This window comes from Eschrichtius robustus, chromosome 4 (genome assembly GCF_028021215.1).
Source record: "Eschrichtius robustus isolate mEscRob2 chromosome 4, mEscRob2.pri, whole genome shotgun sequence".
Taxonomy (NCBI): Eukaryota; Metazoa; Chordata; class Mammalia; order Artiodactyla; family Eschrichtiidae; genus Eschrichtius; species Eschrichtius robustus.
The window spans coordinates 151,683,050-151,747,000 of NC_090827.1; the positions used below are offsets into that span (position 1 = coordinate 151,683,050).

Consider the following 63,951-nt stretch of genomic DNA (forward strand, 5'->3'; position numbering starts at 1 on the left):
GTTACTGTAATGACTTTTACTGGGGTAAGACGGGAGCCCCGGGGTTCTGCGGGGAGGAGAGGGCTCTGCGGCCAGTGAGGAGGTGATGGTCCCACCGGGAGGGGAAGGAGGCTTGCATCAGGAGGCGGCTCCGAGAGCGAGAGGTGTTAGATTCTGGAACGTCTGGAAGGCAGAGCCCTGTGCTGCCGGCTTAGCTGTGGGTGTCAGAGAGACGGGAGCACGTTTGGGAGAAGGCGAGGGGATGGGTTTAGGCTGGCTGACCCCTCGTTGCCGGCCTCCCCAGCTGCCCAGTGGAGTGGAGTCTCTCGGTCAGGACCCACCCCCTACCGTGCCTGCTCAGATTCAGGGCTGACGTCGGATGAGGGCCTTGGAGCCCGCCGGACAAAACTGGGACACTGAGGCCATCTTCTTCCCGGAGAGCTTCCTGGTGGAGGCGTCTGTGGCTGGATGGAGAAGCACGGCTGACAGGCTGGGGTGGGTGGCGTGTTGCCTCCCGGGCTGGGCCTGGGCCCACGGCCCAGTGCGGGTGGGGAAGGGGTGGGAGGGGCTCCCTGCCTGCCCCGGGGCAGCCAGCATCGCTGACCCAGCACTGGCCACCTCATCCCAGGCACTGCTCCCAGCGGTGCCTGCCCCAGACACAAACACGGCCCATGCACGGGCAGAAGAGGCCAGGAGTCAGGCGGCATCAGCGTTACCCGGCTGGCCTGGCGCAGGGTGAGGGCAGCGGTGTGGGCCTGGGACGTCTGTCCAGGGTCCACTTGCCCATCTTGCCCATGGGGGCTTGTCTGGGCCCGGCTGGCGCAGGGTGGCTGGACTCCAGCCTCGATCTCAGCCGCTGTGACCGTGTCCTCCGGATGGGCAGGCTGCATGGAGGCGGCAGGAGGAGGACAGGGAAAGAGGCCCTAGGTCCCTGGCTGGACTTGCTCCTGTAGAGGCGGCCATCTGGCAGGGGGTGCTGACCGCCCTCAGCACGGGCACAGCTCGGGACTCAGGCCCCACTGGGCTGCCCTGCTGGAGGCCAGAGCCCCCAGTTAAGTCCCAGAGGTCAGCTCCCTCTGGAGCCCCCCTGCACCCCGGCGGACGCTGAGGCTGATGGGCCCGCCCGAGGACCGCAGGGGGTGAGCCCCCCTCGCGCACCAGCATCCCCTGGACCTGCACGCTCGTGGCCGCGCTCTCTCCGAGGGTATCTGCCCTCGTGTGGTGCGCTGACACGCACAGCTCTTCCCTCCAGCAATGGTCAGCCCTGCGTCCACCCCAGGGCCTGGCTGCTGGCTATGGCGTAGCCAAGAAACCCGTCTCAGACCCCAGGGGCCGTGGGGGAAAAGTGGGCACTGTCCCTTGGGTGACCTCCATAGGGTCCCAGGTGGCCCTGTCCTGCCATGACCTCTACCCTCCGGAGCCCCTGGGGCCCCAGCCCACCCCCTTCAGCCGCAGCCTCAGCCCATCCCCTGACTTGGCCCGGGAGGCGCCTTCATAAAACCAAAGCCGGGTGGTTTTGATGTGCTCAGACTGGCATCCAGGCCCAGAGCCCAAGCGGGCCGGGGCTCTCGGGGATGCGGGAGCTGAACTGTGGGCCGCAGGCGGGTGTCCCCTGGGCCTAGAAATGGCTGACAGCCAGTGGGACCCACCGCGTGGGGCTGCCCTGGGTCCTGGGGGGCAGGTCTGGGAGAGCCAGCTGAGCCCAGGGGAGACCTTTGGTCAACCTGGGGGGCAGTGTCCCTAAAGCCCCCACTGGGTGCGTGGCCTAAGTTGGGGGAGACATTTGGGGACGAAGAGGAGGCGTGGGAGCGGCTCCCCGAGCAGAACACGCAGCTGGGGCTGCAGGGCCCCACGGAGGGCTGTCCCCTCATCGGCTGCGGGGTGCGGAGAAGCAGGGAAGACGCTGACGCGCCATCCAGATGGCCGGTGAGGTGGCCAGACCCAGGGGCCGGCGGCAGGGCTGTGGACGCAGGGCGAGTTGCGAGCATTTTAGCCCGGCCCAGGGAGGTTGCCCCCGGGGACGGAGACGCCCGGGCAGGTTGGGAGGCTCCAGGAAGACAAGCCCCATGGGCCGGGGCCCCTCGCCAGGCACACTTCACTCTATCCCCGGGCCCGCCACCCCATGGCCCTCACTCAGCCACGGGGGATCAGAACCCACTCCCCATGCATGGGACCCCGAGGCGGAGCTGCCTTCCCCGGGAGCCCCCATGACGGGCAGTGAGGGCCGGGAGGTTGGGCCGGAGCGGCAGGGCCTGGCGTCAGGGGTTCAGAGCAGGCCACAGCTGGGCCGGGGTCTCAGAAGCGAGGGTGCGTATGGTCAGCGAAGGGGCAGTGCCTGGGTGGGCAGCAGGGAGATACAAGACAGAGGCGGGCCCCAGGCGGAGGCCACAGCTGGCCACAGGCCCGGCAGGCAGAGTGCGAGCTGGCCCGTCGTGGTCACCCCTGGGGACGGTCTGGGCCTGGGGTGCCCGGGGGAGACAGGTGTGAGAGCAGTAAGCCCACACCTCTGTGCCCCACTGTTCCCGGCCCCCATCCTGACCCAGATCTTGCTGCCATCTGAGCAGGAAGGGAGCTGGGATCTGAGACTGCCCCCCCCCAACTTGGGTACTGAGAGTGGGGGCCCCTCCATGCAAACGGGGGACCGAGACCTGAGAGCCCCCTCCCCTCCTGCTGCCTCTCCCCAGCCCACACCCAACCCTGGAATTGACTCTAGGCCCCCTGGGCCCAGCCCCTGCCTGGATCTGGGACAGATCGACCCGGGAGGGGCCGGGACAAGGGTCCTGCTAGTCTAGTCTCCAGGGACCGCCAGCCAGGTTTGCAGCAGGTGGGGGGGTGGGCGGGGTTGGATTTCCAGTTGGCCCCCTCCCAGGCGCCGACACCTGCCCTGGGTGCGACGGGCCCATTCTGCCGCTGTCACAGATAGCACCTCCAGCGCTCACCGGCTGTCTGGGGAACAAGGGCTGGCACCGGGATCCAGCTGGGCAGGGAGGTGGACACAGTGGGCCAGGGCCCCAGGGAGGGGCAGTGGGAAATGGGAAGCCCGCCGCCTTCCCATCACCTCCACTCAGGGGCTCAACCCGCTTCTGGTTCACGAGTGGCCCCAGAGCCCCGAATCCCAGTGCCCCAAGGGGACTGCAGGGAGGGGCCCTCCTGGAGGGGCATGGGGCAGGGGGTCCAAAGGCATCCCCTCCTCTCCAGAACACGCACCACCCCTGTACCCGATTGGCCTCAAACCCAGATTAAATGAAGTGGCCCCAAACCCAGATTAAATGAAGTGGCCCCAAACCCAGATTAAATGAAGTGGCCCCAAACCCAGATTAAATGAAGTGAGAGAAGGCAGGGAAGCTCGGGGTGCCCAGCCCAGCTACAGCATGGCCCCCCGGTGGGCACCGCCCGGGCCCGGCCCGGCTCCCCGATTTGGCTCTCGTGACGCCAGCTCGGCCCTGCGAGCAGGGGACCACGGGACTCTTTTAGTGGCTGCGGCACCCCCATAGCCTCAGTTTCCCACCCTGTGAGACGGGCTGGCCTCTCCCTGCGGGTCCCACCATCGCTGCCTTTGGCACGTGCATCTGGGTGCCCACGCTTGGCATGGCCTAGAACTGGCTCTGGTAACGCCCCGGTGCCCGGGCCCATCCTGGGCTCTCTGCCTGGCTCTGGCTCCCCCAGCAAACGGGGGCATCGCACGGCCTCCAGAGCCCTCTGCACGGGCTCTCGGCCTCCTCCACGGCTGCACGCAGTCCCGACCCTGCCCCGGGCCTCTGCTTGCCCAGGGGCCGCACGCTCACACATGCGCCCCCCGTGCGCCTGCACGCCTGCGAGCACAGAGGGAGCAGGCTGAGGCCGGTGGTAGGACTTGCTGACCAGGCTCTGGGCCCCCGGGCCACTCTGAGCGGCTGGGTCAGCAGGGTCGTGTTGCTGGCCAGCCGGGAAGCCGAGGCCTGTGCTCCCAACCAACCCCGCGCACTGCCTGTCGCTCCTCTCTGGGCCTCTGCGGGCTGAGATGGGGCCTCTGCCTGCCAAGGCCCCGTTCACCCCCCTGCAAAGTCTGGGCCCTGCAGCCGTGGTCCGCAGCTGGCTGGGGCGGGAGTGGGAGTGCGGGCCGCGCGGCGAGCCAGACCGCGAGGCCCCAGCGAGACCGCGAGGCCCCAGCACTGAGAGCCCCCTATCTGGCAGGCTGGGGGCAGGGAGGAGAGCTCCCGGCCTGCAGCCCCAGACCTCAGGGTCCCTACACACCAGCCTGGCCTCCAAAGAGGGGCTGCCCCTCCGAGGTCACACAGCACGCCGGGGTGGGGGGCAAACAGGGTGGCGACTCCCCAGCCGTCTCTCATGGCCCATGGGCACTCAGTCTGGCCAGGGACCATCCCATCCCCCCAGCCGCGTGCTGTACCAGGACCCCCATCACCGTGGGGAGGGCCTCAGCTCTGAGCCAGCGCCGTGCTTGGGCCACCGCTCCCGAATGACCTGAAGCCCTGGGTGGGAGCAGGTTTGCAAAAGCCACAGAGCCCCCAGGGACCTCCCAGGGCCACCCGACCCAGTCTGAGCCCCAGATGGGCCTTGGAAGTTTCTGGCAAATTCCCTTGGTCCTGCCACGCTGCCCCTCTAGTTCCCCTGGGCTGCAGAGCGTGGAGTGCCAGGGCCTTGGACCCTTTGGCCCCTTGCCCCCAGGCCCCAGGCCGCTCCTCTGGGTGAAATGCTGGGAGGTGGCACCCCCCGTGTCTAAGCCGCACAAGGTGTCAGACGCCAGCCAGATGCCGGGGTGGACACCTCCGTCACCTCTGCCCCACGTTGCTGTCCAGGTGAAGGGTAGAGCAGTCAGGGCGGTATGACCTGGTCAGGCCACCAACCCCACCACTAATCCCTGTGGACCCCTGCCCATGGCTCTCTGGACCCCAGCCCCTGCCCGGCTCCTGCCCTGCACTTGGACATCCGGACTTCTGAGTGCGTTTCCCGCGGTTTGTGGGCTGGGGGGGCGGGGGGGGAGGGCTGGGGGCGGTGAGTGTGGGGCTTGGGGGCTTAGCACCAGGAGGGCGCCTTCCCGCAGTCAGGTGTTTCTCCTTCTGGGGGGGGGGGGTGGGTCATGGAGCTCCACTTGGCAGGTGGGCACAGATAGGGAGTCCCCGGCCTCTCCTCAGAAATGGTCCCAAGTCACCCCACCCAAGCCAGCTCCGCCCCCCCCACCCCGCCCCTGCGCCCCCCTGGCGCGAAGCCCAGCGGCTGCGGAGCTCATTAGCACAGCGGCAGCCCCGCCAAGCTCGCTTTAATTGGGGCCGGCAGGACGTGAGAACCCGGGGACCCCGTGCCCGGGCCGCGGGGGGAGGGGGCGCCCGCCCGAGCCGGCCCGCAGCGGCGGCCCGGATTAGCGCGGCTCAATGGGCGCAGCCAGCGGTAATTAAAGCTGCCCGCCCGCCCGGCCGCCCGCCGGCAGAGTGTAGTGTGCGCCCCGTGCCCAGGGCCCAGGGCTGGGGAATGGCCGCACGCTGGGGCCTGCCTCGGTGTCCCCTTCTGGAAGGTGGGCTGACATGGTCTCTCACAGGGCGGCGGGGAAAGCAAGGTTCATGAGTGGATCTGGCTTCTGAGGCGGGAGTGAGCTGCCAGCCGCTCCAGCACCCTCCGGGGACCCGCCCCCGGCCTCCCAGCAGCTGCCCGAAGGCCTGGCTAGGCGGCTGGACCCCAGACCCTGAGACTCAGCCTGGCCTGAGCCCACACGTGTCCACGTGGGTCCCTGTGCATGTGTGCACCAGGCTGGGCTGCTGGGGTGGCTCCCAGCGGGGCTGGTGGCTGCAGGACACCATGACCTTGGTTTCCCTGGACCTCGCCTGGGTTTCCTTCTGTCCCAGGCCCTCACCTCGGAGCCTTGGTGCCTGGAGGCAGCTCAGGCTGGGACAGAGGGGCCCCACCGGCCCAAGGAGGGGGGCAGGTGACAATGCAGGGGCACGGCTTCCCCTCTGCCGGACAACCCCCCTGGGGTGGACGCCGGAAGAGCTGTTCCAGAAGTTCCAGAAAGTTCCTGGGGGACCCTGCTATGGGCTGGCCCAGGCGGGCAGATGGTCAGGCTGGAGGGCACAAGGAGGGCAAAGGGGGGGGGCTGGTGCATGAGGCCTTGGGGCCTGGCTTCTGGCGCCCGCTGTCCGTGGGAAGAGGAGGGCCCGGGGGTCCTCTGCTGCCGACGGGCCCACGGTGGGGTGGCTCCCTCAGCCGGTCACCCCCGCGCCAACCCTGTCATTACTCGATCAGGTTTCTCACTGCAAACCCCAGGCTCCGTGTGGTTTCTCCAGAGTCATAGGATCTGGCCAGGCCCGTCCTTGTCCTGGCCTGGGGGGTGGGGGCCTGCCTCTCTCCTGCCTTTCCAGAGGCCAAGGGCTCAGGGTCGGTCAGAAAACCCCTGCAGCCAGCAAAGGCGGGACTCCTGGACTCAGCGTCATCCCAGTGGGGCCTGGGACCCAGGGAGCTTCTGTCTTGGGCCTCCGCAGCTCAGGGTGCCCCATAAAGCCTCACAGGCCCCATGCCTGCCCGAAGCTGGTTCTGAGCCATTTGGGGCCCGGGGTCCAGGGGGGGTGCCCAGGGAGACACAGCAGCAGAGCCGCGGGCCCACGATGCTGGTGGCTGGGTCTTCTCTCAGGCAGAATCCCAGGAGCAGACGGGGCGGCCCTGGGGGCCCTATAGGCCCCAAGAGTCAGCCCTCGAGGAGCGGGGTCAGGGAGGGACTCACAGCAGCCCACGTACAGGGCACGCTCGGACCCCAGCAGCTGCCATGCCCGCCTCCCCAGCGCCACGGTCTGCCCCACAGCCGCCCATGTGGGTGCCTGGCCCGTCGCGGGGCGGGGGCGGAGGGCGTCAGTGTTTTACCGCCAGACTGGAGAGGCCATCCCGACTCAGGGTTGGTGGCAAGAGTGGGGCCTACAGGCCGCCTGGGTCTGGTTTGGCCACATTTTTTCTCTCGGGAGACAGGCCTGTTGCTTCCTCTGCGAAAATGTTTACTCTTCCCAGGGCGGGGGTGCTCGCTGCGGCGCATGTGCCTGCGTGTGCCTGTGTGTGCATGTGTGTGCGTGCGTACCTCTGTGGGTCCCAGTGCTCAGGTCCCAGGAAGCAGGTAGGGTTTGAGCTGGCCCCCAGCAATGAGCAGGAATGGAGGCTCAGAGAGCGGAGGTCCAGTCCAGGCCCCACCCCGGGGCGGCAGGACCCCCACCCCAGGCCCCGGTCATGCTGGGCAGATGTTGAGGCCTCTGGGCCAAGAGCTGCCCCAGACAGGCAGGTGGCTAGGTAAGAACGAGGAGGAGACCCTGGGTGAGGGGGCTGAGGGGCAAGAGCCCGCTCCACAGTGTGGCCTGGGGCTGCTTCCCCACCCTGCACCTCAGTGTCCTCATCTGTAAAATGGGGATAACAGTAACACCTCCTTGTAATTTAACCTGAGTCAGGCGTCCGGCATAAGGTTTAGCAGGTAGACGGCACTCAGCCACTGTGTCCTCCCCGAGTTCCATCTGGGGACAGTGTCCTCTCTACTCTGAAGCCTCCTCTCTGGCCCCCTCAGGAGTCACTGACCCCAGGGCCCAAGAATTCTTTTCAGAGAAAAGGCTGAGATCCCAGCTGGGTGCCCGGGGAGGGACGCTAACCCAGTCATGTGATCGCGGAGGCAGGAACTCCAGTAGGAGAAAGTTTCAGGGACCCAGGGGCGGGGAGCTCTGCCCCGGAAAATCCAGGCAGGCGGCTGGGAGAGGCAATGCTTGGGGTGGTGGGAGTACGTTGGAAGCAAGAGCCTGAAGGTGGGCGTGGGAACGGCCCTGCGGTAGTTCTACCGAGCTCCGTGGGGACTGAGGGACCCTCCGCCAGGCCAGCCTGGCCCTTCTACCATCCAGAGGCTTTGCTTGGGACTGGAAGGTGGCTGGGGCTCTCCCCGCCCCCCCCCGTCGACTCCTGGAAGCCACGGAGGATAAGGGGGGACCCTCCCCGTCGGCGACACCTGCCCCAGCGCTGAGCAGGAGCGGCGGCTCCGCGGGGTGGGCACCCAGGTCCACCTCCTGCCCCGGCAGCCCCTCAGCTCCAAACCAGGCCGGAGCCCTGACCGCGGCCGGACGCCGGGAGGGGGAACACGGGCGAGCTGGCGGACCGCGGGCTCCGGCGGGGGCGGCTCCGGCTCCGCCCCCGCCCCGCCCCTCCCCCATTTCTCCCCCGCTTCCGCCCCTCCCCCATCTCGCCGCGTCCCTCCCCCAATTCTTCCCCGCCCCCCGCCCCTTCTCCCGCCCGCGGTCCGGCTTGCGCGGGGGCGGGGCCGGCGGAAGGGGCGCCCCGGGCGCCGCTCAAAGGGCCGCTAATGTTCGCTAATCCCGGCCTTTCAGGCGGCCGCGGCTCCGGCTGTTGGCCCAACAACAGGAGTCTGAACGGGGGGCGCGGGGGCCGCTGCCCCGGCCGCCCCGCCCCCGACCCCGGCGGCCCCGAGACCCCGAGCCCGCAAGACGGGGCGCAGGTGCGTCCGCGCCCCCGGAGCCCTCGCGCCCCGGGGGAGAAGGGCCGTCCCGGGCCGCCCCGTACCCGCTGGGGAGACCGAGGCGGGGGCGGGCGGGGGAGAGGGGGCTGGCCGGGCGCGGGCAGGGCTGGCCGGTCCGCCCCCTCCGGCGGCGCGGCGGTTCCCAGGCCCGGGAGGGGCGCGGGGGCCTCACGTCGCAGACGGGCCGGGCCTCTCCGGAGCGTGACCCCGGCTTTCAGCGCCGCCCCTGGCCCGGCCCCAGCGCCTCGTTAGGGATTTAATTAAGGAGCCGGCGGGGATTTGCATAATCTCCGAGCCGGGCTGGGAAGCCCCGGGCGGGGGGAGGAGACGGCTGAGCAACTCTCTGGGCTGGGGTCTCCCAGTCCACGGGACGGAAGGGGCCTGGAGGTGGCGAGGAGACAGGCCGAAGGCAGGAGGACCCTTTTGTATCGGAGCCGGCCTGGAATTCCCCATCTGAGCCAGAGGGTCCCTCCTCCTCCCCAGCTGACCCGAGCTGTAGATTCAGCTGGGCCTGGGCCCCCAGGCAAGGCGAGGGGAGGGGTGCCCCAGGAGGGGCCGCGGGCACCCCCCTCAGGCAAACAGTGAATGCAAACATTCCAGCCCCGGCCCAGCCCTGGGGAGCAACAGGCCCCGCCCCTTCCCACAGGTCCGTGGCGTCTGCCCCCATCCCTGGTGGCAGCGCGGGTCAGGCCATCAGGAGGTCAGAGCAGAGTGACGGTGGAGGCTGCCCACCTTCCCGGGGCAGGGCATCCCCTCCCGGGTCACAGTGCCTGTGGGTCGCAGTGCCTGTCTCGGAGAGGGCAGGGAGCCGGCTCGGCACCCCAGTTCTGGCTGGAGTTGCTGTGGTGACCACTAAGTGGTGTGGTGGTGGCGGCCCTGCGACACGTCCTTGGACCCTGGACCTGAGAGTGGAGGTTAGGGAGGGGCCTCCCGGGCCTGCCTTCTCCCGGGCCCCAGTGGTCAGTGAGGCCGACCCTGCAGGGCTGTGTGGCGAGCGGTCTTGTTCCCCCTCCCCCTGACCCTCGTGCTCCCGGAACCTCTGTCTCTCCTGGCATTCCAGATGGAGAGACTGAGGCACTGGTCATAGGGCTTGCTCTTGGCGGCTGGGTCAAGGAGGGTGGTACATCCTGACCCCCATTGCCTGCTGGCGTCTCAGGCAGGACAAGGGCATGATAGTGTGGCCTCGGGAGGGTGGCCAGGGCCCAGCCAGGAGGCCTTTTGGGTCACAGCCACAGCACCAGCAGCCCCCCTCCCAGTGCCTGGCACCTGACTGCCCTGCGGGCATTCCCACAGCCTTCAAAGGGCACTGTGGGGCCTGCACGGGCAAAGGGCTTTCATCTCCTGGGTGGCAGACTGGGGGCTGGATGGTCCCCGGGGGTGCGGCCACTTCCCAGGCCCTTCCCCTGGCACCCTGATAGGACTTGGCACCCCTGCCCAGCCTCGGTTCTGTCCTCTGCATCGGCAGTGGCTCCTGGGGCCTCTGAGTCAAAGCCAAGTCCCTGGATCCCTGTGCCCCAAAGCTCCCACGGCACCTCCGGCCACTCAGGCCTGGTTCCTCCTCATCATTCAGGGCTCAACCCGAAAGTGCCCTCCCCAGGGTGCCCTGCCTGACACCTCATTGCCCTCACATCACTACCTGAAGCTGTACTCACATGGGGTCTTTTCACACGCTGTGGTCTGTCTCCATTGGGGAGCCGGCCCCACCCCCAGCCAGTCTCATTCCTGGGACCCCCACCCAGAGGAGGAGGGCAGATGTCAGTTGTTGGTGCCCCATAGGGCTGGCATCTGCAAAGGGCTGTGTGACCCCTGGGGAGCCCATTTCTTCAGCTGGGGAGCCCACCCCCCATTTCCAAATCCCCACAGAGAATAAGTGAGGCCCGAGTGAGCCAGGCACACAAGTGCTCATTCGCATACCAGGCTGCCCCATGCCAGCCTAGGTCGGGACAGAGTGGGGCTGCAGCATGGGGACCACACCCAGGCACACCGTGGGGTTTGCCTGCAAGGTACCTCCCCTCTGCCATCTCCCAGAAGGCAGGGCAGGGGGACAAGGCCCAGAGGGGGGCTGTGGTCAGTATGAGCCTCGGTGCCCCGTTCTGGCCTGGTCAATTCAGGGGGGCTTCCTCTGGGCTGGGTGTGAGGGTGAGAGGAGGGGTCAGTGTGAACCAAGCCTGGCAGGTGGGCTCGGGGACCCTGGGTTGTCCCTGGGGCTTTGCCCGGCCCTCTCCGGGGCTCCTGGAGATGAGGAGCTGCCTGGGCACGTGTTTTGGTCCTGGCAGCCCCTCCTCCTGCAGGGCCCCATCTTCATCCCGTTCTTTGTGCCCCTGAGAACGTGCACTCACCTGAGAGCCGGGGCTGGGGGTCAGGAGGCCGCCGGCTGCAAGGACTAGAGGGGTCAGGGAAGCCAGAGGTGACAAGATTTGGGACGGTTCTAGGCCAGGCCTGCGGTGCAGAGTGCTGGCGTCTGGCTGAAGCAGGAGGACGTCCCTGCAGCCTGATGGGGACTCTGGAGAGAGGTGGGCTTCAGCTCATATGGAAGCCCACCAGGCCCTGTTTTCAGCCGAGGTATCTGGGAAGCGCAGAGGGCACGGACCAAAACCAGCGCCACCTTCACCAGAGACGCTGCCACCCCTCACCCCGGACAAGCCAGGCGCTGTACTGCATGGGGACTCAGGGACAGGAGAGGCAGCTCAGCCCTGTCATCCGGCAGCGGTGCAGAGAGGCGGGGGGAGGCTGGGCCTCAAGCTGCAGTCCCCACTGTGGCTCGTGGGGCTACAGGTGCTCTGGGGGGCTCTGGAGGAGCCCGGGAGCGCAGTAGGTGGTGGGCAGAGGACGCCACTCGGGGGAGCCCCTGCAGGGGCAAGCACCTGGGGTGGCAGGGCCATAGGCCATCAAGGGCCCCCTTCGAGGGGTGACCTGTGATAGCAGAAGCCCCCGCTCACAACCCCCGGGTCCCCGATTGCCCACCATGCCAGGGTCTGGGGGACCCCGTGCCTCCTGGCCGTGCAGGGAATGGAGATAAGCCCGGAGTTCCCATTCGTTTCCACTTAAATTGTCTAAATATTATTCCAGGCAGCTTCCACAGCCTCCTGGCTGCCCCTACCCCGGAGCTGGAGCAGCCAGGAACGGGCGGAGGCCTCGCGGGGGTCGGGGGACACCCGAGGGCCTGTGGTCGTGGCCCCCGCGGATGCTGCCGCGCCACTGAGTGGGGCCTGACCCCGCCGGGGGCCGAGCACAGGGCCGGTGTCTCCCGTCCCGCCCTCGCCCGGCCCGGACCCCCGCTCTGGGTGCAGACCCCTCTGGCTGGGTGCGGGCCGGCTCAGGGAACCGCAGGGGCCCCGGGCCGTGTCTCAGGGCTTGGGGGGCGAGGGCAGGCGAGGCTGCCCGGGGAGCCGCCGCGTGGCCCCCCGGCTGGAGGCGGTCCCTCCTGAAGGGGCCTTTCTCCGAGGCTCGGGGTGCGGCGGACCCCCCCGCCCGCCCGCCCAGTGCCCAGCCTGGCTGTCGGCGCCTCCTGGCCGGGCGGCCACAACGCTGATGTTGCTTTAATAAAACAAAGTTTTTCTTTCGTGCGCGGCCTCCAGTGGTGAAAGGGCCGATTTACGGAGCGCCGCACCCCCCTGCCCGCCCGCTGCGGTGGCGCTGGCCCGGCTGGGTAATTTATAGCTTCGACTTTGCGCACTCGCGCTGGGCCGCTGCTGCATGACTGGGGCCATTTATCCCGGCCCCCCAGCCGGCTGGCCGCCCAGCCGCCTTCCCCATTGAGATGTGTGGAAACCCCGCGGAACCCTGGGGTGAAAACAAGCCAGGCTGTTTGTGCCTCTGGGCGCCCGCAGCCACCGCCCGGACGGCGAGACCCCTCGGCCCGCCCCGTCCATGGGTGAGCAGACCCAGGCGGCCACTGTGAGGGCAGCGTCACTACTCTGTTCAGCCGGACTTCAGTTTCCTCCCGGGAATACGGACTGCCCGGAGGAGAGGGACTTGATCGTGTCCCGGTAACGTTGTCCTGTTTGGAGACTTCCGGGTCCAGGGCCTGCTTGCCCGCAGCCAGGACACGGCTTCGCTCATGGTGTGTTCATTGAATGGCTGGTTCGTGCAGGGCCCCCTGCCCATCCCAGGACCCCCAGCCCAAGGAGGAAGGGGTGAGGGTGCCCATATGGGGCCAGGCCCCCTCTGAGACGGATCGGGGGGCCCTAGAGACAGGCTGAAGCTCAGGACCCGGGCGACGGGGCGTGCTATAGTGGGCAGAATTCAGGGGCTCCCATGGAGGACCTGAGCTGTGACCGGTCCTCTTAAGGGGGGCTGCTGCCCCTGACCCACAGGCACATACTTCTGCCACACAGACCTACCGTGGTGGTGTCTGGGGGCCAGGCCCAGCTCTGGGTCGGCACACACAGGCCCACGGGCGTGCACACACGGCACGTGCACAGAAGGACACACAGGCGCGTGGACATAGACGGATGTGCCCCTGCTCATGTCTGCACTTGGGCCTGCAGTGGACAGCTTGATTGGGCATCCTGAACCTGACAGTATCACACCCATCTCCTGACCCCCAGGCCCTGCCCAGCTCAGGTCCTGGCTCCCATCCCAGCTCTCAGGCCCGACCCCGAGTCCTCTTTGAGTCTGGTCACCCTCTAACCACCAGGGCACCCGGCTGGCCCCCTCCACGCTCTCCCGGGCCATCGCAGGCGCCCCTCGCCGGTCTCCCTGTGTCCAGCTGGCCCCCATGGTCTGTTCAGTGGCGGAGCCCCGGGGAGACGTGGGTAGGCCACACTCCGCTGAGTGCCTTGCTCTGCTGGGCAGGACAACAGGCAGGGTTGTCAGGGTGTCCCCAGGACCCCTGCTGCCTAGGACCCCACCCCGTCACTCACCAAGGAGTGTCGGAGACAGCCACCCACACCCAGCCTCCTCCCCGTTCATGTGCCCATCTTAGAGGTGGGGAAACCGAGGCGGGGGTGGCGAAGAGGCCCCTGAATGGTGTGGAATGAGCGGGTAGCTGGCATCTCAACTGTGTCACGCCACGGCTCTGGTGCACGAAGGGCTCCACTTCCCTCCACCTGTGTGCACTGGGGGGCGTGTCACATGGGAGGAGGGCAGTCCCCACGCTGCAGGTGACGCCCGGCTGGGGTTCGGCCCCTCGTCCGAGGTCAGGCAGCAGGAAAGCTGAAAGCGCAGGACGGAGGGGTGCTGCCGGCTGCTGTCTGGTGCTGTCCGGGGCCTCCGTCTCACCCAGAGCCTCTGGCAGGGGGCTGGGCATGGGTTGCCCAGGCAGGCGGCATCTGTGACCCGGGTCTCTTTGGAGAAGAGATTTTTTTACTTCGCTCCCAGTCTCATGGGGTCAGTGATGGGGGCCTGGCCAGTGTGGGCAGCCCCGGGCAAGGGCCCGACAGGGTTAAGGAGCTGTCTCCACTCCCACCGTTATAGTTGGGTCATTAAAACCCCATCTCCTGCCTGGGTCCCAGCCCTCCCAGGGCCTCCCGGGCCTTTGTCTCACTTTCTAAGACTCTGACAGGATCGGCTGGGTGGGGGCCCAGGAAGGGGGGGTGCCACAGCGTACAAAGCCCCCGGCCCTGGAGCCTCCTCTGCCAGGGTGCCAGCCGGAGCCACTCCCAGGATGCCCTCCTAGGGGGCTGGCATGGGCCAGGCTGGGCAGGCGTCCCCCAAGCCCGGCCTGGGACAGATCCACCCGGCCGCACCCCTGGCCACCCCTGGGCTGTTCCCAGGCCCGTGGCGGAGAGCCCCTGGCCCCCTCACATTTGCCCACGCTCCGCTGAAGGTTGCTAGGAGCTGGGCGGGGGTGGGGGCGTGCGACTGGCGGAGGACCCGGGCAGGGGGGCGGACGCCCATGGACAAAGCCAGCCTGTGATTAAGTCATCTTCCCGTTGGCGCCACGCACGTCCCCTGGCCAGCTGAGGGCTGCTCCGGCCACACCCTGTGGCCACTGCAGCCCAACCAGCCCCCTGCCCCCCGGCCAGGCTCGGGGTCCCCCACCATGGTCAGGGGTGCTGGCTCCAGCCCATCCCGCCCTGCTGTGGGGCCTCTACTGCCCAGGTGCCCGTGGCATCCTCCCCGCTCTGCTGCTGACCCGCAGGTGACCACAGCCGAGGCCCCTTTGCCTCAGTGTCCCCATCTGTTCTACAGGCTGGCTGAAGGCCCCAGTGCCAGGGCTGCACTGTCCCCATATACCCCCCCGACCCTCTTCCAGCCCCACACCCTGAGCCTTGGTCTGAGCTGGGGGTGCTGCCCTAGGAACTGGCCGGGATGGGTGGGTGGGCCGCCTCTCTCAAAGGAAGGAAGTGGGGAGGTCCACGTGCCCCCCAGCTGCCATTCTTGCTGTCCCCAACGCTGGTCCCAATGTCTCCCCCCTCACCATCCCCCAGGGGCCTCCCCCTCCTCCTGGGGGCCTCGCTGGTGGGCTGGTCTCTGCCCGTCGTGCCTACCCGAGAGGAGGGGGCTCCCCAGTCTCTATCTACAGGGCCACGCGGGACCTCCCTGCACAGCCCCCCACCACCTCAAGGGAGGAGTCCAGCCTGGTGGGGACCTTGGGGTGTGGGGCCCCAGGCCGAGACGGGGAGTGTCTGAGGACACAAGAAAACCAGGAGTCGGCTTCCTCACCGACCCCTCACCACGGGAGCCCGGTAGCTCCCTGGGCATTCACGTGGCCACGGCAGGATCTGGGACCCCTCTTTGGTCTCCAAAGAACAGGTGGTCCCAGGGGAGCTTTCGCTTGTTTTAGAGCGAACTTGGGGTGGGGAAGGCCCGTGGAGGAAGGGTCGGCCCCTGGACCCTGCGGTCTCCTCATCCCTAAAGTGGGCATGACACCCTCTGGGTGGGGAAGGCTGGGGCCTCGGGGAAGGGCGGCTGGGCGTACCAGTGGAGGTGGCCTCTGGGGCCAGGCCTGCCCCGGCTGGGTGGGATCACCGCCCCACTGAGCCAGGCTGCAGATGGGGTTTCAGGATGGGGCGGGGACTTCCTGGGATTTGCCGTTAATCAGGGCTCTGGGCAGGGAAGTTTATCTGTGCCTCAGTCACACGTTATCTCTGCCTGGGGAGAGGGGCACAGCGGTGTCCTGGCTGGGGTGGGGCCCTGGGGCCAGGCACGGTGGGGTGGGGCGGGGCCTGGACAGGCCCTTCTTTCTCAGGCCTCAACCCTCCCCAGGGGTGAAAAGGCTGGTGGGCTCCCAGCAGCCCCCTGGATAGCCCCTGGAGGGCCAGCCAGCCAGGAGGGTCCCAGGGGCCCCTTCTCCCCAGGGAGCTGCTCTGTGGCCTGGGGGGACAACATGTGAGAGGGGGGGCTTCCCTCTCCCCTCCCCCGTGCTCACAAGGGGAGGACAATGGGCCTGGGTTTTGGCTGGATCCCGGGGTCTCGCCAGGACCCCACTTCCCATCTCAGGGACTTACGGGTTACTCTGCTCCCCTGGGGACTTTGGCCAAGTCCCGGCTCAGGCAGAGGTGTGTTCTTGAGTCGTCCTTGGTTTAAACCTCTCTTCCCCCCGCACCACGCTCCATCTCGTGCCGGGCTGGGAGCAGAGGAAGGCCGAGAAGGGCCTCCTTCCCCCACCTCTGCCTCGAACTCCACCGCGTGTCCACTTAGCAGGCACACACGTGCCCTGTGGTCTCGCGAGTTGGCAGCTCCAGCCCGGGTGCACCACGGGGAGGGCCCCCGGTGTCCACTGCCTACCGTCTGGGCCTCCTAGCTCTCCCAAGGGGAGGGAGCTTTCCTCGGCCAGCACCCTCGAAATCCATTTTTCAGGGGACCCCTTCAAACTGAATCTCTCCTTCTGTGCCCGGCCTGAAAGGAGGCTCTGGGAATGGGCTCCGGCTCGGGGCCGGGGGACCAGGTTCCAGGCAGGGAGCGATGGCAGAGCTGGAGGAGGGCCTGAGGCCTGCGGCTCAGGGCAGGGGGAGGGTGGGGGGTGGATAGAGATGTCAGTCCTCACGTTCGCGGGGTGCGGAGCGGGATGGGAGGGGGTGTGCAGGCTCTCGGGGGTGAGGCTGTGCCTGCCACCTGCCTTCCTGGCGCCTGCTCAGGCCCGTCCCGCCCGGGCCTTCCCAGAACCCGAGGCTGCGGTGCTGGGTCGGGGGTCTGTGCCGCCTGCCCTCGTTCCAGCTGGGGCCTTCCGTGTGGTCCCCCACCCCACGCTGGGGCCGGAGGCAGACGCAGGCAGTAGGGGTCCTCTCAGGCCTGCCCAGGGCCCCTCAGCAGAGAGGGACACTGTCCCCTTCCCTCACCCCAGGCCCAGCCGTTCCAAGGCGAGCCCTCACTCAGCACCTTCCTCAGGGTCCCAGACTCTCCCAGTATACAGCAGGCGCTCACCACGTCTGTCCTGGGACTGGCTCTCACCACTTCCTCCTCAGGCCTCCTGCCCTGCTCTCGGCCACAAGTCTCACCTGACTCCTGCCGTCCGTGCTGTCTGCCCACGGAAAGCCCCCTGCCCAACTCCCCAGCAGGGTGGAAACTCTGGTCCCCAACTGTGCCTGGGACCGCAGGCATGGTCAGCCAGTGTTTGTCAAGTGGACGGATGGAACCGGGAGACCCTCGATGGGTGATGGGACTGGTGGCGGGGTGGGAGGATGCAGAGTGATGGAGTGGAGGCCAGAGGAGCGGGACGTGGGCGCCTGGTGAGTCTACAGGTCTGTGCAGCCGCGTGGGGCGCAGGCTCCTGAGCGCACACTGCAGGTGAGGCGACGGGAGCGGCCGGTGGGCACCTGGGGGGTGGGTTGTGGACGGAGGGTGGAAGGGTGAGTCTCTGGAAGAAGAGCGTGTGCGGCGTTCTGAGCTGTCAGGAAGGTGCGAGAGTCCCAGGGGAAGACAGGCTTGGCCTGATCCACCCTGCGTGCGGAGAGCGTGGCCGCGGCCCCTGCTGGGAGGCGGCCGCCGGCGTGAGTCTGGCAGCAGGCGCACGGTCCGGGGGCACTGCCTGGCCCAGGGCTGGGCCAGGTCCCCGCCTCGACCCTGCCAGCCTCCGCTCACTCAGGTTGCCCCAAGGTCACCGAGCAGGCAGGGCACCGCTTCCTTGGGCAGCCTCACCTGGTTTTCCCGAGTCCCTGGCCCCGGGCCAAGCCTGTCTCCCACTCCGGGCCTCTGGGAAGGCTTGTGAGGAGTCGGGCCAGGCTGGGTCACCTCCGGGGGCATGGGCTGTGGCAGAAGGTGGGGGGTCAGGGTGGAGCCTCCCCCAGAGCAGGGCCAGGGGAGGCCAAGGCGGGTGCCCGGAATGCCAGGGTCCCACAGCAAGCCCTCTGTACCTTCCTGGACACTCTGGGAGGGACCCTCTGCCCGGTGCCCATTTTACAGGCCAGGCACTGGTAGCGCCAGGGACTGACTACCCATGGCTCCGGCTCCAGAGCCCCTGGTTTGATGGGCTGGTTGCCTCCCAGCGTGGGCCAGCCCGGCCATCACCAACACCCTGGAGGGTGAGGTCCATCCGCCTCGCACCCTCCTCACTGCCCTCACTACCCCAGAGCCACTGGTCTCCACCGGCCGAGTGCAGGTGAGGCTGGGGGTCCACAGGCGGAAATGAAATCTCAGCCCCTCGAGGCCCCTCACCACCTCGCCCGTCCCCTGATCACCGCACAAGGAGCCAGGGCCGTGGCTGCCCTGCCCACTGCGGCAGGGCTGAGCTGGGGTGGGAGATGCAGCCAGACAGGAGAAAGTGGGGCGTTCCAGGCAGACACTGGCCGCCATCTCCACAGGAAGAGCCAGGAAGGCTGAGCGGGCAAATCTTATCAGCTGGTAGACTTCCGAAGCCCCATCGCTGAGCGCCCAGCGACCGGCCTCATCCACGGCCCACCCTGTGCGTGCGCTCGGCCAGGTCCTGGCCAGCCTGCGCCTCGCCCGGGCCCCTGGTTCTCGCTCCCCACTGAGAAGGCTGCTGGGCGCTTCCCTGCCTGGCTGGAGCTGGAGATGTGTGGGAGGCCCGTGCCACTCTGGGGCCAGGAGATGGCCTTTCTTGGGCAGTGTGGTCCAGGCCCCTCCTGACCCCAGGCCTTGGTGAGTGGCCCACGGCCCTGACACACTGGGCTCCTGCTGGCGCCCCCGCTCCAGGCTCTGGGTCAGCCCACCCCTGCAGCTCCCAGCTCGGAAGGGCCCCCAGGTCAGGGTACCGACCCCTCAGTCTCAGGCTTTGCGCCCAGCAGGTCCAAGCCCTCATTTCCCCATCTATAGAATGGAAATCATGACCAAGGACGGCTACTCCCACCCATCCGGGCAGTGAACGGGCAGTGAGCCCTGTGCCACCGGGGCCACCGTCACCCCGGAGGGGCCTGGCCCGCCCTCCCTCCTCCCCCCACCCCAGGCCCAGCACAGAGCGGCTGTCAACGGGGTCCCCATCTGGAAACGATTGTGCTCGTGGCCCTCAAAGATGTAATTAAAATATATTGGGTTTTTATGCTCCTTCCTCGTCTGGGGAGGAATCCAGGCTGGTTATGAAACCGGATTGCTCTGACGTTGGGCCGGGAGCATCAGACGGTGTTGCGCCCGAGTCAGAGCCCACAGGGGGACTCTCCGAGGCCCGCCAGGCCAGGGCTTCACTGTGACCCTGCCCCTTGTCCCGAGGGGTCCCGTCCACGTGAGGGCGTCCTCTGTACCGGCTGCTCCCAGGCCCCAGGCGAGGAGCCTGCCCTCCCCGACAGGGTGTCCTGCTGAGTGGTGGACGGTGGGACCCCAGCTCCATCCGGTCCCCCCCGCCCCGAGCACCTTTCCCTCCTGCTTCTTCATCCTCCAGGCTTCACCCCCCGCCCCCGGAAGCGACCCATCTGGGAGATTCGAGGGTCATCTTGGCCCCGAGGCGGGTGTGGCCCAGGGCGGATTTGGGGTGAGAGGAGGTCTCAGAGCTGTGCCTGCCCGGCCTGGGCCAGCCACTCCCCCAGCCCAGGGGGCCACTAAATCCCTGGGCTCCAGGGATCCAGGGGCTGAGAAGTGCCCAACGAACCCTCGGGCAGGGGTGGCTCCTGCTGGTGGAGCCCGAGGGGCAGGTGTGGCGTGGGCCCTGGGGGGCTCCTCCTCCTCCGGGGAGCCCTCCCTGCCCCTCCCTCAGGCTGCCTCCCCTCAGGGGCGCAAGGTAGCCACAGGCCCTGTCTCTGCCTGCCTCCCCCTGGCCTGGGGATGGGGGTGGAGGTGACCCCGAGGATGCCGGAGAGCCCTGCCCAAAGCCTCTGCTGCTCCTGTCACTGCAGCCTCCGCCATCACAGCCCCTCAGGGCGGGGGAAGGGGCAGCAAGGGCCGGAGAGGCTGCCCAGCTCCCGGCCCCCCAGAAACCTGGCCCCGGGACCGCCAGTGCCGGCGCCCAGGCCGGGTAACTGCCTGCTCAGCCGCAGAATGGGAGACAGGCTGTGGCCCCTGCCCTCCTGCCCTGAGGCTCTCCCCGTCGGGAAGAAGCCCTGGGGGCAGGTAGCACGCTGGCTGGACATGGCCGGGACGGGTGGTCTCTCCAGGTTTGGGGCGGGGCAGCGCGCGCAGCCCGTGTGGCCGTGCCACCGGGCCCCTGACCCGGGGTTGTGCGGGCTCGGAGACCCTCAGTCACTGGCATCCGTCTTGCTCCCAGCACGCGTCCCCCAGCCCTGCGCTGGAGCCCGCGGCCTCGCGCCCGGTGTCCCCACTGCCCTCCCAGCATCTCCACGGGCCAGGCCCGGAGGGCACCGTCTTGGCCGCTCACCCGCTGAGAAGCCTCCTCAGCCCACACCGGGCCTCCCTGGCGAGTGGGGACGGAGTTTCTCGGGCTGCCGGGGGCTCCTGAGCAGGAAGTGCTTGAGCGTTTCTGGGGGGGGCGCTCCTCTGAGAGCCCCCGGCAGGTGAGGGCTCGGCGAGGGGGTGCGGGCACAGGGTCTGCGTGCAGGGGCTGGATGCAGGAGGAGGGGGCACAGCTGGCCTGCCCAGCGCTTGTCCCTGTCACCACCGCTGGCCTGGAGGGACCACACGAGCCCTCCCTCAGGTGGAGGTCAGGAGCCTGGGGACTTCAGTGTGAGGGTCCAGAGCCTGGCATGGAGGAGGGGACAGCTGGAGGGAGGAGCCCCGGCCTGGGCCCCAGAGCCATGTCGCCCGGTTCCTGGTGCCCTCCGCCCCCGCTTTGCCCAAGATCAGCCCCCACCGAGTCCTCGCCCCCAGCCTCCCCCTGGCCCGGCATCTGGCAAGCCCCAGGGCACCTCCTCCAGGAAGCTGGCCTCACTCAGCTGTCCCTGGCCGGGAGGGAGGCGTGTCAGCCGGGCCCGGTGGGGCACCTGGGGCCAGACAAGCCTGGGCTCAGGGCGAGGGCACATTCCTGCTTTCCTAGCCTGTGGAGAGGGGGTTCCCAGAAGCGCCGAGGAGGCCTGGCCAGCAGCCCGCGGGGAGAGCCCCTGGCGCTTCCTGTTTGGCAGGACACACGGCAACAGCAACGACCGTAAGTGCCCGCCCTCCTGGCCCTCCCTCCGCCCAGGGCTCGGGGTGGCCTCCCCTCCAGGGTCCAGACCAGACAAGGCAGCCCCCTGAATCCTCTGCCCCGGCACTGCTGGGCGCTGCGTCCTCGGGTGCCGCGGAGCCTGCGCCCCCGCCCACCGTGCCCGCCAGCCGCCCCACCGCCCTCGGCTCCTCGGTCAGGGCCCTGCCTGGGTTGTCACCATCCCCGCGTGAGGACACGTGGGCTCGGGACCCCTCAGGAAGCGGAGGAAGGCGGGTGATGAGGCAGGGTGGGGACATGGCCACGCGACCTCGGGCAAGTCTCGTCCCCTGTGGGGGGGATGAGATCACTCTCCCGGCAGGCGAGCCAGCACCTGGCGCGGTGGGCACGTCGGGGCGGGCGCACACCCGGCCGCACCCGCCTGGCCCGGCGGCCCTCGGGCTGGGCGCGGCCTCCCCAGGGGACACGGCCACCCTCTTGGCGGTGGGCAGGCGGGGCTTCAGATACCTCCTTTAGGAGACAGGTCCCTGCCTGGCACGCCTGCCCCTCCGGGAAGCCCCCGGACACTGGGCTGGCCCACAGCGGGGCGCCCACCGAGAGGAGGGCTGAGTGGCCGGGCTGGGCCTCTTGGGCAGCGCGGGGTGGCTGGGCCTGGACGCCGAGCCTGCCGCCCTGGAGGGAGGCTTCGCGCTCCTGGTCTTCTGCTCGTGGGCAGCGAAGGGAACCCCTAAGCCCGCCTTCCGGGCCTTGTGCTGCGAGCTCAGCGGTGGCTGCAAGGGGCGGGCTGGACCCTGGTGTGAGGCCGCCTTCCAGGCCCAAGGAGCCTGCAGGTCGCTGGCCCGTGACCTCCGTGCAGCGCGGAGAGAGTGAGGGGCAGTGCCGTGCCAGTCCAACCGCCCTCCAGGGCACAGGAGCTGCTGGGCCAGCTGGGGTGGGGGTGGCCTGCGCCCTGCGGTCGAGCCTGGCCAGCCCCCACCCGGGGGGAGGTAAGCCCACCGTGGTCCCTCTCCTGTGCTGCCTGCTCCTCTGGCCTTCGACACACCAGGGACCGTCTCCCGCTGGCCTGCGTGGAGAGCAAGCACCCCAGGCTGGGAAGCCTGACAGAGGTGAGTAGGGAAGGGACGGGGGCCGCTGTGAAGAAGCGGCTGGACCTCACTGGCTGCGGGGGCGCCTGGAACCCCCTCCCGCCACGATGCAGCTACTCCCCTTCCCCCCTACTCTGTCCCCCCGCCATGGCACCACCACCCCCTCCCCCGACACGTTCCCTATCTGCTTGTCTCTTCCTTCACTCTGCTCCCCCCACCCCAGCCAGAAGGTCGGCTCCACCAGGGCAGGGACTGGACCGGTCTGTCCCCCGCTGTCCCCCAGGGCCTGGAAGAGTGCTTGGAACAGAGAAGGTGCTCAGCACATGTTTGTCATGTGAATAAAGGAACGAATGGCCAAGAGTGTGAAGCAGACTTTGGGTCTCAGGGTCCCACCCCTCACTGACTGTTGGTGACGACGGGCTTGGTGGCTGGTAGGGGTCTGGATGGGGGTCTACCCGGAGCTGACGGCCCCTGCCCCCCCTCTTCCCCTGGGCCCTGGGAGGGGGCGGGCATGGCCTCGCTCCAGGCAGGTCACGAGGCGCCCTGGTGGGAGCCCCGGGGCCCCTTTGCTGCTGCATCACAGCCGGGAGGCCAAGACATTGCAACCCGGCCGGGGGCACCGTCCTCTCCTGGCCTTCGCCCCACCAGGCCGGGTACTCCAGGAAAGGGCGCCCTCTGGTGGGACGCCTCGGGCTCGCTGTGACCCCGGGGCTCTGCAGGACCCTCACCCTCCCTGCCTCAGACCCCTCCCTGGACTCTGCCCACGCAGTGGCTCCTGCCAGAACACGCCCTCAGGCGGGCCCGGGGGGGCAGACAGCAGGCCAGGCGGTGTCCCAGCCGCCCACCCGCAGACACCCAAGGCAGCCCCCTGCCCCACATAGGGGCGCTTCCTGCCAGGTCCAGCCCGGGCTCTGGGTCTCATGCTCGTGCCCCCATCAGAATACCTGGGGGTGCCCCTCCGCACAGTCCCCCGGCCCCCATCTCCGCCCTGGGCCAGGTGGGCCTGGTCAGCGCCCCTAACCCCCACTCAGGAGTGGACACCAGGGGTGGACGGAGGGGAGCCAGGGCACGAAACGGGGACAGGAGAGGGACAGTCCTCCAGCACGACGGGGCGCTCAGAGGACACCACCCGTGGGGACCTGGCTGCCACCACGCCAGGCACAGCCTCCCTGCTCGCTTGCTCATTTATTCACCCCTCGACCCCTCCACTCCTCATGCACACGTCATGTCATCCCGTCCGCTGCGGGCAGGAGCCCTGACGCTCCGCTTAGCCCCTGCCCTGGAGCCAGGGAAGCTGAGGGAGTCTCTGGGTGCCCGTGCATCCACTCATCCTCTCTGCAAACCCCGAGTACTGAGTGGCTGGTGCCCCCCACCAGGTCTGGGGTGAGGGCAGTTTCTCCGTGGAGTCTGGCCCGCTCCTGGAGTGTTAGGCAAGTGAGGGCCGTGAGTTCAGCACTCCGTGTGCCTGGCTGGCGGGTGCGGCGTCCACCCCGCCGTGGGGGAGCCCAGAAAATCACCGGACAGGGACTGGGGAGGAAGGCGGCGAGGCAGGTCCTGCCATAGACGCTTTCACAGCCCCACCCGGGCTTGCCCAGACCCCCAGCGGCGATGCTGCCTGGGGTGGCCAGCCCCCCACCTGCCCTGGGCCGGGGCCCTGCCCGCTGGCCCCTCTGTAGTGGCTGGGCCTGCTCTCCACAAACTTGGGTGCTGGGCCAGGCACACGGGTCTGAAGGACAGAGGGGAGGTGGGGGAGGGGAGGACCGGCACCCCCAAAAGCTGGGCAGGGCAATAAGGAGGCGGGCCCTCGACTCCCCACGGTGAGGGTCCGGGAGACCCGGGCGCAGGGGGCCAGCCAGGCTGGACGGAGCTGACGACGTGGTCGATGCTCCTCTGGAGTCTCAGGCCGGCCCCACAGCGCCCCCTGCAGGCCACCTGCGCTCAACGGCTCCCAGGCGGCCCCGACAGCCTGGGTCCGGACTTGGGGGCGTCGTGGCACCTGGGGGTCAGCAGAGCCGGGCCAGGGGAGCACAGGGGGCCTGGGATCTGGGGCCGGGAGCCAGGGCCGGGAAGTGAATGCCTGTCCTCACACGCCCAGCCCCGCAGGTGTGCCATCCACCTTGAGGACACAGCCCAGCACAGCCCCGGAGAGCCTCAGCTGGTCAGGGCGCCCCTGCTCTGGCCTCGCGCAGCCCCTGCGGCCCGGCTGCTCCCCAGCATGCTCTGCCTCCCGAGTGGCCCCGGCTCTGCTGGGCCATCCTCTCTGGGACCCCCCCGTAGGATGAGCCCGGCACACCCAGGGCGGCCCAAGGGGCCAGTGCGGGGACTCTGGGTTTGCATGCCCGGTCACACAGGCACACACGGGCACAGATGCCACCAGTGGGTCCTTCCTAGAGGGCGGGGTGGCTGGCCTGAGCAAGACCTTCGGCGCCCCTGCCTGGCCGCGCCGCAGCCCTATTCGCTCGGACTAGGAAGGGCCGAGGGGAGTTTGGGGTTCAGCCTTGGCTGGGGGTCACTGAGTGGAGGCATCACCTGACTTCAGGGGAGGCCGTGGCTGGAGAGAGCCCGGGGGACCGGAAGGCGGGGGCGCGGAGCGTGGGGCTCGGGGGGCAGCCCGGTGGTCGGCCTGCTCTGGCCAGTCCCCCGCGCGCCCATCCCCCCCGGGGACTCAGCCGCGTGGCTGGCAGCCCCTGGCCACGGAGGGCCCAGGCGAAGCCCGCTGAAAGGGCCGAGACCAACTGGGGTGGCCCCAGGTGGACCCTCTCAGGGGGTAGGGGTGGGCGCTGATGCCCCGTAGCCCTGGGCTTCTCCATGAGGTGGGGCGCCAGCTCGTGGTGGGGATGGCCACGCCTGCCCTGAGGACAGGCGGGCAGCGGGGGGCCTCGGGCTAGGCGGCCCCAGTGGTGGTGGGGGTCTTAGTCTGCTCTGGCGCCACGACAAAATACCACACGCTGGGGGCCTGAAACAACAGACATTTATTTCCTCATAGTCCTGGAGGCCGGAGGTTCAAGATCAGGGTGGCAGCCAGTTTGCTTCAGGGCGAGGGCCTGCTTCCTGGCCTGCAGACGGCCGCCTTCTCGCTGTGCCCTCACAGTGCGGGCAGAGAGATCTGGTCTCTTCCTCTTCGTGTAAGGACACTGGCCCCATCACGGGGACCAGCCCTAATCTTCCTCCACCTCCTGATTCCATCGCCTTGGGGTTAGGGCTTCCACACGTGAATTTTGGGGGGACACAAACATCTGTTCCTTGACAGTGGGGTTCCAGGTCCCCACCACACCACGGGGAGGGGCTCGCTGACCCCGTGTCTGATAATTCTTCCCTCCCGCTCAGCAAGGAGGCCCGGGCCGCGGCCCCAGGACAGCTCCATTTCCGCCGTCCCCGCCCTGGCAGGAGGCCCCTTGGCCCGCGGCGACGTTGTGCAGGGGCGCAGGGGTGCGGAAGCCCAGGCCGCGGCTGTGTGCCCGGCTCGGGTCTTGTTTACCCTCGGGAGTCCAGTGCCAGGGCCCCCACCCGGCCTCGCAGCCCTAAGTTGACTCGGGCTCCAGGATAAACACCCATTCAGCCACACAAGGCCCCTTTGTCCAGGACGAGGCTCCTGGCCCAGGACGCTGCCCGGCGGCCCGTGTCCTCAGCGTGGCCAGCCGCCCCTCGTGGCCTTCTCTGGGCAGATGCCTGGCCTGGCTCAGAGGCCCCAGCTGGGGACGGGGCCCCGGGCGGCCCTTGGAGTGGCCAGAGAGGCCAGGCAGGCATTGCCCCTCCAGGCCCTGTCAGAGCAGCCCTGACCCCCCCAAAGAGCACTGCGCCCCTGCAGCCGTGTGACCACCCTGCCCTCTCGGCCAGGCACACCCGAGGGAGGTAAGGACGCCGAGGAGCTGCAGCGGGGCAGCGGGTGGGCCCGGGAGCTGCAGGCCCCGTCCTGCCCCTTGCCCACCCAGGCCCCTGTGGCTCCCCCCGCTCCCCCGCTCCCCCCAGGCAGAAGAGGGGCTGCCCACACCCGCATCCTGCCGTTGGCCACTGGTCCCTGTGACCTCAGCGTCCTTATCTGTGAAACGGCCTCCGCAGGCTTTGGAGGCCCCTCAGCTTCTAAACTCCTCCCGGGTGGGAGTGTGCCCACTTCTGTCTGGGGTGGAAGTGAGATGGGGGGTGCCTATCCGGGAGCGGGGTGGGGACCCCTGTGCTGAGGCAGGGGGTGAAATGGAGGTTCCTGTGCAGGGAGGCGTGGCATGGGGTGGGAGTGGGGAAGGGGCTCCAGGGTTTGGGGGCGGCACACGGAGAGCAGGAGCCTGAGTCACTCTGGGGAGGGGGCCCAGCGTGATGAGCAATCCCAGACCCGTGAGCAGAGAAGCCGGTCATCACGGGCAGCGGGCCTGCCTGCAGGAGGCTGAGGGGTGGCCTCTACATAAGAAGAGCACGTACGCTTAGGCCTCGAGGGCCTCCAGCCTCCTTTCCGGGGGGCCCAGTCCTGGGGCTGGCCTGGGCGGGGCTGGTGGGAGGGCCCCCAGAGCCAGTGCCCCAGCCACGCCTGGCTGGCTCGGGGGTGTCAAGGATGCTCCTCTAAGTAGTGGCTTTTAGGCAGAGGGGTGACGGCCCTGGGGCAAGGTCCTGCTGGCCCACCCAGGGGCTTGGCCCTGACGCTGGGAGCTGGGAGCCCCACGACAGGTTCTTGAGCACAGGAGGACCGCGTGTGACTCTGGTTAGAAAATGACCCTCTGGCAGTTGTACTGAGAATGGGGGCAGTTGGGGGACCCAGAGGGGTCCCAGGAGGCCGGACAGGAGGTGCCACAGGGACAGGGGAGATGGTGGGGCTGGAGCACAGGGGACCGTGGGGGGCCTGGAGCCTGGGCTCTTGCCTGGCCTTTTGTCACTCTGAACGTACTGAGGACAGATGCGCTGTGTGCCTGTGGGGGCCCACGGAGGGGGGGCTCCTCAGTGGGACTGGCATCAGGTTCCCGTCCCTGTGCTGCAGCCCATGGCCGGCAGCGACCCCTGGTGGTAGCCAGCATGTCGCTGCGGCCCACCTCGGGTCCGTCCCTCACTGGCGGCGGGATGCTGGGGGGCGGATGCGGTGGGCGGGATGCGCGGGGGCCGAAGCGGGGGGCCGATGCGGGGGCCCGGATGCCGGGGGCCGGGGGGCGGGATGCGGGGGGCCCGGATGCGGGGGCGGGATGCGCGGGGGCCGACGCGGGGGGGCCATGCCGGGGGGCGGATGCGGGGGGCCCGGATGCGGGGGGCGGGCCTCCGCCGGGCCCTGGTACTGGGGTGGGGTGGAGGCGGTGGTTGGTGCGGGGGGCTCCCTGAGGAGGAAGCGCCCTTGTGTCGGAGGCTCCCCTCAGGGCTGGTGTCCTGTGCCTGCTCCAGCACCGCCCAGGAATAGGGTGGACATGAGACTGAGGAACGGCTCCAGGGCTCAGAGCTTCAGAGACCAGTGTCTGGCCAGCTCTCTGCCCGCCTGTGTCCAGGGTCCCCTGATGCCCTGCAGGCTGGGACCTGCCCAGTTCAGAGGGGCTCCCGGGGGCTGTCTGGTGCCCACTGCGCCCGTGCCAGGGCCTCACCTCCACCCTCCAAGCGTTCCCCCCCGCCTTCAGTGAGCAAGGGACCGAGACAAGGACAGTGCTCTGGCCGGTGTCCGAGGGTCCAGTGAGCATGTACTACGGGCCCCTCCTCTGGAGCAGGCCCTGAGGGTCTGAGACGCAGCCCCCTGGGGCTGGGGGTGTAGACTCAGACCCCCCACTCTGAGACGTTATTTCTTACCTCTGAGCCTCTGGAGGCAGAGCTTTTGTCAGGAGCTTCGAATGTCTGTCCAGGGAGGGCTCTCCAGAGAGACAGCCAGAGGAGACCCACCTGCCCTCGAATATTTCATCCCCTCCGTCTTCTCGGGTCTCTCTCAGGAGACTGTGGGGTCCTACTGGGGGGCGGGCCGGCAGGCTGGAAACCCAGGCGGGAGCTGCTGGTCCCGAGACCGACCCCTCCTCCCTCGTGGGCTGGAGGAGGCCTCCCCACCGCCGAGGACAGCTCGGTGCTACCACGGCAGGCGTGAACTCGGCACGGCTACAGACACCCTGCAACACCTCGGTGAGTGTTCGACTACCAGGGGCTGCGGCCTTGCCAGGTGACACAAAGCCAGCTGCCGCCGTGGCTGCCTTGGTTTGCTTTCTTACTCGAAGACTTGAGTCCGTCTGGATTCTGATCTGCGGCCGAGGCAGAGACACCGCCGCCCCTGACCACAGAGCCACCCAGGCAGATGGGGTGGGGCCGGGGCCCACTCGGCCGACCCCCAGGAGGGGCTGCCCACCCGCCCAGCCACCCACCTACCCATCGGGTAGCTGTGAGGTGCGGGGCAGGGAAGGGCCAAAGGCACGGAGCGGACAGCAGCTGTGGTCGGTTCAGCCGGAAACTGTCCCTTTAATGAAGACCAGGAGAGCTCTATTGCTTGGACTTAAGGGAAACTTTATTTATTCTTCCTAAAGCAACCTAGTTTAAAAACGAGTTGAGGTTAACAGAGAAGAAAAACCCAGACAGACAGACACACACACAGACAGACGAGGGGAAGACGGCACAGGTCGGGGCTGCCACATCAGATTCTCTCCATCTTGGAAATGAGGTCATCACAGATTCTGGTCAGTTCATCGTTTTCTTTAGTCTGAAGGAGGAAAATCAAATCCCTAGATTTCTCCCAGCGCTCGGAGCTGGGAGCAGGCCCAGAGCTTCTAGAACCAGGAGGGCTGCTCTTCCCGCACTCCGCCTGGACCCGTGGGGCCCCTGTGCCCACCTTCTGCTCGACGACCTTCTCCAGCGAGTGGACGCGCATCTGCTCCTTCCTCAGGACCGCCTGCAGTGCCAGGGCCTCCGCCTGGGCCTTGCTCCGGACCTGGGTGATCTCCTCGTTCGCCCTGGGGCAGCAGAGGGGCTGGGCTGAGCCCGCGGGGGACCAGACCCCTCCCGACGGGGCCTCCTGCACCCGCCCGCCGCCGAGCCCCGGCACTCACAGCTGGAGCTTCTCCTCCGCGTGGGCCTTCAGCGCCTGGTACCTCTGGCCCTCCTTCTCGAGCCTCCCTATGGAATCCTCAACACACTTCTTCAGCGACTCTTCGTTCTGGAAGGAAGAGCGGACGCTGAGCCCTGAGCTGAGGGCCCAGGCTCGCTGGGTCACTCGTGGAGCCGCGGTGGACCAGGCTGCAGGGGAAGAGCTCTTCCTGTTTCCTTCCGGAGACGGCCAGCACTCCCACAGCCCCAGGCCTCCTCATCCTGCGGTTCAGGAGGCCTCCGGACGCGGGGCCTGACCCGCCGCCCCCTGGGGGACCCTGCCTGACACAGCTCCTGCTCAGTCCCCGTGCCTATATCCAGGCGCCTCGGGGGAAAGCAGGCCGGGCCCCAGGTCCACGGAGCAGCCCCTGCCCTCCTGCCCCCCAGCCCTGTGCTTTGGGGGCCGGGTCTCCTGCTGCCCCAGGAGGGAGACAGCAGCGGCAGGGAACATCTGGACGCAGCGGTCTCTGTGCAGGCCACACAGGGACAGCCTCGCGGGCACTCACGTCCGGCAGTAGGCGACAAAGCCGCGAGCTGAGAGTGCGGGTAGAAGGAGGGCTGGAGCCTGGGGCCCACATCCCTGGGGGGGGGGGCCTCTCCTTTCTTCCCAGACTCAGCACCAAGGCTCAGCTCACCCCCTCTTCCTGCAGGGCCCCCAGCCTCTCCCCGTCACTGCTTGCCACGCTGCCCCACTGGCAACAATGCCGACCCCGCTGTCCCTGGGGCCTCTCGCCGGCCAGGCACCCACCGTGCGGTAGCCTTCGATCACTTCCTTCTGTTTCTCAAACCGCTTGAAGAGATCGGAGAACGACTTCTCCATGGAGTGCAGGTCCGCAGTCAGCTGGTCTTTCTCCCTCAGAACCTTCTGGATCTCGGCTTTGGCAAGTTCCTTCTGTTTCTGAGCCTCCTCTTAAAGGAAGACCAGCGCTCGGGATTAGCGGGCGGCCAGCAGGTGGCGCCACAGACGACCAGCGTCAGGAGGTCCCCCTGGGGCGCTGACCAGCCCCCCTCTCGGGACCTTCCAGGGCAGGACCTGGGGGTCCCAAGTGCCCAGAAAACAGCTGTTTCCTCAACACCAGCTCCACCCGGAAGCCGAGGCAGCGGACAACGAACCCAGGGCCTGACTGCAGAGCCCAGGCCACACCTACCCCACGTTCGGGGCCTCCAGCCCCAGCCCGGACACACCCGGTGCCCAGCACCCACGGAGACTGCAGCTGGACGCGCGGCCCCCGGGGCAGGGGGCAGACCGCGGGTGCAGCGCCCACTGGAGGGACCCAGTCTGTTTGCTGCCACGGCCCCGGCTGCCAACTCGGGGCCCGGCCAACCTGGGGGCTGATAAGCACCCGGGGCCCGGCGCCCCCCAGCCTCCCTGACTGCCAGCTGCCCCAGCCCAGGGGCCCGCGGGCACCTGGCACTCACCCATTGCCTGGTACACGGTCCCCTCAAACCCATCCATGATTTTCCTGTGGGAGGAGAGCAGGTGCCATGAGCCCCGAGAGTGCGTCGCGGGGCCCTGGGCAGCCAGCACGCAGACTCACCCCATCTCCAGGATCTTCTCCTGCAGCGCCGTGCACCTGCCCCTAAGCGCCTCGTTCTCCTTCTGCATCGCCCCAACCTGTGCAGACCACACACCCGAGTTGGTGCCGGTGTCCTCCCGTGCTGGGGTCTCCCGCCCCACTCAGCAGACGTCGCAGTGCTAGGGGGTCGGTGTGTGGTGGGTGCGCCGGTGGGACGCCTCCTGACACAGGCGGGGCGGGAGAGCAGCGTGCGGGGGAGGGCCCCGCGGCAGAGAGGACACCGCCCGAAGACGGCGGGCGGGTGCCGGGAGCTGCTGGGCCCAGCACGGCCCGGCGCACAGGCCTGCCTGAGAGGGGACCAGCCGGACGCCACCCAGGGCATCACCAAGGCAGCAAGGGGACTTGGGGGCTGCTACCCCCTGGGCAGCTCAGAGCGGATGCCCAGACCCTCGCTTGCGAACAGGTTCTGCGAGAGACACTGGGTGGAAACGCAGGACATTCAGCTGCCTGGGTGCCTGGCTCGGGGGTCGCTGAGCGGACACCTGCGATCCTGCCTGCACGGCGTGAGCAAGGCCAGCGCACAGAGCTGCCACCCCCAGCTCCCCGAGGTTCTTCAGAGCAGCCTGCAGGCGCCACCCCCAGGGCTGCAGCCAGCAGGTGGGGGCCGCTCGCCGGGCACCTCCCCTCCCCTCCCCACCGCACCCCTCGCCCTCACCGCACCCCTCGCCCTCACCACAGTGTCCAGGTCCTTCTGGCTGTACTGCAGCACGTCCACAATGGGGCCCACGGGCAGCAGCGGAGCCCTGGGTCCGAGGTCACATGGAGCTGGGCCGAGCATCTGCAGGGCGACAGAGACCGGCTGGGCCGCAAGCTCCCCTGGCACTCCTCTCTGCCCCGTCGGCTCCCCAGATGGCACGGCGCAGCCAGGGGTGGCCCCTCGGGCCAACGGACCCCTTAAGCCTTCAGATCCACAGCACGTGAAAGCCGGGCCCTTAGGTGTTTCTTTACACCACAGAGGGGACGAACCACTTACGGGAACGCCCGGGGCTCCTGCGAAGTCCAGGTCCAGCAGCTGGGCCTCCAGGGGGCTTCCCGAGGAATGCGCGTCTGTGCCCCGTGCACTGAGACCGGAAGAGAACACGCGTGCTGTCTGCGTGCGTAGGGGTCGGCCCAGACTCTCCCCCAGGGCCACGGGGTCAATGTTCGGGACACGTGGGCCATGCGGCCCATCAGGCTGCCCACCTCTGCTGTCGGAGGGGCCGCACGGGCACAGAAGAGCACAGACCCGCTTACAGACTTGCTTACGAGCTTGGCCAGGGCAGCTGGGGCCCGGCCACTGTCTCTGCCCCCCTCCCTGCGGCTGGGCGCTCCCATCGTCACACGGCCTGTGTGGATCAGATTCCCGCCCGCCCCAGCGCACCTGCTGGGCTCCGGGGCCACAGGCGCCGGCCCCCGGGGGCTGTCTTGCAGGAGCGGGTCAAACTTAAGGTACAAGGACTGCTTCCTCAGGGCCGACTCCTTAAACTGCAGGGGAGGAAGCAGGGTCACCGGTGCCCCCGACACGACAGCCTCCACGCTGCACCCCACGCCCCGCCCGGGAGCCACCCTGACCCGAGTGGCCTGCGGGCGGTGGCCCGGGACAGGACTCCACGGGGAAGAGCGGCGGAAGCAGCCGGGCCGCCCAGCACGTCCGGTCAGACGCGGACACCGCTCGCGGTTGAGGAATCGCGGCCCGGGGCTACTCTAGAAAGAGCCCCACTTGAGACTCGCACTTGAGGAAAGGCCGCCGCGAAGGCGCCCGGGAACTCACCGAGGACGCCCCGAACTGCTCCAGGTAATCCACCTCGGCCCCCGTGCCTAGAACTGAAAGGGAGATGCCAGCTGCCAGCCGCATCCCCCGGGCCGGGTGCCCGGGGGAAACCAAGGCCAGCTCGGCACCCGCCGCCAGCACTCGGGCTGTGCACACAGAGCGGCACCCCTCCCCGTCCACCCTTGACTGACGGCCCTTTGCTACACAGCGGGGTTGCTGCCCTCAGGCTCAGGACGCTTGGGGCTGGATGGTTCCGTGGGGCCGGGCCGTGTCCCGCAGGGTGTTGACAGCACCCCCGGGGGCGTGACAACCAAAGGCGTCCCCTGGGGTCCAAATCGCCCGGGTTGAGAACCACTGTGTAGAACCACCCTAAAAGAGTCCTTGAATTTCTGATAGTATGACCTTTGCTTAAAAAACCTAAGGGTAACTCACACCATAGACAAAAATTAACTCAAAATGGATCAAAGACCTAAATGTATGAGCTAAAACCATAAAATTCTTAGAAGGAAACATGAGGGCAAATCTCCATGACACTGGATTTGGCAGTGATTTCTTAGAATTGACACGAAAAGCACAAGCAGCAACAGAACAGATGGGGCTAGAAAGTTAACATTGTGCTTCCAAGGATACCATCGAGAAGTGAAGAGAGGGACTTCCCTGGTGGTCCAGTGGTTAAGAATCTACCTTCAAATGCAGGGGATGTGGGTTCGATCCATGGTTGGGGAACTAGGATCCCACATGCCCCGGAGAAACTAAGCCTGCACGCCACAACTACAGAGCCCGGGTGCCCTAACGAAGATCCCGAGTACTGCAACTAAGACCCGACAAGCCAAAGAAAGAAAGCAAAGAGAGAATTTTTGTGAATCATGTACCCAAAGAAGAATTCTTACCTAGATTATACAAGAAATCTTTACAACTCAAAAAAAAAAACAAAACCCAATTAAAAAACAGGCAAAGGAACTCAGCAGATGCTTCTCCAAAGAAGAGACATGAAAGGTCAACGTCAGTCAGCAGGGAAACAGACCAAAACACGCCGAGACCGCACTGCACACCCACCGGGACAGTGGGGTGCAGACCTGGACCCTCAAACGATGCAGGGGCAGAGTAGAGGGTGCGGACCCCGTGGGGAACAGCTGGACGGCTCCTCAAACAGTTACACAGTGTTACCACGTCCCCCTCAGGGTACGTCTGCCCCAGAGAGATGGGAAACGTACGCTCACACAAAACGTGTACGTGAGTGTTCCCAGCAGCCTCGTTCATACGAGCCAAAGAGTGGCAATCAACTGGTAAAAGAAGAAACAAGGTGCGGTCTATCCACACGGGGAATATTACTCAGCCATAAAAGGAAGTCCTCACACAATGTGACACGAGGGACTTGGAAACGTCACAGGACACAAACCCCGAGTCACGTGTCTCCAGGGTCCCTGGCGGGGGTGGGCAGGCTGCCCCAGTGAAGCTGATCCACGGTTCCTGGTCCCGCCCGCACGGGGAGGACCCCACAATGGCCCTGCCACACGGAAACCCTACACTCCTCTCCTGCCTTCTCTAGGCCTGGGGGTTTTAAGTCACCAGAACTGAGATCCTGGCGAGCTGCCTCCTGTCCTGAAAAGCGCCTCAGTTGGAAGTCCTCACTGAAGGCAGCTCAGACCCGCGGCTCTTCCACCCCCTCATCCCGGGTGCGTGGACGGGCAGGGCTTCTCCTTTTATCTCTACGGGGTCTCGTTTCAAACAGCACTTCGATTCAGTGAGGTCCCGCTGCCTCCTGTGTCTGTATCTGTACCGCCTGAGTCAGTCAGGTCTGCTGCCTGTTTTTCTAAGTTGGCCTAAAATTTTTTTTTTTTTTTAGTATCACAGATATTAGTCCTGTTCTCCTGAAAACGCCCATCGTTTGATAAACCAGAAGTTTCTGTGTGAATCACTAAAGTCAGGGGACGAGGTTGCCCGCAGGATGACCGCCCGCGGGCGCCACGGAACACGGTTCTAGCACCCTGGCCTCGAGGACGGTGAACAACGTACCCTCGGCAGGGTCCCGGAAGTGCTCCCTGCTCAGGTCCAGGCCGGGCTCCGGCCCCCGGGGGGTCGGGGGTGTGGGGTCAGTGGGCACGGTCGGCGGCTTGCTGCCCGGGCTGCTGGTGGGAGCCGACGCCCCCGAAGTGTCTGCGGTCCCCTCCTGGAAAGGAGGTCGGGGTCACCGCGGGGGCGCGTCAAGACGAGGGGGCGTGGGGGGAGCGGGGGAAGCAGCGTGTCCCACCCCCCAGCCCCACCGGCCTGCCTCTGCCCCGTGACGATCCGCAGACGTGGCAACAGCATGAGGACGCCCGCCCACACCCGTACCTCGCCCGCCGCTTCTGCGGTCCCTGCCGAGGTCTGCGCCCCCGGTGTGTCATCCGCCGAGGCCAAGAGCACCTGCCTAAAGAGACGGGGTCAGCAGGGCCCGCGCCCCACGCCTCCCCGTCCGGCACCGAGCTGCCACCAGCCCTCCCCCAGGAGCCAGGCTCAAGGCCCAGCCGGGTGGCCCCGCAAAGCCATCCCCCCGACCTCACCTACAACAGAATCGCTCCTCAGAAGCGGACAAGGCACTCTGAGGTCATTTCAACTCAAGAAAAAGCAAACCGCAAGGATCCATTTATCCTTTTTACCGGGAAACTGCCACAGACGCCGGTGCCAGGCGGCTGGGCGCACCCTCGGCCACTGAGCGGCGTCCCCGCGGAGCGGGGACAGGCCTGCGGCGGGGCTCACGCCGGGAGACGGGGCTCCCCGGAGCTGCGCTGCGGGAATCCTGGGGCTCTCGGCTAGGTATCTTGCTAGACCTTCCGGATGCGTCGCAGGGAACGCATCTCAGCGCGGGCGCCCCCTCCCCGCTATTGCCCAAGAGCTGTGGCAGCTGCCCCGGGGCCCCGGCTCAGGGCCGCAGGTGGCATCTCTGGTCTCGCGCCCACCACTGCCACCCCGTGCTCACCGGCTTGGAGACGAGGCCTCTGTGGCCGGCCCGCTCCTGGGGTGCTCTGGGGGCCGCGCCTCTCCGTCACCTCCGGCGGGGTTACAGTCTGGGTCGTCCAGCTTGCCCCGGTCCAGGCTGTTGGACCCGCGGGGAGGGGGATCGGGACCCTCGCCCGCCTCCATGAGGGCCTTTTCCTCCTTTTCCTGCCTCGCCGCTGGTCTCCTCGAGGGAGGTCTGAGAGCCGGGGTCTTCCCTTGTTTCCTCAGTGGGGGCGGCCTTTTGCTGGTGGCGTCAGAGAAGTCAAATTCCAGCCTTATGGGCTCACTCCTCAAAGAGTCGGCCGTCTGGCCTTCGGCCTCCTCCCTCTGAGGACTGGGGAACGTGGCGCCTCCAGCCTCCACGGGGCCAGCTGGGGCGGTGTCCTCGCGGCTGGCAGTGACCTTGGAGCCTGCTGGGGCCTCGCCAGGCAGGTCCACGAGGGGCTCTGCTCCGCGGGCTTCTCCGGGGTGGGTACTAGGAGCTGAAGCGGCCCCGGCAGAGGGAGCAGGGACCCCGCTCGAGTTTTCCCCTGTGGCTCTCAGCAGGTCCTCTGTTCTGTCCTGGGACGCCATCCCGGGAGGGTCTTCTAGAATTGTGGAGGTAGAGGTAGCACTTTCCTCTAAGGAATGAGGATGGACATGTTCTTCCTGGGTGTGCTCAGGGCTGCCCGACGTTTGTCCTGGAGATGCCTCTGGGTTTTCAACACTTTCGGGCATCTGGGAAGAGCTTGCAGGATCCAGGCAGGCCAGGGGAGCCAAGGAGGGCCCGCTGCGACGCCTGTCGTCAGAGGCTGGTCTCATGTCCTCTGAAGGGGGGTTGGCATCGGCCACTGCTGGTTTCTGGAGGATTCCATTGGTCGTTCTAGTGTCTGTTTCCTTGGTGAACTGTTGGCTTTTTAGAAAGACTTAGTTAACACTAAGGAACCAGTTAGGTTTTTAGTTAGATTTTAGTCCACGTGAAAACGTTAGCTAAATACAGGAAAAAAAAGAGCATTTGGTCAACCCTCTCCTCAAGATTAACCTTCACAAGTACGTTCCCACAAGTCAGTGCGGGCGGGCCACCTAGAGACACAGGTGGCTGAGAGAGAGGAGAAACCTGACTGACAACAGCCAAGGTTGAGGTCCTCCATGCTGGCCTATTTTCCCTTTTTGGTTGGGGACCACCAGCTACACGGGCAGGGACAGGCAGGGCACACCAGGGTCAGGCTTCCCGCTGGAGAGAGAAAGGCCAGGTCAAGGACGCTGCCTTCACAAGGAGCAGGGCCCAGCTCCCGGGTCCTCCTGGCCCCTCCACGCCCCTGCCCTGTGGCTGGAGCAGCTCAGACCCGGGGGCCAGGAGGCAGCGTCTGAACGGCTGGGTTTGCCTTCCCTCCTGGGGATTGTTACAAAAGAACAGTATTTGAGTCACTCTAATCTCATTCAGCTGAATCTCAAAATGAAAACTAAAAAATTGAAGTTGAAAAGTAGCAAGGAAACCTGGGGAGAGGGGGAGATTCCGGCCTGAGGAGTTTCCAGCCATGGGGGGATACTCGGCCCAAGGACATTTCACTGGAGCGAGGTGAAAGGTATGTTAGTGACCTTTTGCTTTTATACCTTTCTCTGCACACCTGAAATCCGTTTAAAAGAAAAAGCAAGTTTTAAACAGTTTAAGTCAGCAAAAGTCAGAACAAAATGTGCCAGCGAGGCCCCTTCCCATTCTGGATGCAGAGGGTCCCTCGGGGCGCCAGCCGGGTTAATTCAGCCTCATCTGGGGGTGAAGAGCCACCGCCAGGGTCCTCGTCTCCAGACAGAGGCAGGAAAAGCCTTGGCATTCACACTGTCGACCACCTCACGCAAGCCAACCACCTAATGCCAGGCGAGGCTGCAAAGAAGCTTCTGCTGGTTAAAGTCAAGTGTTTCAAATCTGATTCGTCAGGCCACACGTGTTCTGGTCAGATTACACAACAGACGGGTTCCTCTGCCTTTAGCGGTAAGAGCTATCTGTAAGCTTTCTCCAGGGCTTGCTGCTGAGGACAGGAGACGGACCTGCAAGCAGGAGACCCCAGTGCAATGCGAAAAAAGAAGTAAAACCACAGAGCGTCCCTCCTTGGAGATTCGGCCAGGACATTTCATGAAGTTAGAGAAACAAAAACCAAGGCCAATTTGTTGGCAAGAGCACAACAGAGGAACAGAATGTGAAGTTTAAACTTCCTGTTTTATTATTCACTTTTCCAACAACAAACGACTTCGGAGGTGCTCTGGGCCGCACACTACACAAACTCAGAGCAGAGACCAGGAGGAGCCCAACCGGATGTGACAGATGAAACAGAATTTTCCTGCCAAGTCCATCAGAGGGGTTACAAATTGCAGTACATCAAACAGTGCCAACACTTACTTCTCTTTCTGGGTCCAGACTTGATGACAGTTTTCTAATCCAATGGTGTCGCCCAGAGCAAAACAAGCTTCAAGCTTGCTGCCTGTGCTGGGACTTAAAATCCTGTGTGTCTGTGGATCCCGCAGAGGTGTCTGAAAAGTAACCTGTCGGGGAGAGAGGAGGGCACCTGTTCAATAATTCAAGTCTTCAAGCACCACGCTGGCAGCACCGTGCCCTGCCCTGCCAGCTCAGTAAGTCACCGGGAAAGCAGGTGACCTCATGTGTGACGCACGGTAGATAGTACGCAGAGGCAAGACGTGCTTACCTTCATAGCTTTGGCTGTGCTCTTAGGTGGTACATTTTCTTTCTGTGACAGACGGAGAACAGATGATCTTCCGGTAAGTTCCGGTGGTGAAAACAGGAAGTCGCAGTTTTCTGTACTTTTGTCACCAGTGACATTTTCGTCACTGAAAATGTGCAGACTCATTCTGAAAAGCAGACAGTTTTGTGTCAGGAGTAGGGCAGTGACACCACGTTGTCTGGACGCACATATGTGAAGGTGACAGCTGACGCCACAGTGCTGCAAGGGGGACGTCCGCCTTCCTGCACAAGTGGGTCACACCTCAGGCAGTGCGTCCTCTGCCAGGCAGTCCCCACCCTGCTCTGGGGGAGCTGCCACCTCCCAGGAGCAAGAGCTAGAGGGGCTTTCAGCCCACAGGGCAAGAAGGAAGACCCAAGTGCTCGAAATAACTCGAACTTTGTGGGTAAAAGTTGGGAGACAGATAAGGGCTGATCTGTGGCAAAACTGCAAGGGGCAGAGGAAGCCTGGGCCTCCCCACAGGCCTCGGCATCAGAGGTGCAGCAGCTGCCAAGTTAGCAGACAACAGAAAAGCAGGAGGGGGGACTTCCCCGGTGGTCCAGGGGGTAAGACTCTGCGCTCCCAATGCAGGGGGCCTGGGTTCGATACCTGGTCAGGGAACTAGATTCTGCATGCAAGCCGCAACTAAGAGTTTGCATGCTGCAACTAAGGAGCCCGCATGCTGCAACTAAGACCCGGCACAGCCAAAGTAAGTAAATGAAAAATGAGTAAGTAATGCAATAAGATGCTATTTCAAAAAAATAAAGAAAGAGAGAGGAGGAGGAAGAAAAAAGAGAATTAAAAAAAAAAGAAAAGCAGAAGGGCACAGCAGCTTGCTCTCCACCCATGGAGCTGGGAAACAGGGACTGGACTAGGGCGTCAGGAGGGCCGAGGCTCAGAGGAGGAGCTAGAGGAAGTAACAAGCAGCAAGTGCAGAGTCACTTGGGGGGAGTCGAGGCGCTTCTGCAGCAGGGGCCTCCAGTGGGGCCCAGGAGGTTCTAGAACAATCCCATTCCTCCTTCCGAAGCCCTCATAATGGTCAACACCGTGGTGTTCCCAACTTCGGAGACACCAGAGCACTGGGCATTGACCTGCCCGGGGGCACTACAGGTCCTTGCTGGCGGTGGGGGCCCTGGGGACTGTGGCTGCAAGAGGCCAGGTGGCTGGGGCAGGGAGAGAAAGGGTGGCCTGGAAAGAGGTGAGCTCAGCGTGGGAGGTCAGGGTGACAAGCCACCTTGAAGGGCGCGGGGGTAGGGTGCTGCGTCTGGAGGACAGGGAGGGCTCGGAGGGAAGCGGGCGGTCAGAGCTCTGGCACCCGGCCAGGGTGGAGTGGTCTGCCCTGGCTCGGCAGCAGCCCGCACCTGCCGTGCGGAGGCGGGAAAGATAAGCCTAAGCCAAGGGTCACTATTAGGTTTGGCCTGAGCAACAGGGTAAAACGGGGAAGGGGGCTGGATGGCTGGAGGACACAGAAGGGAGACATCTTGCCGGAAGACCCCCTTCGCCTGGGGAAGGTGGGAGAACAATGAGAGCAGCCTTTAGGGGTTTGGCTTCTATAATGATGGGGCCACGGAGGGGGCTCCTGAGCAGAGGGAGCCGGGCCAGGCGGGGAGGAGGACTGGTGGCGGGGGGCGAGCGGGTTCTCCGGAATCAGCGGGGCGGGGAGCGTGGAGCCCAGGTTTCCACATCAGGTGCGTCAGGAGTCAGGTGCTGCAGGAGTCGGTGAAGGCTCTCAGGTGGGGCTGCGCCCAGAGGAGGGGCCGGAATTAGGAGGCCAGCCTTGGGCGCAGAGCTGCAAGCCCGCGGGTATTCAGAGGCGGAGACGTGTCTCTGCAAGTCACAGCCACGGGTGGTTTGCGGCTGGACGAGGTCACCGGGATAGGGAGAGGAGAGGCCGGCGCAGCGGGCCGGAGGGGCCTCCTGGAGGGCGACGTAGGAGCCACCAGGCGTCTCGGGAGGCAGGGGCGGGAACCCATCGGCTCCGCTTCCGTTTGCGCCCGGGCGGGCGGGATGAGGGCAGGCGAGAGGGTACCCCGAGGAGGGGCCCAGACGGCGGGCAGGGCGGAGCCGCGGGACGAGCCGGAGGGGGCCTAGGCTCACGTCCAGGGTGGCCGCCAGCACGGCAGGCAGAGACCCGAGGCTAGGCCAGAGGCGGGACCGGAGCCCCGAGCCAGGACCCCACCGCCGCCTTACCTGTCGGCCGCCGCGCGGAACCGAGGGAGCGGGAGGCGCGGGGTCCGGGAACCCTTCTGCCCGCCGCCGATTCAAATACCGACGGTTGGCGCGCGCGGCCAATCAGCGCGTGGCTGGGGCGGGACGCAGGGCACCGCCAGCCAATGGAAGGTCGAGTCACAGGTCACGCCCACGAGGAGGTTCCGCTTCCGGGGTGACGGCACGCTGGGCGCGGCGGACGCCGGAATTCTCGGTAACCGCGGCTCGCCAGGCGGGCGTAGGGGAAAGGCCGTTTGCGGGCGGGCAGTGACTGCGGGGCCCGCTGTCGCCCGGAAATCTCGGGCTCTGCTGCGGACGCGCCTGGGCTGCGCGGAAAGGTCAGGGCCTGAGAGCCGCTCGCCCCAGTCTCAGCTTCCCCAGCTGTGCAGTGGGGCTAAGTGCAGCACCGCCACCAAGGCGGGTCCTGAGGCGCATCCAAACCCTCGCGAGGACTGTCGCGGCAGCTCACAATTTCTGTCCGAGCGAGGGGACCGGGAACTTCATTTCCCAGAGTGCCCCGCAGGACGCCATCTCCCAGAGCGCCCCGCGAGTGGCCGGAGGGTGGGGACTCCATTTCCCAAAGTGCCCCGCGCCTTCCGGACCCGGTCGCCGCGGCCTGTTCTCGCTGGGGCAGCGGGCCTCGCCGGGACGGCTTCCCGGAGGCGACGGCTGCGCGATGGACAGCCCCGAGGTCACCTTCACGCTGGCCTACGTGGTGTTCGCCGTGTGCTTCGTGTTCACCCCCACTGAGTTCCACTCGGCCGGGCTCACGGTGCAGAACCTGCTGTCGGGCTGGCTGGGCAGCGAGGACGCCGCCTTCGTGCCCTACCACCTGCGCCGCACGGCCGCCACGCTGCTGTGCCACTCCCTGCTGCCGCTAGGTGAGCTCGGCGGGCGTGGGCGGCGCTCGAGACCGAGCTCCGGGACCCCAGAGGGGGGAGGGACGGCGGAGGGCGCCCGTGCGGTAGAGCCGAGGCTGCGGGCCAAGCGCCCGTGTGCTCCCAGGAGTGGGGAGAACGGTGCTGGCGGCAGCTGCCTCTTGCAGGTACCTGGCGGAAAGGCGGACTCAACCCTGGGGGAAGGGGTGCTTTGCTCACTGGGGCGGGTGGTGAGCTGTCACATGGGAAGGGCAGCTCCCAGGAGAGGGGTATGAGTTAACTGATGCAAATAGGGGTGACCCGCCCCAGTCTTTGGGCGGTGGGTGCGGGAAAGGCAGGCAGAGAGGGTGACGCCAGTTGGGAGTGTCACAGGTGCAGAGGCCAGGGAAGGCGTGTGGGGGGGGGGACGCTCAGACGTTGTCAGGGGCTGTGCTGGGTGGTGATCCAGGTGCTAGCTGGCTTCTGGGAGGCTGGCTGGTTGGATGGGGTACTAGGTGGGGTTCTCTGGAGGACTTGGGGTCAGAAGTAAGTCTGGGAGGGCGGTGGCGGTGGCCAGCCGCGTGTGCAGCTCGGTGGACACAGGGAGGGGTTTCCAGCTGGCAGCAGGGCGTGGAGAGTGGGCTGGGCTGAGGCTGGCCTGTGCATGGGGGCTGCCTGCTTTGTGTGGAAGGCGGCAGAGGAGAGCCCACGCCAGCATAGAGGCAGGGCCGACGTGGTGAGCTGGGAGCTCTGCTGAGCCCCCAGGGAGGCAGGGATGCAGGGATGCCTGTCAGCCGGCTTCCCACACGAGGAGTTTGGGTTCTCCTGAGGGTAGTGTGTTGGGTTTCCGCCCTGGGAACTAAGGATCTCTGCAGCTTTATGGAGCCTCTAACTGCATCTTCCCACCAGGCTGTGGGGGGCTGGGCCACCACCATCCCGTGATGGACAGGGAAACTGGAAGGTGAGCCGAGTGACTTACGGGGGCCACTTGAGGAGGAAATGGGGTGGAGCCTGGCCTTGTGATCAGACAAGGAGTCTGTTTTTCTTTTTGAATTTGTTTTGAAAGACCTTTGAACCTTTAGAGATGTGTTATTTATTTCCACACGATGAGTTACTTAAAGCATATCAACTTGATCAACAACATTTATTATTATTTTTGCAATTTCAAATCTGTGCTGCAGGTCACTGTCTATTTCATTAATTTCGACATGCAAATTGGCCCCCATCTGGCCAGCAGGAGCCCTGGAGCTGGCTCCTGTGTCCTTGTGACATGCTCCTGTCGTTCTTTGCTTACTGTCTGGCACACGACATCCCAGTTCTGGGACGGGCCATGGTCTGATCTGCCTCCTCAGAGTAGGTGGGGTCCAGAGGCCAAGCTCTGGCCCCAGGAGGGCCAGTGGGCAGCTCTGCATTGGGTGACGCCAGATCCTTGTATTTATTTTTGCTTTTCTAGGTTTTTCTCATTTTATTTCTGGTAGTTATATGTCATTTGTACAAAACTAAAGTAGTAAGATAAAAATGTTTTCTGCTGACAGGGCAAGGACTGAGGTGAGTCAGCTGTAGAAGCGGGCAAGGCCCACCTGCCTTGGGGTACCATGGTCTTGCTCTGGGAGCCGACCAGGGCAGAGGGCCACGCCCAGGGCTGGGGACTAAAGGAAGTGTGCCCCCCCGGAGGGTCAGGGACAGCACTGTGGACCTTGGTGGGTACCACCTGAGGAGGATGAGTGTGGCAGTCCCAACCTCTGCTGAGGCTTGCCCTGTCCCTTTTAGGCTACTACGTGGGCATGTGTTTCGCAGCCTCAGAAAAGCGGCTCTACTCCCCCAGCCAGGCCCCGGAGACTTGGCGGGTCTTCCTCCTGCTGGCATTGACACTGCCCACCATCGCCTGCACCTTGATCTACTACTGGTCCCGAGACCGCTGGGCCCACCACCCATTGGCCCGCACCCTGGCCCACTATGCCTTCCCGCAGTCAGGCTGGCGGGCCGTCGCTTCCTCCGTGGACACTGAGTTCCGGCGGATCGACAAGTTTGCCACGGGGGCGCCGGGTGCCCGTGTGATTGTGACGGACACGTGGGTGATGAAGGTGACCACGTACCGTGTGCACGTGGCCCAGCAGCAGGACGTGCACCTGACTGTGACGGAGTCCCAGCAGCACGACCTCTCCCCAGACTCGAACCTGCCTGTGCAACTCCTCACCATCCGCGTGGCCAGTGCCAACCCTGCCGTGCCGGCCTTCGACATCCGGTAGGCGGGCCTGCGGCTGGGTGGGGGTGAGGCTGGGGTTGCCGGGGTGGGTGTGGCCAGCCAGCGCCCAAGTTCTGGTCTTTGAGTTGCTCCAGGAGGTGATGATGGTGGGAGCTGGTCCCATCAGCCGCCCCTCCAGCGTGCCCCTCCCTCAGCGCCCCCATCCCCCCAGCCCCCCTCAGGTACTCTCCGCTTACCCTTTCTGCACACCCTGCTCCGAGCCGCCTTGCACAGCATGTCGGGGGGAGCACAGGGGGAATGTTTGGGGGCCACCGTGTAGCACGGAGGCTCGGTGGCTCCCTCGGCTCTGAGGCCTGGGCCCGAGCCCAGGTGTTCCCGTCTAGTTCAGGCTGCGGCTGGCCTGCGCTGCCCCTCCTGGGACACGCCCTGGGCCTGAACCTGCCGAGGGCTAGGCTCTCTGTGTCTCAGCTACAGTCCTCCCGCCCTCCTGCCCTCCCACATCGCGGGGGGCCAGTGGGCAGCTTTGGGTCTGTGGGCTCCGGCCCCAGGGCCCTCTCTGCTGGCTGCTGGGCTGTGCCTGGGCCGCCACGTCTGTGTGGCTGTGGGCGCCCTGGGCACTGGGGCATAGCCTTGGCCTCTCTGCCCGCCCCGGGGTCCTTGCCAGCCCCCTGGGAACCACAGCCCTGCCCCGCAGACGCGCCCGGTGGTCCCCACCCAGCAGCAAACACCTCGTGCAGGCTGAACTCCACGGAGTATGGTGAGCTGTGTGAGAAGCTCCGGGCGCCCATCCGCAGCGCGGCCAACGTGGTCATCCACCAGAGCTTGGGCGACCTGTTCCTGGAGACCTTCGCCTCCCTGGTGGAGGTCAACCCGGCCTACTCGGTCCCCAGCAGCCAGGTGGGGGGCTGGGCAGGGGTGGCGGCTTCCCCAGCTGGGCCCCCATGGACCACGTCTCCTGCGGTGGGGGCCCCCCAGGGCGGCCTGGCAGGGCTCCCTCTGACCGCCTGGGCCGCCTGCAGGACCTGGAGGCGTGCATCGGCTGCATGCAGACCCGGGCCAGCGTGAGGCTGGTGAAGACCTGCCAGGAGGCGGACGAGGGCGAGTGCCAGCAGTGCTGTTGCCGCCCCATGTGGTGTCTCACCTGCATGGGCAAGTGGTTCGCCAGCCGCCAGGACCCGCAGCGCCCCGACACCTGGCTGGCCAGCCGTGTGCCCTGCCCCACCTGCCGCGCGCGCTTCTGCATCCTGGACGTGTGTGCCGTGCGCTGAGCCCGCCAGAGGGACCCCGCCACTGCCTTGGGGCGTAGTTGGGCCTCTGGGCCCTGGTTTGGGCTGTCATGGGTGCCTCATCCCGGTGTGGCCACTCACCGGTGCAGAAGGGCTGAGGCTGCAGTAGGGCTGGGGTTTTAGTTTTAAAAAGAAGTTTTCTGCTGAAGTTCTGTGTCCGGCAGCAGGATGGGTCCTCAGCGCCCCTGTCTCCCCCACTCTTCATGTTTCCGATTAGGGGTAGATGCTGGGCATGCAGAACGTGGTGTCGGGTCCAGCTCCAGAGCATGCTGGGGCCCCCTGAGCTGTGTTCTGGGAGACCCCGTGGCCTGCCCCAGATGGCCCTAACTTAAGCCACTTGCCTTAAACGTATGGGGCACATAAACCTTAACGGCTCGTCAGTTACACGACAGACTCGGATTTGCCCGAGACTGCAGTCTATCCTGCTCCTGTCCCCAAGCCGGCTGCTGGCCCTGTGGCATCGGCACTCTCCACGCCCCCCACGGAGGCTGCTCTGAGGACCTGGCGCAGAGCTCATGGGTGGAGGGTGAGAGCACTGCCCAGGGTCTCCTGGTGATTGTGGCCAGCCAAGGGCCCGCTCCTGGGGGGGGTGGCCCCTGCCTGCTCCCTGCCCAGGGATACCCCGGGCTTCCCGTCAGGGGCTGACTGCTTTCAGCTGCCATTCTCTTAGCCGCGTGCCTGTGGGGGCTGCCCACCCCTTGGAGGGGCCTGTAACCACGTGCCTTCTGCTGCTCCTGCGAGCCCAGGGAAGGGGCCAAGTTTCAGACTCCTGGTAGCGAGGGCATTGAGCTGAAGACCATGCTCCACAGCAACGTCCTACATTCGGATGACAAGCTTGTTGGGACTCAGCACGAGGCTGGCCGTAGCCCTGCAGGGTCCACCCACTTAGGAAGGGAAGTGCCCAGCAGTCAAGGCAATGGCAGCCGTCTTCCCAATTCCTGGTGGTGCAGGAGGGGAGCAGGGAGGCAAGTGCCAGGTCCCTGGGTACAGCTCTGACAGATGGGACTGTTGGAGGGGCCCTAAGCCCCCTAAACCTGGTCATTCTGAGCAGGGGTGATGGACTCAGCTGGCCCAACTCACCCAAGGCTGCACCAAAGCCAGGGATTTGGGAGCGAGAAGCCCAGCTTTGTGGTCCTCGGGGGTGCCCACAGATGAAGGCCATCAGAGGGGCAGGCGGGAGCCATGCCCAGCCTCAGCCTGGAGTTTCAAACCTTGGCAAGGGAGAGCCAGGCCTGGGGTTATCTTTTCTACGAAAGAAACTTAGTTTTATAAAGGTAAATCTATTGTAGTGAAGTGATACACTATTTAATAAAATGTTACTATGAGTTTATATATTGTCTTGATTGGAATATTTTGTTTTTCCTGATATTCAAGCTCTGGTAACAATTGGGGAGATGCCATCTTAGAAGTGGCAGGTTTAATGTGCACGTTTTACTCAGAATAAGAGAAGGGAGGCAGACTTTGCAGGAATCTTCCTCTGATTTCCCAGCTGGGGTCAGAAAGCCCATTTCCAGGGCACCCTCGTTGAAGGGTCCTGGGGGTTGTAGGGGGGGGGTCAGCATGCAGGCGCTCCAGGTACACGTGGCCCAAGGTGGCAGGCCCTGCTGGTCGAGGCCTCCAACCTTGAGCTCTCCGCTGTGTCCCATGGTATGCCTGGGGGCCCCAGGAGAGCAGCTCGGGTCGGGGAGCTCCTCAACGGCACGTGCTTCCTGCTCCCTTATGTTGGTGCTGGCCCCCGAACGTTTTTAGAAAGTGGTACATGGAACGCATTTAAAAAACACAGGTGGTCCCGAATTTTCTACATCCCGGAGATCTTTGATGTTCTTTCGACTTCAGTCCTTCTCTTTACTTCTTTTGCACACAGCATCACTTAACGCGTGGAGACTGGCCCAGGGCCCCGCCGGGTGGGGTGTGGGGTGCGGGGTGCGGGGTGGGGGTCACGGAGGGCCCGTGGGCCGCGCGCAGGGGTTGGGGGCGGTTAGCGCAGGAGGCGGCTCTGAAAGAGGCAGAAGTGAGCTCAGCGGCGGGAACTTCACATAGGCTCGCGACGCCGGGCATCAGTCGCGGGCAGCGAGTTACCGCAGGCTTCTCCGTGCCTGAAGACTGCAGCCCGACGCTGCTCTGCTGCCTCCCCTTCCGGGTTCCGGGTTCCCGCCAGCGCGGACACAGTCCCTGCCGAGCCGACCAATCGGAGAGCGCCCGAAACCGGGGCCGGGCCAATCGGAGACGCGTCCCTTGTCCCCTTGGCGCGCCTGCGTCGCCAGCGTCCGACTCTCCCGCCAATACCCCTACCCCGCCCGCGAAGGCGCGGCCAATCAGCGTCCGAGGGTCGCGGCGGCCCGGCCGCCTCCAAGGCGGAGGGGGCAACCTTTTTTGAGGGCCTCGCCTCAGTCAACCCGGCGGCGCCCCTTCGCCTCCCGGATGGCAGCACGCGGGGCAGCTGTTTCGCGGCTCCCGTCCCGGCCTGGGCGGCCTGTGGGGCGCGCGCCTCCGAGCGGCTCCCCCCGGCGCGGGCCCGATGGTCTCGACCGGCCCGGCGCGCGCGGGAGTCCGGGGGGCGGGGCGGCGGCCCATAAAGGCTGTTGGGGGCGGGGCGCGCGCAGTCAGTCAGCGTCGCGCGGAGAGGAAGTCGCCGTCGCCGCCGCCGCCGCCACAGCCGGACCCCCAGGCCCCCACGATCCCGCCCGCCGCGTCGCATGGCCTGCCGGCTGCGAAGTTCCCCCGGGTGCGGGAGCCGCCGCGACGGCGACGCCAGGTGAGGCCGGGCCGCGCGCGGGGGGCTCCCGGGCTGGAGAGCGGCGGCGGGCGGGGTCCGGGCAGGGGTCCCGGGCTGCCTCGCCCTGACGTGGTGTCTTGTCGCCAGCCCGCCGCCGGCCGCAAGATGGAGCCTCGGACGCAAGCGCACGGCCGACGGGAGGCGCCGGAAGCCCGAGGACGCCGAGGGCCCCTCGAGGCCGCCAGGCCACCGCAGACCCGACAGGTGGGCCCGGCGCGGCCGTCGGGGGCCGGAGCGGGGGGGTCCCCGCAGCTGACCGACTAGGGGGTGCTGGTGGGTCACCAACAACTCTCCACTAGTCGGGGCGCCCTTGGGTCACCACCCCTGACTGGTCCCGGCACCTGCGCACCACAACGTGCCGGCGGGGTGTCTCGGTGATGGCTGTCGACAGAAAGCGGGCTCATCTCAGTCAGCGAGCCCTGCTGTGTTCCGGGGCTGGCGCTGGGGGCCACCACGAACTTAGGGCTTCCCAGCGCAGTCAGTCAGGTTGACCCGTAAAAGAGTCAGCTCGGAAGAGTCGGGTGTCAACAGCAGCGTCCCAGGAGGCGGGCGCCCCTCTTCTCACCCTGACGCTCCCTAGGCGCTTCCCTCTGCCGAGTCTCGGCCGCAGCGTGTGCGTGTTTACACGCTTACTGGGGGGCTTTCTGGCTGAGCAGCGTGTTGGGGAGGTCAGGGGGCCGTGTCCACCTAGACTTCCTTTTTGTTTGCTTACGCCCTGACGCGGGTGGGTCAGCGAGTCAGGTGAGGCGTTTCAGAGACGGGGGCGGCAGGTGAAGGCCTCCGTCGGGTGAGATGGGGGGTCCCTGGGCGAGCGCCCGCCAGGGCCTGTGTGAGCCTGACTAGAGGAGGGCGAAGGGTGCGGGGAGGGGGGGCAGCGGCCAAGTTCAGGTGAAAGGGGGCGGCGGGGAGTGTGGGCCTCCGGATGGGCTTCTAAGGCAGGAGGCCCAGTGCTTGCTGATGGGTTACGGGTGGGTGGGTGCTGGGAGGAGTCAAGGGCGACCAGCTTTTCGGCCTGGAGACCCTCCGTCGCTCGTGGAACCTTTTGCCACCATGAAGAGGACGGGGGTGGGGCAGACTGGTCTGGGGAAGGAGTTGGTGATCAGGCCTAAGACGCTTTTCAGGTGAGTGAAGAGCGGATGTTGCGGAAGTAGCGGGCGGGACCTCACAGGCTGGTCGGGGAGGCACAGATGCTGAATGTAGCATATACGTGGCTTTTAGAGATTTGGGATTATGATATTACCTGGGAAGAGATGTGAGTGGAGGAGAGGCCCTGACAGCCCTAGGGCTAGATGTGAAGGACAGGTAATGGAATGCTGTTTTTTGAGATCATGCTCTGAGCCCTTTAGCTGAAGACAAAGTGTCACAGCCTTACAGTGCTTTGCATTCCTTTGTGTCCTGTGGGTACTCCTCTGGCTCACAGCAACCCCGTAGGCCTCCTTGTTCCGGCAGGAATGCTCCTGTCCTAGGCACATTGCCCCTGCTGTTCTGTGCGTGTGCTTTCACTCCCACAACCCCCTGTGGTGCCAGCGGGGAGTACACGGGGGCGCGTGGTGAGTGGAGCCACTTACATCTCCAGGGGCGCAAGAACTGGTCCCTTTGGAGGGACGTTAGCTCATTGTGTAAAACAGGCTTTGTTTTCTACTTGACCACTTTTCCCAAAAGTACTCTTGTCCTTAAGATAGGGTGAGTCGGTGAATATAATTTGCCTAATCTAAGAAATGAATTTTAGTTTCACGCAAGGTAGTTTGTATCAAGCTATCAAAACATGAGATGGAGTGAAAGGTCGTTTGTAAGCACGTTTTAGAAATTCAGGAATCTGTCACGGCTGGGCAACTTAGACCTGGATCTCTTGACACACTAGTGAGGATGTTGGCGTCCAGCCCTAGACAAGCCTCCATTTGGTTCTCTTCTGTATCTGCCATACAGTCATTGAGTCATTTTAATTTGCTCATTAATTTGATTTCAGACCCTGCCAACCATATTTAGACTGTGGAAATTTATTTTTAGGGATCCAATTTGAGTTTCTCTGGGTGGAGTAATTATAAGGAGAGAAATGATAATTACATAGAGGGATTATTTTTTTGTTATTGCTGTTGCATTTTCAAAGCATGCCATTGGGTTTTCAGCTAGAATGTATAAAGTCGCTTATTGATGCAGTCGAAGTTAGTTTCCACTTTTGATATACCAGTGATGGCCAGTAGAAAGCTGAGGAGGAAAAGTAAAAATGTAAGTTTACATCTAATCTCTAAGTAACAGACGTAGCAACAGTTCCAACTGCCGGAGTTCTTGGCATCAAGTTCAAATTGCCTGAACTTGACTAAAGATTTCCTTGAGCTCTAGATAGAACTAAGCTTCTAGATTAAATTTAACCCAACTCTAGGGGGCACCTTTACCTGTAGACTAAGTGCTAATGTAGTAAGAACTCTGAAGTACATTTTTATCCCCCCCATTTTAATTATGATGTGATATATCCTGAGCCATTAATTGTGTGCGTCTAGAAGTAAATAGTAACCACATTTATTAGCCACTAGTGCTGGCCACTCTGCTTAGCTCTAAAAATGTATTAGCTGAAATCTTTTTTAAAATCCTAAAAAAAAAACCCTCGTTTCTGGAAATAAAAGTAGTTGTACTAGGTAGGTACACTTTTTGGTGCCAATGATACCTGTTGACTTTGTCTGCCTTTCCCCTGCACTGGCACATAGGGAGCGCACAGAAGTTGTTTAACAAACAGAGCCCAGGAGGCTTCAGACGAATTGCCTGAACTCGGTGAGCTAGTAAGTTATGGAGCAGAGATTACTCTGGAGCCCGTTTTCTTGGCACTCTCCAGACAACCTCAGAACATTTCCTGATGCACGATTTGAAAGGAAACTGAAAGTTGTGTCATGGTTCAAATGTGCGTTTTCATTTTATTGCAGCTTTACCACTCCCGAAGGCCCTAAGCCCCGTTCTAGATGTTCAGACTGGGCAAGTGCAGTCGAAGAAGATGAAATGAGGACTAGAGTTAACAAAGAAATTGCAAGGTATGCATTTCAGACCAGTTTGAAATGTTACCTCTGGTGTTTTTAATTATATGTGAAACTTGAGGCATATCTTAGAGTGGTGGTTTTTAAAAGTCTGGTGGGCCCCAGACCAGCCACGTCAGCAGCTCCTGGGAACTTGTTAGAAATGCAGGTTTTCAGGCCCCACCCCAGGCCTGCTGGGTGGGGAACTGGGTGGGGCCCAGCCCTGGCTTAAGCCCTTCAGCTGAGTCCACTCACTGAAATTTGAGAACTGGTGTCTTGGGGCTGTCCTTCCAGGGTGGCAGTAAGTGGGAGGTGGCGCTGCTAACAGCTCAGAAATGCCAGAGTGCGTGCGGAGACGGGTCCCTGACTTGGGGGTCTGTGAACCCCTTGCAGTCGTACCCAGAGCTGTGTATTCAAGTTCAACTCCAAGCCACTTCCTCTTCCTCAGCTCATTGCAGTTCAGATGATGCATCCTTCACCACTGCTCACCCCCCTGGATTACATTCTCCCTGGTATTTGGGGGCCTTTCTTCCTTTTGAGAGATGCCATCCAACCCAGGGAATGAACGTTGAGTTAAAATGTTGTGGCTCGAAATTAATTGAAGTATATTGAACCAAGAGTCTGTTCTTAATTCTGATGAGAAAATATGTCCTCATTGTCAGCAGGGAAGCAGGGCCAGACTGCTTCCTCCCCCTCTGCAGCGGTCGATGGTATTTAGAGCTGCTGTCTTTGGAAAGGCTCGGACACACGTGGGGGTTGGTTGTGACCACTTAATTTCTTTCAGCCATGAGAATGCATGTGTGTGGGTGAGTAGGATGCCTGGGTAGAAGGGTGAACTGGAGCTGACAGACGTGGGCTTCAGTGTTTTGAATGAGTTCTCGTGTTTATATAGATCTTGATTTTTCCCAGCTGTAACGGTAGGCTGTTTGACTGGGTCTATGCAGTTTTTGTGTTCTGCTCACCAGGGTTATAACAATCCTCATCATGTCCTTGTGTATCCGGACCCCCAGTGTCACCCCTTGCTGGGGACTGTCTGCAGCTCTTAAGTGCCGCAGGGAGACCCCTGTTTGTCTTGACCTTCCTGTCGGTGGACCCCTCTTTGTTCCTTTCTGAAAATTGCCCTGCCTTGCAAAGCAGGCCTGATCTTGTCCAGAGCACTGTTTTGGGCCGCTCTGTGGATCACACGCTTTCTGATGGAAAGCTGCTGCTTTTGATAAGACCCAAGTGATGTGAGCTTTTGATGATGGTGGTCTGCCTTACTTCCCACCAGGAAGGGGGGCGGTAAGAATTCAGCTCACTGTATGTCAAGGAGGCTAGCACACACTACACACCAGCGGTCTGAAAATTTGAAAATAGGTTTTAGTCATACCTGAAGCCAGTCTTTTCAACTGGAGTTCCAGAAAGAATGAAATCCTACAGAAAATGATTTCAGGAACTAGTTTCTCAGTTCTCAGGGGGTGGTTCATTATCTCCCGGTATCCAGGCTTTACTGGGATGCCCCAGCAAACTTGGGGAAGGTTGAGAATTTTAGATTTGGAAGGAGGCACCGTGATACGTGACATCTTTTAGACACCTGCATGAGCTTCTAGCTAGAGGCGCGGTTCACGGTTTTCATTGTTAGATTGCAGTGTGCTTTTTTGGTGACGTACTTTTGCAAAGTTGGGTGTTGGTCATTGCTGTGATAGGAGGGAAATGCCCGGTGAAATCCACAAGGGATGGGGGGACGGGGGAAGGTGTGCAGTCTTTCCAAGAAGGTGAGCAGTGCCCAACAGGCACACGTCTCCTTAATAAGTAATCGTGGTATTAGAAATAAAAACTTTGTATTTCAACTCATGTTTATTTTTTTCTAAAGGCTTCAGGGTTAGAGGGATGTAAATTTCTGTGTCGTTTGGGTCTCACTACTTAGCTGGCGGCAGTAGTTTTTTTTTTTTTAGAACCTGGTTGTTTTAAGCACCTTGTATGATCTTGGCACGTAACCTTTATCTTCACCTCAAAGGTGGTTGAGGGAGGTTGAAAATAAAAGAAGCCACCTACTGTTACTTAATCCACTTACCAGACCACACCCTCAGGGAGGCTTTGTTCCCTGTGGGTCTGTCTTAGCTCTAAAAGCATTGTGTTCATTTCTATACCTTTTAAAAAACAGCAACGTTTACTTTGCTCTCAGATATAAAAGGAAACTCCTCATAAATGACTTTGGAAGAGAGAGAAAATCATCATCAGGAAGGTAAATGCTGTGTAATTATTTCTTTTCTAATTTAATAGACCTGTAGTTTATTAATGAAAAAAAAAAACTGTGAACATGAGATGCTAAGTGTCTCAATAGCATTTACTGTTTTTCTGTTCTTCACTGATTTGAAATATGTATCTATCGTGTACTAAATTCCCATATATTCAAAGATTCTGGACTGTTGTGGGGTTAATATGGTTTGGAATCCAGAGGGCAAATACTCCCGTTATTGTGTTTAAGCGTTTTCTTACGTAGTGATCTTAATTGTGAGGCTTGTTCTGTTCATTTCATTTTCTTCAGTTCGGATTCGAAGGAGTCTATGTCAGCATTGCCAGCTGACTTAGAGACCGATGAAAGTGTCCTGATGAGGAGACAGAAGCAGATCAACTATGGGAAGAACACCATTGCCTACGATCGCTATATTAAAGAAGTCCCGAGGTAGTCTTGTTTCGCCAGCATGTCCTGGTCAAGTCATGTGGCATTGCCGTCTAAAGAGTTGCTTAGGTGGTAAATCTGATTCTGGGTGTAGTTCACACCTGCTAAGAAGTGTATTATTAATGACTTTCAGGCACTTACATAAATAAAGAAGAATGGTTGGTGACTGAGAAACGAAGGACGTGAAGATAAAAAAATAACATTTTCATAATTTAGAATGTTAGATGACATTTCATGTCTCAGGACTCATAGCTGTCTTATAAATGTAAGATTACTAAAATACATGATGGGAAAACTAAAGTTCAAGTTACAGATTGTAAAGATTTTATTAGAGAAAGATATGAGTATTGCCCCGTTTTGTGTAAGCAGCGTCCCCCCTCCCGCTACGCACTCAGGATACAAAGGGAGCTTTAGAGAGTATACCAGCTGCTTGGCAGGATTGAAGTGCAGATGTCGGGCTTCCCTGGTGGCGCAGTGGTTGAGAATCTGCCTGCCAATGCAGGGGACACGGGTTCGAGCCCTGGTCTGGGAAGATCCCACATGCCGCGGAGCGACTAGGCCCGTGAGCCACAATTGCTGAGCCTGCGCGTCTGGAGCCTGTGCTCCGCCAACAAGAGAGGCCGCGACAGTGAGAGGCCCGCGCACCGCGATGAAGAGTGGCCCCCGCTCGCTGCAACTAGAGAAAGCCCTTGCACAGAAACGAGGACCCAACACAGCCATAAATAAATAAAATTTTAAAAATAATAATAATACATAGATTAGATATGTGAATTTTATAAGAAAAAAAAAAGAAGTGCAGATGTCCTATTCTGGGGCATGGATTGCGAAGGAAAGCAGAGGCAGAGAGGTAGTGCTTTTAAGCTCACCTGCAAATGTGGATGGTGTGTGCCAGGATAATCCCTCTCTCCCGGTAGGCACCTTCGACAGCCTGGCATTCATCCCAAAACCCCCAACAAATTCAAGAAGTATAGTCGACGATCGTGGGACCAGCAGATCAAACTCTGGAAGGTGGCTCTGCATTTTTGGGATCCTCCAGTGGAAGAAGGATGTGATTTGCAAGAAATGTACGTCTTTACTGCATTCTCGTTCTCCGTGTCTGCAGTTCGGGTGGTGATCGCAGTGGCTCTGTCACTGTGTGGCAGGTTATCGTGCATAACGTCTGCCTGTGGTCACAGCTTCGTGTGTGTGTGTTTTCTCTGCACGAGTGTATAAAGCCGGCTGGGCAGGCTCAGGGAGAGGCCGGAGGGAGGGGGGTGTGCTTCCTGGGCCGGCTTTACTGTCTGTAGCTCGGCCAGACTCATCTTAGGAAACCTAGAGATATGTGGGGTTTGTTTTTAAGATAAACATTTTAAAAAGCATGTGAATAATTTATGTTGAGCTATAAACGTGAAAGGTCTTTTTTTTTCATCTAAGGAAGGCTTTTATCTTTTTAAACTGTGTCTAGTTGGAAAGGTCTCAGGCCTGAGTTTCTGCCACGTGGTCAGGATGCCGGTTGAGCGCGGAGGTGGAGAGACTGTCTGTGCGGCCTCTCTTCTCAGCTCCCTCGACCTGAGCCTCTCCCTCCCTCAGAGACACGTTTATTCATTCAAGTGTTGGAGTTTCTGCTTTGTGCTGGGGAAATTTATTAGAAACTGTCACGTTTGAAATGATGTCTGACGCGTCTTTACAAGTTTGGCCTCACAGACACACACTGATTTTTTTCCCGGGGTCCGGTGTCACTATTGTCCCATTCTCTCTATGGGTAGGAAATTGGACAAATGAGTGATGATGTGTAGTATGGCTTGTCACGGTGTCTGTCTTCCCCCCAAACTGGGCTTTATTATTGACGCTCCTACTCGGAAGGATGCCTGTGGCTGTGTACAGATAGTTGGCCACGGGCAAGAGTGGGCAGGCGGTTGTGTGCTCTGAGCCGGGTGGACGTGTTTGCCTGCACTGCGTGCTTTACCCCGGCGAGGTGATCGGGCAGAGGGTCAGTCTGGCGCACGGGGAGTCGCTGAAAGCTGGTGGGTCCCTCAGGGAGCAGAGGAGATGCGTGTCAGCGCTCACGGGCAGCGCGGCCGTGGTGGCGTTTGCCTTCTCCTGGCTCTGTTACGCGCTGACTGATGTGCTTGTTCTGACCGCGCAGACGTCCTGTAGACCTCGGGGAGATGGAGACGGAATCTGCGGAGAGCAGCTCTGAGTCCCAGACGAGCTCTCAGGATAACTTCGTAAGTACCTTTCCTTGGTTTTATCTCTCCGCGTGAGTGTTACAGGTCAATTGTTGACAACATATGCCCCTCTGAAAACTGAAGTTTAAGCTGAAATTTGATTCTGGTGCTTATGAAAAGGGGGCTCCTTACCCCTTTCTCTGACTTTATTGAAATGTCAGATTTGATGGAGTTTGTAGGTAGTGGCCTTATTTTAGATTTTGGGCTCAATCTAACTACTGAGTACCACCATTTTCATTTAAAAGTAAAAGGCCTTTTCTTCTCTGGTTCACAGGCTTTGTCACTATTGTTAATTTTAGACTGTATAGTTTGTCCTGGTGAATTGCTAGTATAGGAATCATCTGCTAGTTGTTATAAGTGGAGGAATGCTTTGGGCCTAGGGGTTTCCCCACATTTGCCAATTTTAAAAAATTACATGATTTTGGAAGAAAAAACCTCCAGAGATGAAAAGCAATGTACAGAATTGCCTCATCTCTAATTCTCTAGTTACTGGTTGGGTGCACGTTCTTCCAGACTTCTCTGCACGTATACAAGCCAAATACACAGCAGCAGTTTACTACTAGTAAAAGGATCCCTTTGTTATTTTAAAGGAGACGGCCCCAATATTTACATGTGGAAATACTCTGCACATTAAGTAAAAAAATAGGTTAAAAACTATAACTCATAAATATTTGAAAAGCTCCTGCTTTATATAAGATCAACCTATACTGTATTTGAACAGGTCAGGAGCATATAAAATAAAAGTGCGTAGTTGCCTTTTCCTGCCTGCCTTCCATCTGTGTCACCCTGATAAGCCTGGGACGTGTCCTTCCAGTCTTGGGGACCATCTGCATCCCACGTACTCTTTGTGACTATTCGAGGTGTTAGAAGTAACACAGGGAGTCCCCTGGAGGTCCAGTGGTCAGGACTCAGCGCTTCCACTGCAGGGGGCTCGGGTTCAATCCCTGATCGGGGAACTAAGACCCTGCAAGCTGCATGGCCAAAAAAAAAAAAAAGTAACACAAATGTCCAAAAGAGAGAATGACAAAATTACATTCATAAGGAATACAGCTACTACAGATTGTTTTTGAAGACTAATAACGTGGAAAATGGTCAAGATAAATAAAAACAGGATACTTAACCATAGGATGATCCCAGTTTTGTGGATATTTATACACAGGCAGGACTAAAACCCATGACGATCTCAGCGGGTGGCATCCTTGGTTTGGATTAAGAGTAACCGTTGTCCCAGCTCAAGAAGCCGATTCTGAACGTGTGGCTCGTGGTCACAGAAGTTAGGGGGCGGTGCCTGCACGGGCGCAGGTTGGGGGCCAGGCCCTGAAGATCAGAGGCAGGGGTCCTGGCGGGAGGTCCCGGGGCGCCGAGGAGAGGTGGGAGCCGGCGGGGCGTTCGCGGGACAGGAGAGAAGGCTGGGTGGCGAGGCGGAGCCCCCCGGCTGGCCGGCCTGCACTGCTCGAGCCCGAGGCACCGGGGGCAGCGCGTTCGCCGCTGAGCACGGCCACTACCACAGCATCGCTGTTGTGCTCGCGAAACGCAGCCGTGGTAAAGCCGCGCTCAGGTTTCCCGATTGTCCCGGTAATGTCCTTGGGCGTGTCCCATCCACACGGTGGCTCCTGTTAGGCCTGTTAGGCTTGAGCGGCTGCGGCTCAGGGCCCTTAAAGGTCACTTGGTCACTAATGGGGGGGGCGGGGGGTGGGAGTTTGACAGATGCGGCTGAAGTGAAGCTTGGCAGTATCTGCTGGATGCTCTCCTGGGCCTATCCTGCGTTCCTGGGGGGGGGCGCTCAGCCCCTGGAGGGGGAGCCGCCCTGCTCAGCGCCTCTGGCAGCAAGTCCAGTGTGCCCGAGGGACCGGCTGTGACCGTGCTTCTGTCTTCTAGGACATGTACTGTGGCACCCCTACCAAAGTTAGACACGTGGACTGCCAGGCCGAGGACGCGTTTGACTTGGAAGCCTGTTTAACTGAACCCTTGAAAGACTTCTCGGCCATGAGCTAACCGGCGCCACCTGGAGGCCCCTGGGAGCAGCGCTGCCTCCCCCGGCGGGGTGGCCCACCAAGCATGCGTCCTGCCTTTGTAACTGGGGGTTTCTGTTCATAGTGTACAGTCTCTTGGTGAATTGATGTTCTTGCCTTATTTTCTTAAGAAACGTTAATTTTATGTATAGGGAGTGTATTTTGCATGTTTTAAATTGTAAATGGAACTAAATCCGAGGAAAATTGAACTTGAAGCAATCTTGCAACAATCTTAATTGCTTAATCTCTGCATCCTTGAAGTTAACCTGACAAGTGTACCGTAACTGGTTTTCCACAAGTATTTTAGGCATTAATTGCTACTCGTCAGATGGCTGGTTTGGGTTTAAGCATATGTTCACGGGGCTTTCTTTACTGGTATCTGGCCGAGTGTTCTCATAATCGGATACCTTTAATATCTTTATGGAAAGGGTTAGGGTTTGGGCTGTTTGTCAGTATGTCAAGATGGGTTTTTTTTCCTCATACAGAGCACTGAATAGTCAGATATTAAATTGAGCTGGTAGGTTAATGGGGTTTATGTAAGTTATACAGTCTTAATTTGGTACTTGTAAATAGCACTAAGTAGCCCTTCTACCTATACTACTCCAAGAGTTAAGACAGCAGAAGGATTTAGAAAGAACATTTTTTTTATAGTCAGTTAATTTACCGTGTAAAATTGCTGTAAATGATAATGTGTACAGATTTTCTGTTCAAATATTCAGTTGTAAACTTCTTGTTAAGACTGTTACGTTTCTATTGCTTTTGTATGGAATGACATTGCAAAAATAAAAAGGACCTTCTTTAACTGACTTACTACGTTGCCAGATAGGCTGCCTGCTGTGGGGATTCCTGCCCTTGGCTTGTGCCCAGGGAGGGTGGCACGCAGTGGGGGGAGAGTCGTGCCCGGGCTTGTGGCCCTGCCCCACCCCGCCCGGCGAGGAGCACCGCATTTTGAGAGGTTTGCAGCTCTGGCCTGGGGTCTTGGTCGGGCTGGAGCCGGGTCCAGACCTGGTGTCAGCGGTGGGCCCGGTGTGTGCTTTCCCTGGACCCAGGCTTTCCTGGTTGAAGGGAGTGTGCGCCCACAGACTTACTAGGAAGCCAGGGGCCTCGGTTTGCTGCTTGGTCGGCAGCTGGGGTGACAGGGCCTTTCCCTGTGTCCCGAGACAGACCAGGGCCGGGCAGTCCACGCCAGAGCCGAGGGCCGGCCTGAGGGGCTGCCCCACCCACAGCGGCGCGCGTAGCACCAGGCAGCTCTGCCTGCAGCTGTGGCCACGTGCCCCGTGGACACCCCCTTGGAAGTGATGCTGAGCTCCCTTTAAGCAAGGGGTGGGCATCGGTCACTTCGTTCAAGGTGCTTTGAAAGGCCAGAAGGCCTTCCTGTTGGCTTCACACATGCGTTGAGCTCGTAGTGTGTCAGACAGCCTTGTGGATGTTGGGACACACAGGAGACAGGGTGCCCCGAAGTCTGCACTCACGCTCTTGGGGACGGAAGATGGTAAATATGGTGTCAGGTTACAGGGTAGGAGGGCAGCGAAGCAGGGCAGGGGGCGGTTGGGAGATGCCCTATTAGGTGGTGTGTGAGCAGAGATTGCTGCCGGGGTGGGGCGGGGGCGTTCACCCCAGAGGGCGGCAAGTGCAAAGGCCCTGGGGTAGGAATATGGTGTACGGAACCCCAGCAGTGCTCAGACATGGGGGAGGCTTGGCAGCTGACATCGGCTGGAGCCTGTTTGAGCAAGACAAGAGCTGTTGGGTGGGGGACAGGGGACGCCTCAGGGCCTGGAGGAGGCTTCCCAGGATGGGTGAGAACACTGGGAACCGAAGCAAAGTGGACCCCTGCTGCGTGGTGACCGCTGGCAGCCCTGTTGCGCACAGGGTGGTGGAAAACACTGACCTATGGGCTGGATGGGCCAGTAGGGTTTCTAGGCAGACCCTCGGAGCTGCCTCTGGCTTCCCACGGCTCGTTCAGAGAGGCGAGAATGCGGAGGGAAGGGCTGTTTAATTGGGGGGGGGGGGCGCCCTTTGTGGTCTCAGTTATGCCCACCTTCCTGGGTGGCAAACAAGGTGAACATGAAGAAACGGCTTCAGAGCAAAGATCAAACCCAGAGGATGGCGGGGGAGACGGGTCTGCAGTGAAGCTGAGGCCGTGGCTGTCAAATGCTTGGTTAGGACCTCGGAAGGTCGAGAGCCTTTGCATCAGACAACAGGACGTCTAAGAAGCTTATGTCCCCCAGGAGCCCAAGGCAGAGAAGGGCTTATTTTGAGGAGACCTGTGCGTGTGGCTCTTGTGTAATGAATCGAGCCGCAGTAAGAGTCACAGGAGACTCAAAAAGCTTTTGAAAGAATCATATTGGCAGAAACACTGCCAGCTTGGACTGAAATGGATGGGCAGTATAGAATGAAAAGAGGCCTTTGGAGCCTCAAGATTCTAGTGTCAGGAAGCAGGTTGAAGAAACTACACAGCTGCAAACACAGGCTGCGTTTCACGGAAAAGGGAGCGTAATTCAGAGGTGGATCCCAGAGGCGTGGAGAGTCACCGATGCAGCAGGACTGAGACCTGGGCGGAGAGCAGCCACGCCAGTGGTCCTGCCCAGCCCTCCCCCCTGCACCCCCCAGCCCCTACAGGAGCGGCTGAAGCAGTTCCCCCAGGCTTGGCCCATCGTATGTCGGGGTGTGTGTGGCGGGTCCTGGGGACAGAGTGCACGTAAGTCGTCTCTCTTCAGACTGAGAGGACCTTCACCCCTGGAGCTGTGTTTCGGGGACTCCTCCATCAGAGCCTATTCCTGTGATGGGATCGGGACTTTGGGCTGGTGCTGATGCAGAATGAGACTTGGGGGCCCCGGGAAGATTGTAGATCATTTGTGGCCAGAGCGTGGATTGCGGTGGCCCTAAGTAGTGGGCAAGGAGGCTGGGCTGGCTGGAGCAGGGAGTGACGGGTGCAGTCTGGGGTGGGGAGTGGGCAGCCAGGGCTCTTGAGCAGGGGCCATGATAGCTGACTCAGGTTCTAGAAGAATCACCCTGGCTACTGGCTTTTGCTTCACATCTACATTCTTAGAATGCTCTTAAGCACCAAGGAAATCAATCTTCAGACTTTCGTTCTTCCTCTTCAGTGCTGTTAACATAAGCTGGTACTTCCGTGTGAGTGTAACAAGGAGCCGATCGGCGGGGACTGAGGGGTCTTTATTCTTGACGCTTGTACGTTGAACCCAGAGGTGTCAGAACTCAATTACGCTTGTCAAGCATGATTAATTCTGCACAGTTCCAGGCCGATTGTGATCTCGTCCCCAGTGGAGGTTCGTTTTCCTGTCTCCTGAGTACAGACGTGGTCAGCTTATCAGGATTGCCGTCCTCCATCCCCGACTCGCTTGCTTCCTGTACTGTGAAGTCGTCCTCTCCTGCTGGCCCGCGGGGATCCTGACATCAGGTTGCTGGTCCCTCCGCCTCTGAGAGGAGGATGGTGACAGATCCTCCCAGGTGAGTCAGCAGCCCACCTGAACCAAAAGGCTGCTCTTCCACCCGTGTGGGTGGCTCTTCCGGTTAGCGGAGGGGTTACAGGAGCGTGGTTGCCCGTGTGGGCAAACTCGAAAAGCCGCTCAGGTAGAGTCATGTGACACTACTTGACAAACCGGAAGTACCTTGCAGTTAATGTGTCTTCTTGGAACCTGGGTCGGGGGGAGGGGGGACGTGTGCCTTTTTGATCGTCAGTCTGTATATTTTCTGTTTAAGCATCTTGAGGGGAGACTTCCCTGGCGGTCCAGTGGTTAAGACTCAGTGCTTCCACTGCAGGGGGCTCGGGTTCGATCCCTGATTGGAGAACTAAGATCCTGCATGCCACGCAGCGCGACCAAAAAAAAAAGAGTCTTGAGGGTTTTTTGTTTTGGAGTTTTGTTGCTCTGTTGTCATTGTTTGCTTTGTAATGTGCAGGCTTTAATGGGATCAAAGCCACTTTGTAAAACTCACATTTCGAAGATGCACGTGAAGTTTTCCGGAAAAATGCTCCCTCAGTGTAGGGTGGAAGAAACAAAGGCTCTGACGCTGGCACTGAGGCTCCGTGACTGACCTTCCAAAAGGCACCGACTGGGTACAGTGTAGCCAGAGCCTGTCGCCTGGCACATCGCGGGCGCATTCAACTTGTGGCATATGGGATGCGGCCCTGCCCTGCGGTGCCAGCTCTGCCTCTTCCAGCTGTGTGATGGGGCCTTCATGTCCCCGTGGATAAGACCTGGGTAGTAGCAGCTACCTCCTAGGCTGGCTCTGAGGATTAGAGGAGAGAATGAATGCCGCGAGCTAATGATGCTGGGCGACGGCAGCAGTCGAGGTTGCCGAAGGCCCCATTTAAGGCGCCGACAAAACCCACACGTCCATTAACTCCTTCACTGACGGGAGGGCAGGGATGGGCCTCAGGCACTTAGGAAGCAGGCGCCCACTACACAGGCATCGAAGCTGCTTCCCGGAGGCCGAGAGATGGTCACTCTGCCCAGGGAGGGGCCCTGGAGCCAGTCCAGTGCTTGCCGCTCCCCTGCGTGAACGCCAAGCCACGCGAGGGGCATGTGGCGTGTGCGATCTTGAGCGGCTTTCCAGGTGTGGTGGCCATCGGTGCACTTGCTGTGCTCCTTAGGAAGAAGGCAGAGGAACCCCCTTCCCTTCCCTGGGCGGGAGCGCCAAGTGGGGCGTTGCCACTGCTGCAGGCAGGCGGTGGGAGCCGTGTTAGTTACCTGCTGCTGTGGAACAAGTCACCCCAAACTTGGGGCTTACACGACGGTACTTAGCATCCCCCAGCTTCCACGGCTCGGTCGGGTCCTCACATTCAAGGGGCTGCAGTCAAGGCGTCGGCTGGGGGGGGACTTCCCTGGTGGTCCAGTGGTTAAGTCTCCATGCTCCCAGTGCAGGGGGCCCGGCTTCGCTCCCTGGTCAGGGGACTAGATCCCACCTGCCACAACTAAAGATCCCGCGTGCCACATAGAAGACCCGGCGCAGCCAAATAAATAAATAAAATATTTTAAAAAAGAAAGGCATCGGCTGGGGCTGGGGTGTCATCTGAAGGCTCGACCAGGGAGGAGCCATGTCCACTGCTGTGGTCAGCGTGTGCCCCATGGGCCAGAGGTCGCCCTCACTCCTTGTCAGGTGGGCTCGCTTCACCAGAGCAAATGAGAGCGCCAGCAGACACGGCACGGTGGGGGTCCCGTCTTGAGCTATGGGGCAGAACCAAGTCACCCGCCAGCTCACCCTCAATGACAGGGGCCATTGGAGCCATCTGGGAACATGCCGTGAGAGGCCCTGCTGGGCAGCTGGACGTCTGCCGGCACCTCAATCTCCTGTTACATGAAAGTTAACTTAAAACGGACTGCAGACTTAAGTGTGAAGTGCAAAAGTATAAAACTTGTAGAAAACTGGGATCTACAGCGAGGCAGTGCTTAGACTGGACACCAAAAGCATGCTCCGTAAAAGGGAAAATGGTTAAACAAGACCTCATCACAATTAAAGACTTGCTCTGGGCAAGGCCCTGCTGAGAGGGCGGAAGGACAAGCGGTGGACTCGGGGGATGTATCTGACAGGGGTTTGCCTGGGATAAAGGAGAACTCCCCAAAGTCACAGTGAAAAGCAGTCCAGCTAGAGGAGGAGCAGGGGGCGTGAGGAGGGAGGCAAGTCACCGGAGAGGACACACAGGGGCAGAGGATGTGTGAGAAGGTGTCCAGCGAGACTGGTCGGTAGGGAAACATGGCTGATAACCAGCCACCAGTGCTGACATCAGCGCGGGGACACAGCGGGGGCTGGTGAGCACCGGGGCGGGGGAGATGGTGCAGCCCCTCTGGAAGGTACTCGGACAGTTACCACCCGAGCCGGTAACTGTGCTCCTGGGCATTTATCCCAGAACTGAAATGCATGTTTACTAGAAACCTGGGTGTGCATGTTCCTAACGGTCGAGTGTGTAACAGCCCCAGACGAGAACAATCCAGATGTCCTTCTACAGGCAGTGGCCAAACCAACCCCGGTCCACCCACAGTGTGGACGGGCGCTCACTGGTTATGACAGTGCACTGGAGTTTTGCAAGACTTTATCCTGGGGGAAATGATCATTCCTGACAATTCTCCTGGAATACAAAAGAGGCAAAATTACATATTGAAAGGGCACACCATGTTCCTGGATATATTGGCTCAGAATGACCAACACTGAGACACATTCTAGAAAAGTTACCGGACGTTAAAGAAAAAAGAAAAAAAAAAATCCTTTGGGCATCTTGAAAAAAGTACATTATTATATAGGAAAGAATATTAGACTATCATACTTTTTTATTTTTATTTTTTTATATTTTTTGGTTTTGTTTTTACTTTTTAAAAAAATTTTTCTATTTTTTGATTTTAGACTACCATACTTTTTGACAACAATACTTTATTCCAGAAGACAATGGAGTAACATGTTTAAGATATTTGAAGAAAGAAAATGTACACCAAGGATTTTATATCCAAAAAACTCACTTGCAAGTACAAAGGGCACAGAAAAGTTGTTATCCACAGGGGAGAACTCAGAATTCAGAGATCTTGTTCCTGTGAGCCCTTCCCAAGAACCTACGGGAAAATGATCTTCTGCAGCTGACGTGATCAGACGCGTCGGCGTGGGCGCCGAGGACAGTGTCACACGTGCAGCTACTTCGGGGCCCAGGCCGGCAAGGCTGCGACGGGAGAGTGGGGCCTGCAGCAGCCTGGAGGAGGGTAGGGAGAAAGGGCAAAGGCGCAAAAACACTCCATGTTTTTAGCGATCGTACTGTTGGGAAAACTGAATGAGTAATCGTG

At 62.3% G+C, this 63,951-nt stretch overlaps 3 protein-coding genes across 4 annotated transcripts; 2 read left to right on the forward strand and 1 right to left on the reverse strand.

Annotated features, from left to right (window-relative positions):
- Positions 1-28,340: 28,340 nt before the first annotated feature.
- Positions 28,341-40,647, reverse strand: TACC3 (transforming acidic coiled-coil containing protein 3). Its single transcript, XM_068543593.1, has 16 exons — positions 40,141-40,647; positions 37,918-38,080; positions 37,614-37,756; positions 35,220-36,131; positions 34,595-34,670; positions 34,277-34,430; positions 32,261-32,313; positions 31,871-31,974; positions 31,484-31,571; positions 31,184-31,288; positions 30,472-30,548; positions 30,353-30,396; positions 29,682-29,842; positions 28,897-29,003; positions 28,680-28,800; positions 28,341-28,550 (listed from the first exon to the last, which is right to left on the reverse strand). Exons 2-16 carry the CDS (start codon positions 38,077-38,079, stop codon positions 28,485-28,487), a joined length of 2,373 nt encoding a protein of 790 aa, XP_068399694.1. The 5' UTR covers position 38,080; positions 40,141-40,647; the 3' UTR covers positions 28,341-28,484.
- Positions 40,013-45,837, forward strand: TMEM129 (transmembrane protein 129, E3 ubiquitin ligase). 2 transcript variants are annotated; one of them, XM_068543594.1, is made up of 4 exons: positions 40,318-41,039; positions 42,786-43,260; positions 43,959-44,118; positions 44,241-45,837. In XM_068543594.1, exons 1-4 carry the CDS (start codon positions 40,835-40,837, stop codon positions 44,487-44,489), a joined length of 1,089 nt encoding a protein of 362 aa, XP_068399695.1. In that variant the 5' UTR covers positions 40,318-40,834; the 3' UTR covers positions 44,490-45,837. The 2 variants fall into 2 exon arrangements, with proteins under 2 accessions (XP_068399697.1, XP_068399695.1); XM_068543596.1 differs by lacking the exon at positions 43,959-44,118 and having other exon boundaries at positions 40,013-41,039; positions 44,241-44,387.
- Positions 45,838-47,118: 1,281 nt separating this feature from the next.
- SLBP (stem-loop histone mRNA binding protein) lies at positions 47,119-57,972 on the forward strand. The gene is made up of 8 exons (XM_068543597.1): positions 47,119-47,262; positions 47,371-47,487; positions 50,199-50,303; positions 52,450-52,509; positions 52,813-52,950; positions 53,862-54,011; positions 55,073-55,154; positions 57,033-57,972. The coding sequence occupies exons 1-8, from the start codon at positions 47,204-47,206 to the stop codon at positions 57,147-57,149; spliced, it is 828 nt and encodes a 275-aa protein (XP_068399698.1). The 5' UTR covers positions 47,119-47,203; the 3' UTR covers positions 57,150-57,972.
- Positions 57,973-63,951: the final 5,979 nt, after the last annotated feature.

Coding starts and splice junctions, on each gene's coding strand:
- TACC3 (XM_068543593.1), bottom strand. CDS start 38,079: ATGAGTCTGCACATTTTCAGTGACGAAAATGTCACTGGTGACAAAAGT. Junction 30,549..31,183: donor AGAAGGACCTGGACACTGTG/GTGAGGGCGAGG, acceptor TGGTCTGCACAG/GTTGGGGCGATGCAGAAGGA. Junction 30,397..30,471: donor GAGAAGATCCTGGAGATGGG/GTGAGTCTGCGT, acceptor CTCCTCCCACAG/GAAAATCATGGATGGGTTTG.
- TMEM129 (XM_068543594.1), top strand. CDS start 40,835: ATGGACAGCCCCGAGGTCACCTTCACGCTGGCCTACGTGGTGTTCGCC. Junction 41,040..42,785: donor CCACTCCCTGCTGCCGCTAG/GTGAGCTCGGCG, acceptor TGTCCCTTTTAG/GCTACTACGTGGGCATGTGT. Junction 43,261..43,958: donor GTGCCGGCCTTCGACATCCG/GTAGGCGGGCCT, acceptor CACCTCGTGCAG/GCTGAACTCCACGGAGTATG.
- SLBP (XM_068543597.1), top strand. CDS start 47,204: ATGGCCTGCCGGCTGCGAAGTTCCCCCGGGTGCGGGAGCCGCCGCGAC. Junction 47,488..50,198: donor GGCCACCGCAGACCCGACAG/GTGGGCCCGGCG, acceptor ATTTTATTGCAG/CTTTACCACTCCCGAAGGCC. Junction 52,951..53,861: donor TATATTAAAGAAGTCCCGAG/GTAGTCTTGTTT, acceptor CTCTCCCGGTAG/GCACCTTCGACAGCCTGGCA.